Source organism: Nerophis ophidion, linkage group LG27 (assembly GCF_033978795.1).
Source record: "Nerophis ophidion isolate RoL-2023_Sa linkage group LG27, RoL_Noph_v1.0, whole genome shotgun sequence".
Classification (NCBI taxonomy): Eukaryota; Metazoa; Chordata; class Actinopteri; order Syngnathiformes; family Syngnathidae; genus Nerophis; species Nerophis ophidion.
The window spans coordinates 17,251,149-17,322,176 of record NC_084637.1 but is presented as its reverse complement, the minus strand read 5'-3'; the positions used below and the strand labels follow the sequence as shown (position 1 = coordinate 17,322,176).

At 44.6% G+C, this 71,028-nt stretch overlaps 1 protein-coding gene and 12 non-coding genes across 13 annotated transcripts; 6 read left to right on the top strand and 7 right to left on the bottom strand.

Annotated features, from left to right (window-relative positions):
• Positions 1-1,827: 1,827 nt before the first annotated feature.
• trnad-guc (transfer RNA aspartic acid (anticodon GUC)) lies at positions 1,828-1,899 on the bottom strand. Its single transcript has one exon. It is a non-coding gene; the product is annotated as a tRNA-Asp (tRNA).
• A 138-nt stretch (positions 1,900-2,037) lies between these two features.
• trnal-uag (transfer RNA leucine (anticodon UAG)) lies at positions 2,038-2,119 on the top strand. Its single transcript has one exon. It is a non-coding gene; the product is annotated as a tRNA-Leu (tRNA).
• Positions 2,120-7,200: 5,081 nt separating this feature from the next.
• On the bottom strand, positions 7,201-7,272 carry trnad-guc (transfer RNA aspartic acid (anticodon GUC)). Its single transcript has one exon. It is a non-coding gene; the product is annotated as a tRNA-Asp (tRNA).
• A 1,327-nt stretch (positions 7,273-8,599) lies between these two features.
• Positions 8,600-8,671, bottom strand: trnam-cau (transfer RNA methionine (anticodon CAU)). The gene has a single exon. It is a non-coding gene; the product is annotated as a tRNA-Met (tRNA).
• Positions 8,672-21,059: 12,388 nt separating this feature from the next.
• Positions 21,060-21,131, top strand: trnae-cuc (transfer RNA glutamic acid (anticodon CUC)). Its single transcript has one exon. It is a non-coding gene; the product is annotated as a tRNA-Glu (tRNA).
• Positions 21,132-21,574: 443 nt separating this feature from the next.
• LOC133544250 (uncharacterized) lies at positions 21,575-24,801 on the bottom strand. Its single transcript, XM_061889409.1, has 3 exons — positions 24,731-24,801; positions 24,564-24,633; positions 21,575-23,889 (listed from the first exon to the last, which is right to left on the bottom strand). The coding sequence occupies exon 3, from the start codon at positions 23,183-23,185 to the stop codon at positions 22,292-22,294; it is 894 nt and encodes a 297-aa protein (XP_061745393.1). The 5' UTR covers positions 23,186-23,889; positions 24,564-24,633; positions 24,731-24,801; the 3' UTR covers positions 21,575-22,291.
• Positions 24,802-35,048: 10,247 nt separating this feature from the next.
• trnal-uag (transfer RNA leucine (anticodon UAG)) lies at positions 35,049-35,130 on the top strand. Its single transcript has one exon. It is a non-coding gene; the product is annotated as a tRNA-Leu (tRNA).
• A 3,091-nt stretch (positions 35,131-38,221) lies between these two features.
• trnad-guc (transfer RNA aspartic acid (anticodon GUC)) lies at positions 38,222-38,293 on the bottom strand. Its single transcript has one exon. It is a non-coding gene; the product is annotated as a tRNA-Asp (tRNA).
• A 3,100-nt stretch (positions 38,294-41,393) lies between these two features.
• On the top strand, positions 41,394-41,475 carry trnal-uag (transfer RNA leucine (anticodon UAG)). The gene has a single exon. It is a non-coding gene; the product is annotated as a tRNA-Leu (tRNA).
• Positions 41,476-43,181: 1,706 nt separating this feature from the next.
• On the bottom strand, positions 43,182-43,253 carry trnad-guc (transfer RNA aspartic acid (anticodon GUC)). Its single transcript has one exon. It is a non-coding gene; the product is annotated as a tRNA-Asp (tRNA).
• A 138-nt stretch (positions 43,254-43,391) lies between these two features.
• On the top strand, positions 43,392-43,473 carry trnal-uag (transfer RNA leucine (anticodon UAG)). The gene has a single exon. It is a non-coding gene; the product is annotated as a tRNA-Leu (tRNA).
• An 8,611-nt stretch (positions 43,474-52,084) lies between these two features.
• trnad-guc (transfer RNA aspartic acid (anticodon GUC)) lies at positions 52,085-52,156 on the bottom strand. The gene has a single exon. It is a non-coding gene; the product is annotated as a tRNA-Asp (tRNA).
• A 138-nt stretch (positions 52,157-52,294) lies between these two features.
• Positions 52,295-52,376, top strand: trnal-uag (transfer RNA leucine (anticodon UAG)). The gene has a single exon. It is a non-coding gene; the product is annotated as a tRNA-Leu (tRNA).
• Positions 52,377-71,028: the final 18,652 nt, after the last annotated feature.

The following is a 71,028-nucleotide window of genomic DNA, read 5'->3' as shown; positions in this document are numbered from 1 at the left end:
TCTCATTGTTCTTTTTTTTTTAAGCAGGCCCGCTCGATATGGCTTCTTCTTCCACAACTGCGACAGTCCATATCCTTACACCAGCATGACATGGCTAGGTGTCCTGATTTTCCACAACGGAAACATGTCCCTTGTCCACTAGGTCTATTCGTTTGAACTGTATGCACTCCGCCTGTAGCGTTCATATGGTGAGCCTCCTTTGAGGCCATTTCCATGGCGAAACTGATTTCAATAACTTTCTGCAACGTCGGGTTACTTTCGGTCAGCAGTTTTTTCTGAGCGGCTTCATTTCTCAGTCCGAGGACCAACCTGTCTCTTAATGCATCATTTAAACCTTGCCCAAATTCACAATGCTCAGCTAATTTCCTCAGCGCTGCAACAAACATGGTAACAGATTCCCCCTCTTCTTGATTTCGTCTGTGGAATCTAAACCTTTCAACGAAGATTAATGGTTTGGGTGAAAAATGTTGGGTCAGAACATCCACTGTTTCTGCATAGGTTTTGGTCCCCTGTTTGGTGGGCTGCAGCAGGTCACGCAACAAATTATATGTCTTTGGACCCATCACTGACAAAATTGTGGGTACTACTTTATCATTAGCAATGTCATTTGCCAATACAAAATAGTCAAAACGTTCTGCATATGCACTCCACTGTTCCACGTGCTCATCAAAAGGGCCAATAATACCAACAACTCCTGCCATTTTCCTTTCAGGCTCTTGGTTATAAGCAATATCTTGACAATTCCTCCTCCTCAGACGGGTCCTCCCTCCGGCGATGTCACGCGTCTCCTCTTCTCTTTTTTTTTTCCTCTTCGCGCTGTTCACAACAGACGCAGGCTGTGACACGCCAATTGCTAACTAGCCGCGTTAGCTTCTCTTCAGTAAATCACCGCCACTCATAAAACTTGACCACACACACACAATCCAAACATACCGCGCCCGTGGGATCTCAAACCACCTCGTTGCCACTTGTTATATATGTTCCTATTATTTGTAAGTTTGTCTACGACCCATTAAGTAGACGGGCACGGAGCTATTTCTTAGCGTGTCTTTATTTCAGCCGCACTTCAATACAACGACATAACATCCGGATTCTCATCATGCATTGCTTACAACTACGGCAGGTTGCGATGTCCAAAAACATAACAGACCATATGGGTGTTCTTATCATGACGTGAAACCAAAGAGTGTAAGTGGAACCGAGCGGAAATCTTTCACATAAAACACGCAAGATAGCAGAGGATAGTTTCGATCTATCGACCTCTGGGTTATGGGCCCAGCACGCTCCCGCTGCGCCACTCTGCTAACTCTATTTGCAGTTCTAGCTTTATGGAGGGGTGAATTGAAATACCATTGCTTATGTTTTCCTGGTGAGAAACTTGTTTGTTTCCTGAGACAAAAAGGATTGGTCCTTGTCCATTACTACTAAGGCACCCCAAAGTAGAGGCGTTTGTTTCTTCCACAGAACTGGACTTCCAACAGTAGAGGTACCGACACTGTGGACTTAAAAAGATTAAATGCCGACAAATTTGTCAGCAAAAATACGTTCAAATGCCTTCTAATCTTTTACTTACATTCTTGGTTTCAACTTAATCCGCAATACTGAATTTGAGTCACTGACTCTAATACACAATTTTTCCTTTTTGAAGACTTGTTATGCATCCTGATTTCGAGGAATGCAACAAACGGTAGTAAAGTACTACCATATCTGTAGGACTGTGCAGTATCTCCAGGTCCACGCATCACAATCTTCAGAGAGGAATACTGTGGTCACAGCTCAAGGTTGAACAATATGTTAACTGATGAAAATAAGAGGAACCAAAACAATCTCCCCGTCAGGGAATCGAACCCTGGTCTTCCGCGTGACAGGCGGAGATACTGTCCACTATACTAACGAGGACTGCGCTGTCCTTCGTTTTCTAAAGAACAACCAACGATCCAGGCATATCCCTGCCATGCCACAACCACAGCAGTGCCATGTCATACGTTTGCCGTCTCATAATGCCGAGAAATTGATTCTCTAAACCATATATATGGCGGTAGTGTGGCCGAGTGGTCTAAGGCGGTGGACTTAGGCTCCAGTCTCTCAGGAGGCGTGGGTTCAAATCCCACCACTGCCATTTTTATTCCTGTAACGCACTTGTATCTTTCCTGACTAAAGCAGTAAGACCAAATTTGGTCGTCATTTGGAAAACTTGTGGAATTCAGGCCAAAACATTAGTTTTGGAGTTCTTTACGCTAGGAATGTGATCAAAAAGAACACAACCTGGGCAGGGTTGAGGATGTGTGCAGCAGTCCAAATACAACACAAAATGAGTGAGAGTGTAAATATGCCGTGTTCTATCAACCTTTGTCATTTTGTACGTATGCAGATTACAAAGGCTTTTGGTCTGACTTTTCCCACACAGTTTTAAGGATGAAGGATCAATTATTAAATAAAGCAAAGGAAAGTTTTGTTTCATTGACTTGGTATGACTAAAAGGTGGACATGTATGTTTTTGTCAACCTGTCGTTTGAAGTTCTGCGCCCCTACCTTAGACACTCAAGTCAGTTGTATATTTTCCTGGATTCGGATCACACAACAGTGATAGCATGTATCGCTGGTCGACACGGAGCGACTTGCATAGGGATATAGCCTTTTTGGTGACATTGTGTGGAAACTCCAACCTCACCCTACACCAAGGGGTCAATAGAGGACATGAGAAAATAACCTCTGTTCGCCCTTGTTAGAGTTTTATACTTTTTCCACGTCCATATTCCTGCAGCCGTTCCCTAAGACACAAAAGTTCTCGCTCAAAGACTCCAACCAATGACCTTTGCAAACCACATTTCAGACTTTGTAAAACTGACATGGTATGGGTGCTTCGTGCATCCGTCAAAAAAGCAGCCAGGAAGAAAGTGTCTAGGTTGATTGTCAGCTCCCTGGTGGTCTAGTGGCTAGGATTCAGTGCTCTCATCGCTGCGGCCTGGGTTGGATTCCCGGTCAGGGAAGCACTGTCTAACCAGTCTGGGGGCAGTGAGATTGTGATTTATGTCCACAATTCTCATGTTTATGCTCATTGGATGCAAATCATTAACATTGACATTTTCAAAAACGATAACCGGGAATTTGTTCTACTGTTCTTCAGCGTGGAAGTCTGACCATGTGGGTGTTCTTGTCATGACGTGAAACCAAAGAGTGTAAGTGGAACCGAGCGGAAATATTTCACATAAAACACGCAAGATAGCAGAGGATAGTTTCGATCTATCGACCTCTGGGTTATGGGCCCAGCACGCACCCGCTGCGCCACTCTGCTAACTCTATTTGCAGTCCTAGCTTTATGAAGGGGTGGATTGAAATACCAGCGCTTATGTTTTCCTGGTGAGAAACGTGTTTGTTTCCTGAGACAAAAAGGATTTGTCTTTCTCAATTACTACTAAGGCACCTCAAAGTAGAGGCGTTTTTTTTCTTCCACAGAACTGGACTTCCAACAGTAGAGGTAACGACACTGTGGACTTAAAAAGATTAAATGCCGACAAATTTGTCAGCAAAAATACGTTCAAATGCCTTCTAATCTTTTACATACATTTTTGGTTTCAACTTAATCCGCAATACTGAATTTGAGTCACTGACTCTAATACACAATTTTTCCTTTTTGAAGACTTGTTATGCATCCTGATTTCGAGGAATGCTCAAACGGTAGTAAAGTACTACCATATCTGTAGGACTGTGTGGTATCTCCAGGTCCACGCATCACAATTTTCAGAGAGGAATACTGTGGTCACTGCTCAAGGTTGAACAATATGTTAACTGATGAAAACAAGAGGAACCAAAACAATCTCCCCGTCAGGGAATCGAACCCTGGTCTTCCACGTGACAGGCAGAGATACTGTCCACTATACTAACTAGAACTGCGCTGTCCTGCGTTTTCTAAAGAACAACCAACGGTCCAAGCATATCACTGCCACGCCACACCCACAGCGGTGCCATGTCATACGTTTGCCTTCTCATAAACCGATAAATTGATTCTCTAAACAGTATGTATGACGGTAGTGTGGCCGAGTGGTCTAAGGTGCTGGACTTAGGCTCCAGGCTCCCAGAAGTCGGGGGTTCAAATTCCACCACTGCCTTTTCTATTCCTGTAACGCACTTGTATCTTTCCTGACTAAAGCAGTAAGACCAAGCTTGGTCCTCATTTGGGATGCTTTGGAAAACTTGTGGAAATCAGGCCAAAACATTAGTTTTGGAGTTCTTTACGCTAGGAATGTGATCAAAAAGAACATAACCAGGGCAGGGGTGAGGATGTGTGCAGCAGTCCGAATACAACACAAAATGAGTGACAGTGTAAATAAGCTGTGTTCTATCAACCTATGTCATTTTGTACGTATGCAGATTACAAAGGCTTTTGGTCTGACTTTTCCCACACAGTTTTAAGGATGAAGGTTCAATCATTCAATAAAGCAAAGGAAAGTTTTGTTTCATTGACTTGGTATGGCTAAAAGGTGGACATGTATGTTTTTGTCAACCTGTCGTTTGAAGATCTGCACCCCTACCTTAGACACTCAGGCCAGTTGTATTTTTTCCTGTATTCAGATCACACCACAGTGATAGCATGTATCGCTGGTCGGCACGGAGCGACTTGCAGAGGGAAGTAGCCTTTTTGGTGACATTGTGTGGAAACTCCAACCTCACCCTCAACGCGGACTACACCTAGGAGTCAATAGAGGACATGAAAAAATAACCTCTGTTCGCTCTTGTTAGAGTTGTATACTTTTTCCATGTCCACATTCCTGCAGCAGTTCCCTAAGACACAAAAGTTCTCGCTCAAAGACTTCAACCAATGACCTTTGCAAACCAAATTTCAGACTTTGTAAAACTGACATGGTATAGGTGCTTTGTGCATCTGTCAAAAAAGCAGCCAGCAGGCAAGTGTCCAGGTAGGTTGTCAGGTCCCTGGATGTCTAGTGGCTTGGATTCGGCGCTCTCACCACCGCGACCTGGTTCGGTTCCCGGTCAGGGAAGCACTGTCTAATCAATCTTGGAGCAGTCAATTTGTAATTTATGTCCACAATTCTCATGTTTATGCTCATTGGTTGCAAGTCATTAACATAGACATTTTCAAAAAAGGTAACGGGAAATTTGTTCAACTGTTCTTCAGCGTGGAAGTCTGAACAATGGGTGTTCTTATCATAGATAGATAGATAATACTTTATTGATTCCTTCAGGAGAGTTCCTTCAGGAAAATTAAAATTCCAGCAGCAGTGTACAGAGTTGAGATCAATTTAAATAAAAGTAAAAAGTAAATAATGGGGGTTTAAATGGAAACAAAATAGAGAAATATTACAATAAGAATAAAAACTAAAAAGCAACAATGGGAATACAAATATAACAGTAAAATAAGAATATAACAAGACAAAGTAGGCAGTAGTGACCGTGTTATGAAAATGTATTGCACTGTTATTGTTTTGCATCCCCTGTCATCCTTGTACCCCCCGCCCCCTGCCCCAGCGAGGAGTTGTACAGTCTAACTGCGTGTGGGGAAAAGGAGTTTTTGAGTCTATTAGTCCTGCACTTGGGATGAAGCAGTCTAGCACTGAAAAGGCTCCTCTGGCTAATGATAACGCTATGCAGAGGGTGACTGGCATCATCCAGGATGCTCACTAGCTTTTCAACAGTCCTCTTCTCTGCCACCGTCACCAGTGAGTCCAGTTTCATTCCGATTGTAGAACCGGCCCGCCTGATCAGTTTCTCAAGTCTGGAGCTCTCCTTCTTAGATGTACTGCCCCCCCAGCACACTACCATGTAGAACAGAGCACTGGCAACCACCGACTGGTAGTACATCCACAGGAGTTTTTTTGCAGATGTTGAAGGAGTGCAGTCTCCTGAGAAAGTACAGCCTGCTCTGTCCTTTCATGTACTGGTGGTCCGTGTTAACAGTCCAGTCCAGCTTATTGTCCACCCAAACCCCGAGGTACTTGAATTAATCCACGGTCTGTACCTCAACTCCCTCGATCACAATAGGTTGTGACCGTGGACTCGACCTCCCAAAGTCAATGACCAGCTCCTTGGTCTTTGATGGATTGAGCTGCAAGAGGTTCGTGTGGCACCAGACAACAAAGTCCCTCACCAGATTCAGAAAGTCCTCCTCTCTGCCATCCCTGATGCACCCGACAATGCCTGTGTCATCCGCGTACTTCTGGATGTGACACAGCTCTGAGTTGTAGCAGAAGTCAGCGGTGTACAGGGTGAAGAGAAGAGGGGCATCACCGTTCCCTGCGGTGCTCCGGTGCTGCTGATCACAGTGTCAGACGTGATGTCCTTCAGTCTGACGTACTGTGGCCTGTCGGTGAGGTAGTTCGAAATCCAGGCAACCAGGCAGGGGTCCGCTCGCATTTTGTAGAGCTTGTCCTGAAGGAGGCGGGGCTGGATGGTGTTAAAGGCACTCGAGAAGTCCAGGAACAGGATCCTCACAGTGCCATTTCCCTTATCCAGGTGTGAGTGGGCTCGATGCAGCAGGTAAAGGATAGCATCCTCCACACCAACGCCTGCCTGGTACGCAAACCATGTCGTGAAACCAAAGAGTGTAAGTGGAACCGAGCGGAAATCTTTTACATAAAACACGCAAGATAGCAGAGGATAGTTTCGATCTATCGACCTCTGGGTTATGGGCCCAGCACGCTCCCGCTGCGCCACTCTGCTAACTCTATTTGCAGTCCTAGCTTTATGAAGGGGTGGATTGAAATACCATCGCCTATGTTTTCCTGGTGAGAAACTTGTTTGTTTCCTGAGACAAAAAGGATTTGTGCTTGTCAATTACTACTAAGGCACCCCAAAGTAGAGGCGTTTGTTTCTTCCACAGAACTGGACTTCCAACAGTAGAGGTACCGACAATGTGGACTTAAAGAGATTAAATGCTGACAAATTTGTCAGCAAAAATACGTTCAAATGCCTTCTTATCTTTTACATACATTCTTGGTTTCAACTTAATCCGCAATACTGAATTTGAGTCACTGACTCTAATACACAATGTTTCCTTTTTGAAGACTTGTTATGCATCCTGATTTCGAGGAATGCTCAAACGGTAGTAAAGTACTACCATATGTGTAGGACTGTGCAGTATCTCCAGGTCCACGCATCACAATTTTCAGAGAGGAATACTGTGGTCACTGCTCAAGGTTGAACAATATGTTAACTAATGAAAATAAGAGGAACCAAAACAATCTCCCCGTCAGGGAATCGAACCCTGGTCTTCCACGTGACAGGCGGAGATACTGTCCACTATACTAACGAGGACTGCTCTGACCTACGTTTTCCAAAGAACAACCAACGATCCAGGCGTATCCCTGCCACGCCACAACCACAGCAGTGCCATGTCATGCGTTTGCCGTCTCATAATGCCGAGAAATTGATTCCCTAAACGATATATATATGACGGTAGTGTGGCCGAGTGGTCTAAGGTGCTGGACTTAGGCTCCAGTCTCTCAGCAGGCGTTCAAATCCCACCACTGCCATTTTTATTCCTGTAACGCACTTGTATCTTTCCTGACTAAAGCAGCAAGCTTGGTCCTCATTTGGAATGCTTTGGAAAACTTGTGGAAATCCGGCCAAAACATTAGTTTTGGAGTTCTTTACGCTAGGAATGTGATCAAAAAGAACACAACCTGGGCAGGGTTGAGGATGTGTGCAGCAGTCCAAATATGACACAAAATGAGTGACAGTGTAAATATGCCGTGTTCTATCAACCTATGTCATTTTGTACGTATGCAGATTACAAAGGCTTTTGGTCTCACTTTTCCCACACAGTTTTAAGGATGAAGGATCAATTATTCAATAAAGCAAAGGAAAGTTTTGTTTCATTGACTTGGTATGGCTAAAAGGTCGACATGTATGTTTTTGTCAACCTGTCGTTTGAAAATCTGCGCCCTTACCTTAGACAATCAAGTCAGTCGTATTTTTTCCTGTATTCGGATCACACCACAGCGATAACATGTATCGCTGGTCGGCACAGAGCGACTTGCAGAGGAAAATAGCCTTTCGGGCGACGTGTGGAAACTATAACCTCACCCTACACCAAGGAGTCAATAGAGGACATGAGAAAAGAACCTCTGTTCGCTCTTGTTAGAGTTGTATACTTTTTCCACGTCCATATTCCTGCAGCAGTTCCCTAAGACACAAAAGTTCTCGCTCAAAGTCTCCAACCAATGACCTTTGCAAACCACATTTCAGACTTTTTTAAAACTGACATGGTATGGGTGCTTCGTGCATCCGTCAAAAAAGCAGCCAGAAAGAAAGTGTCTAGGTTGATTGTCAGCTCCCTGGTGGTCTAGTGGCTAGGGCTCAGCGCTCTCATCGCTGCGGCCCGGGTACGATTCCTTCCCGGTCAGGGAAGCACTTTCTAACCAGTCTGGGAGCAGTCAAATTGTGCTTTATGTCCACAATTCTTATGTTTATGCTCATTGGATTCAAATCATTAACATTGACATTTTCAAAAAAGGTAACCGGGAATTTGTTCAACTGTTCTTCAGCGTGGAAGCCTGAACAATAGGTGTTCTTATCATGTCATGAAACCAAAGAGTGTAAGTGGAACCGAGCGGAAATCTTTCACATAAAACACGAAGGATAGCAGAGGATAGTTTTGATCTATCGACCTCTGGGTTATGAGCCCAGCACGCTCCCGCTGCGCCACTCTGCTAACTGTATTTGAAGTCCTAGCTTTATGAAGGGGTGGATTGAAATACCATCGCTTATGTTTTCCTGGTGAGAAACTTGTTTGTTTCATGAGACAAAAAGGATTTGTCTTTCTCAATTACTACTAAGGCACCCCAAAGTAGAGGCGTTTGTTTCTTCCACAGAACTGGACTTCCAACAGTAGAGGTACCGACACTGTGGACTTAAAAAGACTAAATGCCGACAAATTTGTCAGCAAAAATACGTTCAAAAGCCTTCTAATCTTTTACATACATTCTTGGTTTCAACTTAATCCACAATACTGAATTTGAGTCACTGACTCTAATACAAAATTATTCCTTTTTGAAGACTTGTTATGCATCCTTATTTCGAGGAATGCTCAAACAGAAGTACAGTACTACCATATCTGTAGGACTGTGCAGTATCTCCAGGTCCACGCATCACAATTCTCAGAGAGGAATACTGTGGTCACTGCTCAAAGTTGAACAATATGTTAACTGATGAAAACAAGAGGAACCAAAACAATCTCCCCGTCAGGGAATCGAACCCTGGTCTTCACGTGACAGGCGGAGATAATGTCCACTATACTAACTAGGACTAAGCTGTCCTGCGTTTTCTAAATAACAACCAACGATCCAGGCGTATCCCTGCCACGCCACAACCACAGCGGTGCCATGTCATACGTTTGCCTTCACATAATGCCGATAAATTGATTCTCTAAACAGTATGTATGATGGTAGTGTGGCCAAGTGCTCTAAGGTGCTGGACTTAGACTCTAGTCTCCCAGGAGTCGGGGGTTCAAATCCCACCACTGTCTTTTCTATTCCTGTAACGCACTTGTATCTTTCCTGACTAAAGCAGTAAGACCAAGCTTGGTCCTCATTTGGGATGCTTTGGAAAACTTGTGGAAATCAGGCCAAAACATTAGTTTTGGAGTTCTTTACGCTAGGAATGTGATCAAAAAGAACGCAACCAGGGCAGGAGTGAGGATGTGTGCAGTAGTCCGAATACAACACAAAATGAGTGACAGTGTAAATATGCAGTGTTCTATCAACTTATGTCATATTGTACGTATGCAGATTACAAAGGCTTTTGGTCTGACTTTTCCCACACAGTTTTAAGGATGAAGGATTAGTTATTCAATAAAACAAAGGGAAGTTTTGTTTCATTGACTTGGTATGGCTAAAAGGTGGACATGTATGTTTTTGTCCTCTCTGAGCTGCAACCTTATCGTGGTAGAGAAGTTTGCGTGTCCCAATGATCCTAGGAGCTATGTTGTCCGGGGGCATAAAGCCCCCTGGTAGGGTCTCCCAAGGCAAACAGGTTCTAGGTGAGGGATCAGACAAAGAGCAGCTCGAAGACCTTTGTGAAGAAGAAAAATCATGGACCCAGATTTCCCTCGCCCGGACGCGGGTCACCGGGGCCCCCCTCTGGAGCCAGGCCCGGAGGTGGGGCACGATGGCGAGCGCCTGGTGGCCGGGCCTGTTCCCATGGGGCCCGGCCGGGCACAGCCCGAAGAGGCAACGTGGGTCACCCCTCCAATGGGCTCACCACCCATAGCAGGGGCCATAGAGGTCGGGTGCAATGTGAGCTGGGCGTCAGCCGAAGGCAGGGCACTTGGCAGTCCGATCCTCGGCTACAGAAGCTAGCTCTTGGGACGTGGAACGTCACGTCACTGGGGGGGAAAGAGCCTGAGCTAGTGCGCGAAGTCGAGAAATTCCGGCTGGATATAGTCGGACTCACGTCGACGCACAGCTAGGGCTCTGGAACCACTTCTCTCGAGAGGGATTCCACTCTGGCATTGCCGGCAGTGAGAGGCGCCCGGCTGGGGTGGCAATTCTTGTTTCCCCCCGGCTCAAAGCCTGTACGTTGGAGTTCAACCCGGTGGACGAAAGGGTAGCCTCACTCCGCCTTCTGGTGGGGGGACGGGTCCTGACTGTTGTTTGTGCTTATGCACCAAACAGCAGTTCAGAGTACCCACCCTTTTTGGGAACACTCGAGGGAGTACTGGAAAGTGCTCCCCCGGGTGATTCTCTTGTCCTACTGGGAGACTTCAACGCTCACGTTGGCAACGACAGTGAAACCTGGAGAGGCGTGATTGGGAAGAATGGCCGCCCGGATCTGAACCCGAGTGGTGTTTTGTTATTGGACTTTTGTGCTCGTCACAGTTTGTCCATAACAAACACCATGTTCAAACATAAGGGTGTCCATATGTCCACTTGGCACCAGGACACCCTAGGCCGCAGTTCCATGATCGACTTTGTAGTTGTGTCATCGGATTTGCGGCCTCATGTTTTGGACACTCGGGTGAAGAGAGGGGCGGAGCTTTCTACCGATCACCACCTGGTGGTGAGTTGGCTGCGATGTTGGGGGAGGATGCCGGACAGACCTGGGAGGCCCAAACGCATTGTGAGGGTCTGCTGGGAACGTCTGGCAGAGTCTCCTGTCAGACAAAGTTTCAATTCCCACCTCCGGAAGAACTTTGAACATGTCACGAGGGAGGTGCTGGACATTGAGTCCGAGTGGACCATGTTCCGCACCTCTATTGTTGAGGTGGCAGATCGGAGCTGTGGCCGCAAGGTAGTTGGTGCCTGTCGGGGCGGCAATCATAAAACCCCTTGGTGGACACCAGCGGTGAGGGATGCCGTCAAGCTGAAGAAGGAGTCCTATCGGGTCCTTTTGGCTCATAGGACTCCGGAGGCAGTGGACAGGTACCGACAGGCCAAGCGGTGTGCAGCTTCAGCGGTCGCGGAGGCAAAAACTCGGACATGGGAGGAGTTCGGGGAAGCCATGGAAAACGACTTCCGGACGGCTTCGAAGCGATTCTGGACCAGCGTCCGCCGCCTCAGGAAGGGGAAGCAGTGCACTATCAACACCGTGTATGGTGCGGATGGTGTTCTGCTGACCTCAACTGCGGATGTTGTGGATAGGTGGAAGGAATACTTCGAAGACCTCCTCAATCCCACCAACACGTCTTCCTATGAGGAAGCAGTGCCTGGGGAATATGTGGTGGACTCTCCTATTTCTGGGGCTGAGGTCGCTGAGGTAGTTAAAAAGCTCCTCGGTGGCAAGGCCCCAGGGCTGGACGAGACCCGCCCGGAGTTCCTTAAGGCTCTGGATGCTGTGGGGCTGTCTTGGTTGACAAGACTTTGCAGCATCGCGTGGACATCGGCGGCGGTACCTCTGGATTGGCAGACCGGGGTGGTGGTTCCTCTCTTTAAGAAGGGGGACCGGAGGGTGTGTTCCCACTACCGTGGGATCACACTCCTCAGCCTTCCCAGTAAGGTTTATTCAGGTGTACTGGAGAGGAGGCTACGTCGGATAGTCGAACCTCGGATTCAGGAGGAACAGTGTGGTTTTCGTCCTGGTCGTGGAACTGTGGGCCAGCTCTATACTCTCGGCAGGGTTCTTGAGGGTGCATGGGAGTTTGCCCAACCAGTCTACATGTGCTTTGTGGACTTGGAGAAGGCATTCGACCGTGTCCCTCGGGAAGTCCTGTGGGGGGTGCTCAGAGAGTATGGGGTATCGGACTGTCTTATTGTGGCGGTCCGTTCCCTGTACGATCAGTGCCAGAGCTTGGTCCGCATTGCCGGCATTAAGTCGAACACATTTCCAGTGAGGGTTGGACTACGCTAAGGCTGTCCTTTGTCACCGATTCTGTTCATAACTTTTATGGACAGAATTTCTAGGCGCAGTCAAGGCGTTGAGGGGTTCCGGTTTGGTAACCGCAGGATTAGGTCTCTGCTTTTTGCAGATGATGTGGTCCTGATGGCTTCATCTGACCGGGATCTTCAGCTCTCGCTGGATCGGTTCGCAGCCGAGTGTGAAGCGACCGGAATGAGAATCAGCACCTCCAAGTCCGAGTCCATGGTTCTCGCCCGGAAAAGGGTGGAATGCCATCTCTGGGTTGGGGAGGAGACCCTGCCCCAAGTGGAGGAGTTCAAATATCTAGGAGTCTTGTTCACGAGTGAGGGAGGAGTGGATCGTGAGATCGACAGGTGGATCGGTGCGGCGTCTTCAGTAATGTGGACGTTGTACCGATCCGTTGTGGTGAAGAAGGAGCTGAGCCGGAAGGCAAAGCTCTCAATTTACCGGTCGATCTACGTTCCCATCCTCGCCTATGGTCATGAGCTTTGGGTCATGACCGAAAGGATAAGATCACGGGTACAAGCGGCCGAAATGAGTGGCGGGGCTCTCCCTTAGAGATAGGGTGAGAAGCTCTGCCATCCGGGAGGGACTCAAAGTAAAGCCGCTGCTCCTTCACATCGAGAGGAGCCAGATGAGGTGGTTCGGGCATCTGGTCAGGATCCCACCCGGACGCCTCCCTAGGGAGGTGTTTAGGGCACGTCCAACCGGTAGGAGGCCACGGGGAAGACCCAAGACACGTTGGGAAGACTATGTCTCCCGGCTGGCCTGGGAACGCCTCGGGATCCCCCGGGAAGAGCTAGACGAAGTGGCTGGGGAGAGGGAAGTCTGGGTTTCCCTGCTTAGGCTGTTGCCCCCGCGACCCGACCTCGGATAAGCGGAAGATGATGGATGGATGGATGGATGGACTTGGTATGGCTAAAAGGTGGACATGTATGTTTTTGTCAACCTGTCGTTTGAAGATCTGCGCCCCTGCCTTAGACACTCAGGCGAGTTGTATTTTTTCCTCTATTCGGATCACACCACAGTGATAGCATGTGTCGCTGGTCGGCACGGAGCGACTTGCAGAGTGAAATAGCCTTTCTGGTGACATTGTGTGGAAACTCCAACCTCACCGTCAACGCGGACTACACCAAGGAGTCAATAGAGGACATGAGAAAAGAACGTCTGTTCGCTCTTGTTAGAGTTGAATACTTTTTCCAAGTCCAAGTCCATATTCCTGCAGCAGTTTCCTAAGACACAAAAGTTCCCGCTCAAAGACTTCAACCAATGACCTTTGCAAACCACATTTCAGACTTTGTACAACTGATATGGTATGGGTGCTTCGTGCATCCGTCAAGAAAGCAGTCAGGAGGCAAGTTACTCTGTAGGTGATCAGCTCCCTGGTGGTGTAGTTGCTAAGATTTGGCGCTCTCACAGCCATTTTCTGGGTTCAATTCCTGGTCAGGAAATCACTGTCTAACCAGTCTGGGAGCCGTCAATCTGTAATTTAAATCCACAATTCTCATATTTATGCTCATTGGATGCAAATCATTAACATTGACATTTTCAAAAATGGTAACCGGAAATTTGTTCAACTGTTTTTCAGCATGGAAGTGTGAACAATGGGTGTTCTTATCATGTCGTGAAACCGAAGAGTGTAAGTGGAACCGAGCGGAAATCTTTCACATAAAACACGCAAGCTTGCAGAGGATAGTTTCAATCTATCGACCTCTGGGTTATGGGCCCAGCACGCTTAGATTTAGACTTAGACAAATTTTAATGATCCCCAAGTGAAATTGTTCAACACAGTAGCTTAGTTACAATGATGGAAAGTGTAAGGATGGAAAGGACAATGCAGGTATAAATAGACTAGGTATAACAATGTAAAATATAACATATCTGCGAATATATACAATATATACTAAATATGTGTACAGTGTATTATATACACAGATATAATATGTTTATAACACATATACAAGGCGACACGGTAAAGAATCTGGGTATTATCTTCGACCCAACTCCCTCCTTTGAGGCACACATTAAAAGCGTTACTAAAACGGCCTTCTTTCATCTCCGTAATATCGCTAAGATTCGCTCCATTCCGTCCACTAAAGACACTGAGATCATTATCCATGCGTTTCTTACGTCTCGCCTCGACTACTGTAACGTATTATTTTCGGGTCTCCCCATGTCTAGCATTAAAATATTACAGTTGGTACAAAATGCGGCTGCTAGACTTTTGACAAGAACAAGAAAGTTTGATCACATTACGCCTGTACTGGCTCACCTGCACTGGCTTCCTGTGCACTTAAGATGTGACTTTAAGGTTTTACTACTTACGTATAAAATACTACACGGTCTAGCTCCATCCTATCTTGCCGATTGTATTGTACCATATGTCCTGGCAAAAAATCTGCGTTCAAAGGACTCCGGCTTATTAGTGATTCCCAAAGCCCAAAAAAAGTCTGCGGGCTATAGAGCTTTTTCATTTCGGGCTCCAGTACTCTGGAATGCCCTCCCGGTAACAGTTCGAGAGGCCACCACAGTAGAAACATTTAAGTCTCACCTTAAAACTCATTTGTATACTCTAGCCTTTAAATAGACTCCCTTCTTAGAGCAGTTGATCTGCCGTTTCTTTTCTTTTTCTCCTATGTCCCACTCTCCGTTGTGGAGGGGGTCCGGTCCGATCCGGTGGCCATGTACTGCTCGCCTGTGGATCGGCTGGGGACATCTCTGCGCTGCTGATCCGCCTCCGCTTGGGATGGTTTCCTGCTGGCTACGCTGTGAACGGGACTCTCGCTGCTGTGTTGGATCCGCTTTGGACTGGACTCTCGCGACTGTTTAGGATCCATTATGGATTGAACTTTCACAGTATTATGTTAGACCCGCTCGACATCCATAGCTTTCCTCCTCTCCAAGGTTCTCATAGTCATCATTGTCACCGACGTCCCACTGGGTCATTATTGTCACTGATGTCCCACTGGGTGTGAGTTTTCCTTGCCCTTATGTGGGCCTACCGAGGATGTCGTAGTGGTTTGTGCAGCCCTTTGAGACACTAGTGATTTAGGGCTATATAAGAAAATATTGATTGATTGATTGATACAATATATACCAATTGCTATGTACACTATCACAGTATATTTGGCAGCCCCAGCATAAAAAAGAGAGTAAGTCCAGCAGAAAATAGAATATAGACATTGAAAACAAAGAGAAGTAGCTGACATAGAAGGTGTCAGGTAATAGACGGATATTATCTGTTGCTGTATGGGGAGTGATTATACAGCTGGATGGAGTGTGGAATGAAGGAGTTCTTGAATCGCACAGTGCGGGAAGGAAGCTGAAGGAGCCTGTTGGAGTATGAACTCCGCTGTCCCTCAATTGTCTGGTGGAGTGGGTGGGCAAGATTGTCCATGATGGCTAGCAGTTTGTCCAGTGTCCTCCTGTCCCTCACTGATACAAACGCCTCCAACTGCGAGCCAATAGTTTTGCCGGCTTTCTGGATGAGTTTATCCATCCGGTTTGAGTCCCTTTTGCTGGTGCTGCTCTCCCAGCAAACCACAGTGAAGTGCAGGGCACTGGCCACAACAGACTGATAGAAGATCTCCATCAGCTTGCTGCACACATTAAAGGACCTAAGCTTCCTCAGGAAAAAGAGTCTGTTCATTACCTTCTTGTAAACAGCATTGCAGTTATCCTTCCAGTCCAGTCCGCTGTTCAAATGAACTCCCAGGTACTTATATTTCCCTACCACTGCTACCTCCCGGCCCTGGATCTTGATGGGCTCCACCAGGGTCATACTCTTCCTGAAGTCGATGAACAGCTCCTTGGTCTTGTCCACGTTAAGGACCAGATGGTTCGCCTGAGACGACTCCACAAAGTCAGCAATCAGTGTCCTATACTCCAATTCCTGTCCCTCTCTGACACATCCGACCACAGCACAGTCGTCAGAATATTTCTGCAGGTGGCAGAACCTGGAACTGTACTGGAAGTCTGAGGTGTACAGGGTGAACACGAAAGGAGACAGGACAGTCCCCTGTGGAGCACCTACACCACTGACCACAGTATCCGACAGGGAGCTCCCCAGTCCCACAAACTGGGGCCTGTCAGACAAGTAATCAGTGATCCAGGAGAAAATGGATGAACTGACACCCATCCTGAGCAACGTGTCACTCATGAGAATTGGCTAAATAGTGTTAAAGGCACTGGAGAAGTCAAAGAACATGATCCTCACAGTGCCCTTCCCACCATCCAGGTGAGAGTGACCACGATGCAGCAGGTAGATAACAGCATCATCCACTCCTACATGGGGCTGATATGCAAACTGTAGAGGATCCAGGGAAGGAGCCACCAGGGGTCTCAGCTGTTCCAGTAGAAGTCTTTTGAGGACCTTCATGACCTGGGACGACAGAGCAACAGGTCTGAAGTCGTTCAAGCCCGATGGGATGGGCTTCTTGGGCACCGGCACTATGCAGGATGTTTTCCATAGCACTGGTATCCGTTGTAGCTTCAGACTCAGGTTGAAGATGAAATGGAGGATCACAGTCAGCTGAGCAGCACAAGTCTTCAGTACCCAAGTTTTCACTCGGTCAGGGCCTGCTGACTTGGCTGGATTGACTCTCTCCAGCTGTCGTCTCACATGTCCTGGTGTTAGGCACATCGGGCTGGTTTTCTCAGTGGGGGAGGGGGGAACAACACTGGCAGATATCAGAGAAGGAATTTGTGTAGAGATGTTCAGGGGAGGTGTGAAGACAGGAGTAGTGGGGGGGTGGGCCAGTAAGGGGTGCATTGCTAAATCTGTTGAAGAACAAATTCAGCTCGTTAGCTCTGTTTGCACCCCTATCCAGCAGTTTGGCTTTGTTGTTAAAGCCTGTGATGGCTTTCATGCCTTTCCACACATCACGAATGGTGTTCTGCTGGAGTTTAGCCTCTAGCTTCCTCCTGTAGGCATCTTTCCCTTCTTGCAGCTGGACTTTAAGCTGCCACTGTATCCTCCTCAACTCATCCCGCTCACCGCATCTGATGGCTAGCTTCTTTTTATTAACAGCACCTTTAGCTGGCTGGTGATCCAGAGATTGTTATTTGGGTAGCAATGGACAGTTTTTGTAGGGATGATGGAGTCCTCACAGAAATTGATGTAATCTGTGATGCAGTCTGTGATGCTGTTGATATCTGTCCCGTGGGGTTTACAGAGTACTTCCTAGTCTGTAGTCTCAAAGCAGTCCTGCAGGGCAATGCATGCCTCCTGGTTCCTCATCTGCACGGATTTTGCTGCGCCACTCTGCTAACTGTATTTGCAGTCCTAGCTTTATGGAGGCGTGGATTGAAATACCATCGCTTATGTTTTCCTGGTGAAAAACTTGCTTGTTTTCTGAGACAAAAATAATTTGTCCTTGTCAAATAGTACTAAGGCACCCCAAAGTAGAGGCGTTTGTTTCTTTTGCAGAACTGGACTTCCAACTGTTGAGGTACAACACTGTGGACTTAAAAAGATTAAATGCCGACAAATTTGTCAGTAAAAAATACATTCAAATGCCTTCTAATCTTTTACTTATATTCTTGGTTTCAACTTAATCCGCAATACGGAATTTGATTCACTGACTCTAATACACAATTTTTCCTTTTTGAAAACTTGTTATGCATCCTGATTTCGAGGAATGCTCAAACGGTAATAAAGTACTACCATATCTGTAGGACTGTGCAGTATCTCCAGGTCCACGCATCACAATTTTCAGAGAGGAATACTGTGGTCACTGCTCAAGGTTGAACAATATGTTAACTGATGAAAATAAGAGGAACCAAAACAATCTCCCCGTCAGGGAATCTAATCCTGGTCTTCCACGTGACAGGCGGAGATACTGTCCACTATACTAACAAGGACTTCACTGCCCTGCATTTTCAAAAAGAACAACCAACGATCCAGGCGTATCCCTGCCACGCCACAACCACAGCGGTGCCATGTCATACGTTTGCCGTCTCATAATGGCGATAAATTGATTCTCTACAAGGTATATGTGGCGGTAGTGTGGCCGGGTGGTCCAAGGTGCTGGACTTAGGCTCCAGTCTCTCAGGAGGCGTGGGTTCAAATCTCCCTACTGCCATTTCTATTTCTATTCCTGTTTCGCACTTGTATCTTTCCTGACCAAAGCAGTAAGACCAAGCTTGGTCCTCATTTGGAAAACTTGTGGAAATCAGGCCAAAACATTGGTTTTGGAGTTCTTTACGCTAGGAATGTGTTTAAAAAGAACAAAACCAGGGCAGGGGTGAGGATGTGTGCAGCAGTCCAAATACAACACAAAATGAGTGACGGTGTAAATATGCCGTGTCCTATCAACCTATGTCATTTTGTACGTATGCAGATTACAAAGGCTTTTGGTCTGACTTTTCCCACACAGTTTTAAGGATGAAGGATCAATTATTCAATAAAGCAAAGCAAAGTTTTGTTTCATTGACTTGGTATGGCTAAAATGTGGACATGTATGTTTTTGTCAACCTGTCCTTTGAAGATCTGCGCCCCTACCTTAGACACTCAGGCCAGTTGTATTTTTTCCTGTATTCAGATCACACCACAGTGATAGCATGTATCACTGGTCGGCACGGAGTGATTTGCAGAGGGAAATAGCCTTACTGGTGACATTGTGTGGAAACTCCAAACTCACCCTCAACGTGGACTACACCAAGGAATCAATAGAGGACATGAGAAAATAACCTCTGTTCGCTCTTGTTAGAGTTGTATACTTTTTCCACGTCCATATTCCTGCAGCAGTTCCTTAAGACACAAAAGTTCTCGCTCAAAGACTTCAACCAATGACCTTTGCAAACCAAATTTCAGACTTTATAAAACTGACACGGTATAGGTGTTTCGTGCATCCGTCAAAAAAGCAGCCAGGAGGCAAGTGTCTAGATAGGTTGTCAGCTCCCTGGATGTCTAATGGCTGGGTTTCAGTCCTCTCACTGCCACGGCTTGGGTTCGATTCCCGGTCAGGGAAGCACTGTATAACCAGTCTGGGAGCAGTCAATTTGTAATTTATGTCCACAATTCTCATGTTTAAGCTCATTGGATTTAAATCATTAACATTGACATTTTCAAAAAAGGTAGCCGGAAATTTGTTCAACTGTTCTTCAGCGTGGAAGTCTGAATAAAGGGTGATCTCATCATTTCGTGAAACTGAAGAGTGTAAGTGGAACCTAGAGGATACACTTCACATAGAACACGCAAGCTAGCAGAGGATACTTTCGATCTATCGACCTCTGGGTTATGGGCCCAGCACGCCTCCGCTGCGCCACTCTGTTAACTGTATATGCAATCCTGGCTCTATGGATGCGAAGAATAAAATACCATCGCTTACGTTTTCCTGGTGGGAAACTTGCCTGTTTTCTGAGACAACAATAATTTGTCCTTGTCAAATAGTACTAAGGCACCCCAAAGTAGAGGCGTTTGTTTCTTCTGCAGAACTGGACTTCAAACAGTAGAGGTACCGACACTGTGGACCTAAAAAGATTAAATGCTGACAACTTTGTCAGTAATAATACGTTCAAATGCCTTGGTATTTTTACATATATTCTTAGTTTCAACTTGACCCGCAATACTGAATTTGATTTACTGACTCTAACACACTAATTTTCCTTTTTGAAAACTTGTTATGCATCCTGATTTTGAGGAATGCTCAAACAGTAGTAAAGTACTACCATATCTGTAGGACTGTGCAGCACCTCCAGGTCCACACATCACAATTTTCAGAGAAGGATACTGTGGTCACTGCTCAAGGTTGGACAATATGTTAACTGATGAGAATAAGAGGAAATAAAACAATCTCCCTGTCAGGTAATCAAAATCCTGGTCGTCCGCTTGATAGGCGGAGATACTGTCCACTATCCCAACTAGGACTGTGCTCTCCAACTGTTCATTCTAAAGAACAACCAACAATCCAGGCTTATCCCTGCCACGCCACAACCACAGCGGTGCCATGTCATACGTTTGCCGTCTCATAATGCCGATAAATTGATTCTCTAAAACACCAAATATGACAGTTGTGCGGCCGAGTGGTCTAGGGTGCTGGATTTAAGCCCAGTTTTTCAGGAGGTGTGGGATCAAAATCCCACCACTGCCATTTCTATTCTTGTAACACACTTGTATCTTTCCTGAACAAAGCAGTAAGACTCAGCTTGGTCCTCATTTGGAATGCTTTGAAAAAAATGGTGGAAATCAGGCCAAAACATTTGCTTTGGAGTTCTTTACGCAAGGAATGTCAACAAAAAGAACACAACCAGGGGTGAGGATGTGTGCAGCAGTCCAAATACAAGGATGAAGGATCAATTATTCAAGATAGCAAAGGACAGTTTTGTTTCAATGACTTCGTATGGCTAAAAGGTGGACATCTACCTGTATGTTTTTGTCTGTATTCGGATCACACCACAGTGATAGCATGTATCGCTGGTCGGTGAGGAGTGACTTGCAGGAGGGAAATTGCCTGTCCGGTGACATGATGTGGAAACTACAACCTCACCCTCAGCACGGACTACCCCAAGGAGACAATAGAGGACATGAGAAAAGAACGTTTGTTCGCTTTTTTAGAGGTGAATACTTCTTCCAAAACTATATTCCTACAGCAGTTTCCTAAGACACAAAAGTTCCCGCTCAAAGACTTCAACCAATGAATCTTTGCAAATCATATTTCAGACTTTGTACAACTGACATGTAATGGGTGCTTCATGCATCCGTCAAAAAAGCAGCCAGGAGTCAAGTGTCTTGGTAGATTGTCAGCTCCCTGGTGGTCTAGTGGCTAGGATTCGGTGCTCTCACCGCCGCGGCCCGGGTTCGATTCCCGGTCAGGGAAGCAATGTCTAACCGAACTGGAAGCAGTCAATTTGTAATTTTTGTCCACAATTCTCATGTTCATGCTCACTGGATGCAAATCATTAACATTGACATTTCCAAAAAAGGTAACCGGAAATTTGTTCTTCAGCGTGGAAGTCTGAACAATGGATGTTCTTATCATGTCGCGAAGCGTGTAAGTGGAACCTAGCGGATATCTTTCACATAAAACACGCAAGATAGAAGAGGATAGTTTCGTTTATTGGCCCAGCACGCTTCCGCTGTGCCACTCTGCTAACTGTATTTGAAGCCCTAGCGTTATGGAGGCGTAGATTCAAATACCATCGCTTATTTTTTTGTTGCACCCTTAAAATGACCAAATGTTGTCACTTCGGGGCAATATTTATTCAAGAATCCCACGGTTCATACAGGCATTTTTTCAGTTATACCTTCTTTTTCCCGTTTACTGATTTAATTCCTGTTTACTTCTCGAGCTTGCGCATTACACACATAACCATGGAAATTACGCAGCTCCCCTTTCCAATACTCATAACAAATCATATACAAGGATGAACATGACAAATGAAAAACATTGCATAATGCATTTAACAAAAATATAATAAGTATTATTATATTTATGCATAATAATACAACTTTAGATTTTACCTCCAACTCTAGTTTCAGGGTGCTACACCCTCCCCCACTAAAAAAACATGTTCCCATACACCTCTCTGTTTGACTCAAACTTTGTCACAACCCATGAATGACTTACAAACACACATCTCAATTGCACTCACATCCCATTGACTACACTTTGACTACACAGCATGGCCACAGTATGAATAAACACATATTCGTCACTGCTTTTGGTGTAATGTCCTTATTCACGGTTCGTTGGTAGGTCTCCCAAGTCCATTAAGTCACATATAGCAATCTACTAGTTCAGCATACTTGATGCGTATTCACATTGTACATGCTTTCAGTGTAGTTCAGCAAAGTCCATCATTCCTCACTCAAACCTGGTGACAGTCTTTTTTTTTTCACTCATCACCTTTGGTGTAGTCTCTGACATAGTCTTTTGTAAGGCTTTACACATAAAGATAGGTGATCATTTAAGAATTGTGTGAAGTACTCAATCATTACAGAACAGATTTACAAAACATGAACTTTGTCACTCGAAAGTCAAATTTTTGGGGGAAATGTCTTGGTCGGTCTTATTTTCTCGACATGTTCACTGTCCTCTGAGGATGTGGAATCTGCTGAAGACATGACACAATTTTCACCCTGAAGCTCTGGAGCTGAGGTGTCAAGGTTGATGTCTTGGTCTTTGCTCCCTTGCATGTCCTTGGTCCCGTCATCTCGTGTCCGTTGTCCTTGCTGAATGACATCGTCTCCATCTTGTCGCCGACTACTGTCGTCAAATTCCTCTATTTCAGGTTCCACTGTGGAGTGGTTCTCTCCTACAGGCTTGAAGATTGGTGCATGTGGATTTAGGGGAGTGCCCTGAGACTGCCTTGGGATCCACAAGTTATACTCATCCTCACTTGAGCTCTCTGCATCTCTAGGGATTTCATGCACCTTGGTCTTTGTGTTGGGTCTGCTTTTCTTCTCTGGCTTTCCAAAATGTTTGTTGGTTGGGCCATCGATGAGGCAAGGACAGGGTAACAGAAGATTACGGTGAATAACTCTTTCTCTTCTTTCTCCATCTAGCGGTCGAACCACATACACTGGACTTTCAGTACCTCTGCGTTCTTTGACGATGTGAACCTTGTCCTCCCAATACGGACAAATCTTCCCTGGTCCTCCTCTTCGTGATAAGTTCTGGATGAGTACGTGGTCACCAGGTTGAAGAACAGAACTTAACGCTTTCTGGTTGTAGTACTTCCAGGTTTTCCTGGGCGATGTTATAAGCTTCTTGCATTGACGCTTTCCATTTCTCAGCATAGGCTGCATGAGATTGAGATTGTTGTGGTTCCCTCGGGAACATGAGGTCAATTGGCAAAGTTTGTTATTTTCCAAAGAGCAAGAAGTATGGGGTAAACACTGTGGCTTCATTGACGGTGGAATTGTAGGCATGAACCACTTTATTCAAGTAGTCCTTCGAGTTGGGTTTCTGGTCTCCTCCAGTGTCCGTAGCATGCCAAGTAATGTTCGGTTAAAATGTTCTGCTGGGTTGGACTGCGGGTGATATGGCGTTGTTGTAACCCTAGTTACGAACTAGTAATAGAGGAAACAGGTGAGTGGTAGTCAATGGTGTAAATATCGAACTGGACTAGTATCAGAAGGATCCTAGTGTTTTTAAGAGCCAGTGTTGCATATCAATAATGACACAGACAACGATGAACTAGAATGTTGAATGGCCAAATATATATTGAACAGTGCACATATAAATGTACAACTGCAGAATATGGAAAATAAACAAAAATAAGAAAAGCCGGCAGAATAGAAACCCTTTTTGTCTTAGTTCCCAAAGTTTGTTTAAATTATTCGTTGGGGCCTGTTTCTCTGTAGTTGACAGTGCACTGTATAAGTTTTCTCCTCCCGCACGGACTGTGGGGGAGGAGACGTCAACACTGCACCACAGTGTCCAGGTTTTCGGGTAGCTCGCCACCCAGTATGCACTGGGAATCGGATCGATGGATCTGGGTTTTGGGGGGAATCAATGTTGGGGTTGGAGAGACTGCGGAGCCTCTCATCCACCTGGGCTGGAAAGGCGATGCCGTCCTCTCCACACAAGGGATGAAGATGTTATTTGAATCATCCAATAAAAAAAACCTGACCTAATAAAAGATCAGACAAGACCCAATAGCTTGTGTTATTCACACACACAAGTTTCAACGTTTTTTAAATAACCATGAAATAGCTTGAATTTTTTTTAACTTACATTAATTAGCTCAATCATGTCATTAATCACCAATCATGTATCTCAAATGCTTTGATTTACAATGTATTTGTTTCCAAAATAGGAAACATCACAATAAAAGTTAAGCGCTTATTATAGTTCTTTTTACCAGTTGTTCAAACATTCAAGAATATATGAAATGTTTCTTTAAATACAAAAATACAAATACAATTTAAATGCACCTTTAGTTCACAATTAAACGAGTTAGGTTAATTGCACAAGATTCACATTAATATTCAAAAGGGACTTGAGTAGCAACTTGGAGGTATATAAAGTTAGAATGTGCTAAATATCTCTACCTTGCTAGCACAGGTGAGAGATGCACTAAAAATGACCCCTTCAATCACTAAATCAAAAGTGCTCAGTAATCTATTACTTCAGTAAAACAAAAATAATCAAAGTATTTACTAAATCAAAAGTGCTCAGTAATCTATTACGTCACGAAAACAAAAATAATCACAGTGTTCCCAGCATGTGCTGTAAACATGAACAAATTAAATATCACCAACACTTATGGCTCGAATAAACTTCACATCATTGTTATTCACTCACCGCTGATCAAGCGATTTGACTGCACACAGGATGTCAATCAGTGAATGTTACACTCGGATGTCACACTGCTCTACAAAGTTCAAACGACACAATATGTGGATCAAAAGTTGTATAACAACATTAGAAATGTGAATGGATCGAATTGCAAGCCAATTTTAAAGCCTTACCGAGTGGATTGCAAAGGATTGTTCAACAAAGTTCTCCGCATGTGTTTAGTATGGCCGCACATGAACACAAAGAAACAGGAAGGGTGTTTCTCTGCTTCCACAGTACAGGAAGTTGCGTCACAATAGGGACATGGAAAGGCTCTCAGATCGCCCTCTAGAGGTTACAATCATGGACTCAGGTGTTTTTTTACTTCTACAAATCCTGTGAAGACACCATGTTTGTGCCAACCTTTCTATGTATATTGTGTGTTTTCGAGCAGGTTAAATATATAAATGAATAACATAAAGTGCAGATTAGTGTGTACCCGTTTTAACACTTAGTTATTTAACTGAAATTAATTACTCTTTACTAAATGAATTATTTTAACTCAATTGAATTATTTCAACTCCAGGCATTGGGTGTTTTCAAGCCTGGGTTACACCGTTCTTGAGTGCTGTATCCCACTGTACTTTTGCAACTTTTTGAACAGATCATTCTCAAATTCCTTTTCTTGGTCATGATGGATCTTTCCAGGAAATCCGAATCTCAAGACACAGTCATCAAAGATCTTGCGTGCTGCTGTTTTGCCTGACTTGTTTGGTGTGGCGTAGGCCTGGGCATATTTAGTGAAATGATCGATTACCACTAAAATATACTCCACTCCACATTTGTTTCTCTCCAAATGCAAATAATCGATTGAAATCATTTCAAATGGAGCTGTCGTTGTTATACTTTGCAAGGGTGTATTTGTTTTTCTGTTTGGTTTCTTCTGCTTTAAGCAGCGACAAACTCTTGTCACATAGTGCTCCATTTCTTGTCTCATTTTCGGCCAAAAGAATCTTGCTCTGGCCAAGTGGACCATCCTATCAGCACCTAAATGTCCCTTTTCCTCATGCAGCTGCTGATAAATCAATGACTTCAAACTTTCAGGAATGACTAGTTGCGTGTAGGAGGCACTCTTTCGTTGCAGCAGACCATCCTGGTCCAGGTAAAGACGAGTCCACTCCCTCAAAATAGCTTTTACCGGATTCGTTTCCCTCATCTTGTGTTTGTATCGCAAATGTTCCCTTTGCTGCTTCAAATTATCAATCTGCTTATGACGTCATCTTTGTTCTGATCTGCTCAGATACGCTCAGGTGGTATTGAGGAAATGACTGTCGGTGGACGACAACTCCTCTAGCACGTCCACATTACAAGTTATGGCTGAGATCCATTCTCTCTCACTTTTGCCACAGACTTGGAGTGCTTCTCCCACGGCTGCAATGTCTTCTGGTCCATATTCCTCAGTGCATCCTTCCATGATCTCCTCCATTGCAGTCGATTGGCGAGATAGGAAGTCAGCATCACGGTTGGCGCTCCCTGGTCTGTATTTAAGAGTGAACCTAAAATTGGCCAATTCTGACACCCAACGATGTCCCACTGCATTCAACTTTGCGGTCCTCATGACGTATGTCAGGGAGTTGTTATCGCTGTAGACTGTTAAGTGTGGAGCGTGGAAGAGGTAGTCGCGGAACCGCTCAGTCACCGCCCATTTGAAACCGAGGAATTCCAGTTTTCCTGAATGGAGTCTGTAATTCTTCTCTGTTGGGGTGAGTGTGCGCCATCCATTGCCAATCACTCTAAGTGCTGTTCCTTGACGCTGATTCAATACTGCCCCAAGACCATCTTCAGATGTATCAACGTGTAGGACAAATGGCTTCTGTAGGTCTGGATAGGCCATTATTGGGGGATCGGATAACATGTCTATCAGCTTTTCTAGGGCTTGTTGATGTTGCGCTGTCCACTCCACTGGCTGAGATGGAGTGAGCTGGGTTGAACGATTACACTTCCCTTTCTGCATTGATCTCGTCTCAGTTTTTGGATGGATGAGCAACTCGTACAAGGGTTTGGCTATCCTTGAGAAATTGCCAATGAAAGATCTGTAGTAGGCCATGAATCTGACGAGTGATCTCACTTCTCGCACGGTCTTGGGTTGTTTTCTTTTCAGGTTTTGGATGACCTCTACCTCTTTTGGATTCATACAGTACCCTTCCTCAGAAATGACACGTCCCACATAGCACACTTCTTTCTTAAACAAATCACATTTCTTTGGTCTGAGTTTGATGCCACAACTTTTCTGTTTTTGAAGTACTTTCCTTACGTTTTCCACATGTTGGTCAAAATCCTTGCTGAACACCAGGATTTCGTCAAGGTAAGGCACACACATGTCATCCCTCAGGTCTCCTAGGCAACCTTCCATGTACCGCTGAAAGGCGGCGGGCGCATTTGTCAGCCCAAATGGGATCCGAAGCCATTCGTATAACCCCCAGGGTGTAATAAAGGCAGTGCACGATCGGCTCTCTTCACTGATAAACCCTTGGTGGTATGCCCTCCCTTGGTCGAGCACCGTGAACCATGAACTCCCCCCAAGATTTTCTAAGACCTCTTGAATTTGCGGAATTGGGTGTCTATCAGGGTGTGTTTTGGCATTCAGTTGTCTGTAATCAATGCAGAGTCTGATAGAAGCATCCTTTTTCCTCACGATGACAACTGACGATGAGTAATAAGAACTTGACTTCTGTATCCAGCCGCGGCTAAACAGGTCTTGGATGTGTTTCTTTACTTCCTGATACAGAGGCCGGGGGATGGCATTGTAAGTCTTTGTGACTGAGATGTCATCCTTCAATCGAATCGTCATCTGCAGCTCCGGAATACATCTTGTGTCCCAATCCTCTTGAGCGAACACCTCCCTCTGTTCCCTCAGCATCTGTCTCACTTTCTGCTGTTGTTCTGAGGTTACGTGTGAGAGGTCAACTGGTGGGTCCCAGATTTGTTCTTTGGGTTGATGTGTATCACACTCCTCCACAGTTGTCTCTTTCTTCTGCTCAACTTGCTCAATGTCCTTAAGGTCATCTACAACATATCACCAACCAAGCACGGTTCTGTTGCGTAGTCTGATGTTGTCTTTTGTATTATTTTCAACGACTACAGTTACTACAGATTTGTCATCTGGTAGCTTGATGATTTGTTGCTTCATCTGGAGTGCAGCTGGCCATGGTGTAATTTAATTCGGTTCCAAAAGTGCATATTCAGTCCTGAGTATGTTGATATTCAGTTTTCCACAGGCTATCGTCAGCATCTCTTGTTTTGATATGATGACATCTTGTCTCCCAAATGGAGCCACTTGACTGTCTGAACTGCGTGTTTTCTTTTTCAGGACTGAGTACACAGCTTTGGCCTTTCTGTGACCAACGTCTAATGCTGATTGAAGACTGTGTATGAATTTGCTAGCTACTTTGTGGGTAGAGCTGTTCATTTGTGCTAACTCTTCAATAACATTAAAACCTATTATTGGTTTGGCGAGTGGTTGGCTGCTTACTAGCAAAGGGATTGTTAATTCGCTTCCTGGATTGTCAGGCAGTCTAAATTTGACCCCTATCAAACCTTCATATTGGATCTTTGTGCCATTTGCGGCAGAAAGGTCAAGGTTATCATCTAATAGTTCATGCACTGGTCAAATTTCAGCATCACAAAAATGCGTTATTTTCCATTCCATATCAACTATTGATACTTACGACCCTGTGTCCCATAGAACTGTTGTGGGTACACCGCCAAGTTCACACTGAATAAGGCTTCTTCGTCCCACTAGTTTTGCCGTTCTCTTCTGCTTGCGCGACCATGACCCGTCGCTCGCTGCTTCCACACTTGTAACAATGCATTCATTTACCCTCTGGATTTGATTTGTTTCCGTTTTGCATTATATGAGTCATCTTGCTTTGGTTTAGCCCCGATGTTCTCTTCTTTTGGTTTCATTAGACCAAGAGAGGCAACATGTGTAGAAAGGTTTTGCAAGGCTTCGCAGATTACCTTATTACTAGCTTCGAGTTTGTCTATTATTGGATCTGGCTTTGATGCGTGACTTTTGTCTTTCTTTGGAGCACACACCTGCACATCATCACCATCTTCATCTTCCTGCACCATGGCCACTTTAACACCTTTAAGCCTAGTCACAGCTGAGAGTTTGTTTTGCCTTTCTAACTCCACACTGTAGGCCGTACTCATCTTGTCAAGCAGTACTTCATCTGACACAGATGGGTCATGTATGTAAGCTTTTATATGTCTGTGCTTACAGCATCATCACTTAAGCCAGTCAGCAATGTTTGAAGGAATTGTGTCTGTACAAGTACTGGGTTCTACTTTAGGCCAATATTTGCTCTCTTAAATGTAAGAAGGACTTTCTGTCTAAGATCCATGGCACGGATGAAGAACTGAATAGGGGTTTCTTTAGGCTCCTGGAACATTCGTGTCAACATATGAAATAGCTCTGAGGCGTCTTTTTCAACAAAATGTGTCCTTAAAACTTGTCTTAATGAGTTTAGTGTTAGTTCTAGTCTGCTTTCCAGGTAACTTTTTATTTTGACATCAGGTGCAATTGATTGAATCACTGCCTCCACAAATTCACGTTCATCATGACCTTTTTTTAGTCCACGTTGAATTTGTCTTTCAAGACTGGTGTAATTTATATTGTCCTTTTGCCCTGCATCACCTATTTGTCCAATGATCCTAAAGTATTTTCTGTACATTGGATGCAAATTCATTTGAGATCGGTTATTCATAGGTTTTTTTTTTTCTGCTTCTGGTACACTACTAGGTGACGGTGTTGGCACTGTTGGACCTGTAGTACCATCTGCTGCCAATAGAGGGCACTCCAAGACTACATTTGACTGCTGAGGAGTTTCAAGCTGTGCAGATGCACTGCTGCTGTCAGCCTTTTTCTGGATGTTATCGATGAAATCATTTGTTGCCAAAAGTATTGACAAACCTCCATCTTCTAAACTTGTCATCTCCTCACTTTCCAAGTTATTCAGAATCTCTCTCCTTAGTAAGCGACATGACAATTGCACTTCTTCCGCAAGTCCTAGTTTCAACTCTTCATTTATTTAACAATTTGAGATGACATACTGATAACGTGACAAGTTTCTTTTCGATTTCGGTCAGTACCGATTCCCACTCAACATCCATGTTCAAACTGTGTTGGTATTTACTCACAAATCGCTGGTCTTGCTTGGTAGACTTTATCCTTTCCTTTCAGCGGGTGAACGTTGTTCGCCGATCATTAACGAGCTTGATTTCGGTAGTTTCCATCAAAACTTATTTCCACGGGGATAACTTCGCCTGACCGGGTGGAAACACCAAAATTATGTTGCACCCTTAAAATGACCAAATGTTGTCTCGTTGGTGCAATATTTAATCAAGAAACCCACTGTTCATACAGGCATTTTTTCTGATATCCCTCCTTTTTCTTGTCACTGATTCACTTCCTGTTTTCTTCTCGGGCATGCGCATTACACACATAACCACGGAAATGACGCAGCTCCCCTTCCAAATACTCATAACGAATCATACACAAAAATGAAGATGACAAATGAAAAACATTCCATAATGCATTTAACAAAAATAGAGTAAGTATTTTTATATTTATACACAATAATACGACTTTAGATTTTACATCCAACTCTAGTTTCAGGGTGCTACATTTTCCTGGTGAGAAACTTTGCTGTTTTCTGAGACGAAAATAATTTGTACATGTCAAATAGTACTAATGCACCCCAAAGTAGAGGCGTTTGTTTCTTCCGCAGAACTGGACTTCAGACAGAAGAGGTACCGACCCTGTGGACTTAAAAAGATTGAATGCCAACATCCATCCATCCATTCATCTTCTTCCCCTTATCCGAGGTCGGGTCGCGGGGGCAACAACCTAAGCAGGGAAACCCAGACTTCCCTTTCCCCAGCCACTTCGTCTAGCTCTTCCCGGGGGATCCCGAGGCGTTCCCAGGCCAGCCGGGAGACATAGTCTTCCCAACGTGTCCTGGGTCTTCCCCGTGGCCTCCTACCGGTTGGACGTGCCCTAGACACCTCCGTAGGGAGGCGTTTGGGTGGCATCCTGACCAGATGCCCGAACCACCTCATCTGGCTCCTCTCGATGTGAAGGAGCAGCGGCTTTACTTTGAGTTCCTCCCGGATGGCAGAGCTTCTCACCCTATCTCTAAGGGAGAGCCCCGCCACACGGCGGAGGAAACTAATTTCGGCCGCTTGTACCCGTGATCTTATCCTTTCGGTCAAGACCCAGAGCTCATGACCATAGGTGAGGATGGGGACGTAGATCGACCGGTAAATTGAGAGCTTTGCCTTCCGGCTCAGCTCCTTCTTCACCACAACGGATCGGTACACCATTACTGAAGACGCCGCACCGATCCGCCTGTCGATCTCACGATCCACTCTTCCCCCACTCGTGAACAAGACTCCTAGGTACTTGAACTCCTCCACTTGGGGCAGTGTCTCCTCCCCAACCAGGAGATGGCATTCCACACTTTTCCGGGCGAGAACCATGGACTCGGACTTGGAGGTGCTGATTCTCATTCCGGTTGCTTCACACTCGGCTGCAAACCGATCCAGTAAGAGCTGAAGATCCCGGTCAGATGAAGCCATCAGGACCACATCATCTGCAAAAAGCAGAGACCTAATCCTGCGGTCACCAAACCGGAACCCCTCAACGCCTTGACTGCGCCTAGAAATTCTGTCCATAAAAGTTACGAACAGAATCGGTGACAAAGGACAGCCTTGGCGGAGTCCAACTCTCACTGGAAATGTGTTCGACTTACTGCCGGCAATGCGGACCAAACTCTGGCACTGATAGTACAGGGAGCGGACCGCCACAATAAGACAGTCCGATACCCCATACTCTCTGAGCACTCCCCACAGGACTTCCCGAGGGACAAGGTCGAATGCCTTCTCCAAGTCCACAAAGCACATGTAGACTGGTTGGGCAAACTCCCATGCACCTTCAAGAACCCTGCGGAGAGTATAGAGCTGGTCCACAGTTCCACGACCAGGACGAAAACCACACTGTTCATCCTGAATCCGAGGTTCGACTATCCGGCGTAGCCTCCTCTCCAGTACACCTGAATAAACCTTAACGGGAAGGCTGAGGAGTGTGATCCCATGATAGTTGGAACACACCCTCCGGTCCCCCTTCTTAAAGAGAGGAACCACCACCCCGGTCTGCAAATCCAGAGGTACCGCCCCCCATGTCCACGCGATGCTGCAGAGTCTTGTCAACCAAGACAGACCCACAGCATCCAGAGCCTTAAGGAACTCCGGGCGGATCTCGTCCACCCCCGGGGCCTTGCCACCGAGGGGATTTTTAACTACCTCAGCGACCTCAGCCCCAGAAATAGGAGAGTCCACCACAGATTCCCCAGGCACTGCTTCCTCATAGGAAGACGTGTTGGTGGGATTGAGGAGGTCTTCGAAGTATTCCTTCCACCTATCCACAACATCCGCAGTTGAGGTCAGCAGAACACCATCCGCACCATACACGGTGTTGATAGTGCACTGCTTCCCCTTCCTGAGGCGGCGGACGGTGGTCCAGAATCGCTTCGAAGCCGTCCGGAAGTCGTTTTCCATGGCTTCCCCGAACTCCTCCCATGTCCGAGTGTTTGCCTCAAAAATATTTGTCAGTAAAAATATGTTCAAATTCCTTCTAATTTTTACATATATTCTTGGTTTCACCTTATTTCGCAATACTGAATTTGAGTCACTGACTCTAAGAAACAATTTTTTCTTTTTGAAAACTTGTTATGCATCCTGATTTCGAGGAATGCAACAAATGGTAGTGAAGTACTACCATATCTGTAGGACTGTGCATTATCTTCAGGACCACGCATCACAATTTTCAGAGAGGGATACTGTGGTCACTGCTCAAGGTTGAACAATATGTTAACTGATGAAAATAAGAGGAACCATACCAATTTCTCCATCAATAAATCAAACCCTGGTCTCCCGCGTGATGGGTAGAGACACTGTCCACTAAACTAACTGCATTTTCTAAAGAACCACCAACGATCCAGGCTTATCCCTGCCCCGCCACAACCACAGCGGTGCCGTGTCATACGTTTGCCGTCTCAAAATTCCGATAAATTGATTCTCTAAAACATTCACATGATGGTTGTGTAGCTGAGTGGTCTAAGGCGCTGGATTTAGGCTTTAGTCTCTCAAGAGGTGTAGGATCAAATCCCACCACTGCCAGTTATATTAATATTCTTGTAACACTTGTATCTTTCCTAATCAAAGCAGTAAGACCAAGCTTGGTCCTCATTTGAAATGCTTTGGAAAACTTCTGGAAATCAGGCCAAAACATTAACTTTGGAGTTCTTTACGCTAGGAATGTCATCAAAAAGAAAAAAATAGGGGTGAAAATGTGTGCAACAGTCCAAATACAACACAAAATGAGTGACAGTGTAAATATGCAATGTTCTATCAACCTATATCATTTTGTACATATGCAGCTAACAAAAGCTATTGGTCTGAGTTTTCCCACACAGTTTTAAGGATGAAGGATCAATTATTCAATAAAGCAAAGGAAAGTTTTGTTTCATTGACTTGGTATGGCTAAAAGGTGGACATGTATGTTTTTGTCAACCTGTCGTTTGGAGAACTGCACCCCTAACGTAGACACCCTGTATTCGGATCACACCACAGTGATAGCATGTATCGCTGGTCGGCACGGAGTGACTTGTAGGAGGGCGATGACCTGTCTGTTGACATTGTGTGGAAACTCCAAATTCACCCTAAACAGCGACTACAGCAAGGAGTCAATAGAGGACATGAGAAAAGAACGTCAGTTCGCTCTTGTTAGAGTTGTATACTTTTTCCGAGTCCATATTCCAGCAGCAGTTTCCTAAGATACAAAAGTTCCCGCTGAAAGACTTCAACCAATGACCTTTGCAAACCACATTTCAGACTTTGTACCACTGACATGGTATGGGTGCTTTGTGCATCCATCAAAAAAGCACCCAGGAGGCAAGTGTCTAGATAGGTTGTCAGCTCCCTGGTGGTCTAGTGGCTAGGATTCAGCGCTCTCATCGCCGCGGCCTGGGTTTCGATTCCCGGTCAGGGAAGCACTGTCCAACCAGTCTGGGAGCAGTCAAATAGTGATTTATGTCCACCATTCTCATGTTTATGCTCATTGGATGCAAATCATTAACATTGAAATTTGTTCAGCTGTTATTCAGCGGGGCTTCACGGTGGCAGAGGGGTTAGTGCGTCTGCCTCACAATACGAAGTTCCTGCAGTCCTGGGTTCAAATCCAGGCTCGGGATCTTTCTGTGTGGAGTTTGCATGTCCTCCCCGTGAATGCGTGGGTTCCCTCCGGGTACTCCGGCTTCCTCCCACTTCCAAAGACATGCACCTGGGGATAGGTTGATTGGCAACACTAAATTGCCCCTAGTGTGTGAATGTGAGTGTGAATGTTGTCTGTCTATCTGTGTTGGCCCTGCGATGAGGTGGCGACTTGTCCAGGGTGTACCCCGCCTTCCGCCCGATTGTAACTGAGATAGGCGCCAGCGCCCCCCGCGACCCCGAAAAGGAATAAGCGGTAGAAAATGGATGGATGGATGTTATTCATCGTGGAAGTCTGACCATATTGGTGTTCTTATCATGTCATGTAACCAAAGAGTGTAAGTGGAACCAAGCGGAAATATTTCACATAAAACACGCAAGATAGCAGAGGATAGTTTCGATCTATCGACCTCTGGGTTACGGGTCCAGAACGCTCCCGCTGCGCCACTCTGCTAACTCTATTTGCAGTCCTAGTTTTATGAAGGCGTGGACTGAAATACCATCGCTTATGTTTTCCTGGTGAGAAATTTGTTTGTTTCCTGAGACAAAAAGGATTTGTCCTTGTCAATTACTACTAAGGCACCCCAAAGTAGAGGCGTTTGTTTCTTCCACAGAACTGGACTTCCAACAGTAGAGGTACCGACACTGTGGACTTAAAACGATTAAATGCCGACAAATTTGTCAGCAAAAATACGTTCAAATGCCTTTTAATCTTTTACATACATTTTTGGTTTCAGCTTAATCCGCAATACTGAATTTGAGTCACTAACTCTAATACACAATTTTTCCTTTTTGAAGACTTGTTATGCATCCTGATTTCGAGGAATGCTCAAACGGTAGTAAAGTACTACCATATCTGTAGGACTGTGCAGTATCTCCAGGTCCACGCATCACAATTTTCAGAGAGGAATACTGTGGTCACTGCTCAAGGTTGAACAATATGTTAACTGATGAAAATAAGAGGAACCAAAACAATCTCCCCGTCAGGGAATCGAAACCTGGTCTTCCGCGTGACAGGCGGAGATACTGTCCACTATTCTAACGAGGACTGCGCTGTCCAGCGTTTTCTAAAGAACAACCAACGATCGAGGCGTATCCCTGCCACGCCACAACCACAGCAGTGCCACGTCAAACGTTTGCCTTCTCATAATGCCGATAAATTGAAACAGTATGTATGACGGTAGTGTGGCTGAGTGGTCTAAGGCGCTGGACTTAGGCTCCAGGCTCCCAGGAGTCGGGGGTTCAAATCCCACCACTGCCTTTTCTATTCCTGTAACGCACTTGTATCTTTCCTGACTAAAGCAGTAAGACCAAGCTTGGTCCTCATTTGGGATGCTTTGGAAAACTTGTGGAAATCAGGCCAAAACATTAGTTTTGGAGTTATTTACGCTAGGAATTTGATCAAAAAGAACATAACCAGGGCAGGGGTGAGGATGTGTGCAGCAGTCCGAATACAACACAAAATGAGTGACAGTGTAAATATGCCGTGTCCTATCAACCTATGTCATTTTGTACATATGCAGATTACAAAGGCTTTGGGTCTGACTTTTCCCACACAGTTTTAAGGATGAAGGATCAATTATTCAATAAAGCAAAGGAAAGTTTTGTTTCATTGACTTGGTATGGCTAAAAGGTGGACATGTATGTTTTTGTCAACCTGTCGTTTGAAGATCTGCGCCCCTACCTTAGACACTCAGGCCAGTCGTATTTTTTCCTGTATTCGGATCACACCACAGTGATAGCATGTATCGCTGGTCGGCACGGAGCGACTTGCAGAGGTAAATAGCCTTTCTGGTGACATTGTGTGGGAACTCCAACCTCACCCTCAACGCGGACTACACCAAGGAGTCAATAGAGGACATGAGAAAATAACCTCTGTTCGCTCTTGTTAGAGTTGTATACTTTTTCCATGTCCACATTCCTGCAGCAGTTCCCTAAGACACAAAAGTTCTTGCTCAAAGACTTCAACCAATGACCTTTGCAAACCAAATTTCAGACTTTGTAAAACTGACATGGTATAGGTGCTTTGTGCATCTGTCAAAAAAGCAGCCAGCAGGCAAGTGTCCAGGTAGGTTGTCAGGTCCCTGGTGGTCTAGTGGCTTGGATTCAGCGCTCTCACCGCCGCGACCTGGTTCGGTTCCCCGTCAGGGAAGCACTGTCTAATCAATCTTGGAGCAGTCAATTTGTAATTTATGTCCACAATTCTCATGTTTATGCCCATTGGTTGCAAGTCATTAACATAGACATTTTCAAAAAAGGTAACCGGAAATTTGTTCAACTGTTCTTCAGCGTGGAAGTCTGAACAATGGGTGTTCTTATCATAGATAGATAGATAGTACTTTATTGATTCCTTCAGGAGAGTTCCTTCAGGAAAATTAAAATTCCAGCAGCAGTGTAAAGAGTTGAGATCAATTTAAATAAAAGTAAAAAGTAAATAATGGGGGTTTAAATGGAAACAAAATAGAGAAATATTACAATAAGAATAAAAACTAAAAAGCAACAATGGGAATAAAAATATAACAGTAAAATAAGAATATAACAAGACAAAGTAGGCAGTAGTGACCGTGTTATGAAAATGTATTGCACTGTTATTGTTTTGCATCCCCTGTCATCCTTGTACCCCCCGCCCCCTGCCCCAGCGAGGTGTTGTACAGTCTAACTGCGTGTGGGACAATGGAGTTTTTGAGTCGATTAGTCCTGCACTTGGGATGAAGCAGTCTAGCACTGAACAGGCTCCTCTGGCTACTGATAACGCTATGCAGAGGGTGACTGGCATCATCCGGGATGCTCACTAGCTTGTCAACAGTCCTCTTCTCTGCCACCATCACCAGTGTGTCCAGTTTCATTCCGATTGTAGAACCGGCCCGCCTGATCAGTTTCTCAAGTCTGGAGCTCTCCTTCTTAGATGTACTGCCCCCCAAGCACACTACCATGTAGAACAGAGCACTGGATACCACAGACTGGTAGTACATCCACAGGAGTTTTTTGCAGATGTTGAAGGAGTGCAGTCTCCTGAGGAAGTACAGCCTGCTCTGTCCTTTCTTGTACTGGTGGTCCGTGTTAACAGTCCAGTCCAGCTTATTGTCCACCCAAACCCCAAGGTACTTGAATGAATCCACGGTCTGTACCTCAACTCCCTCGATCACAATAGGTTGTGACCGTGGACTCGACCTCCCAAAGTCAATGACCAGCTCCTTGGTCTTTGATGGAATGAGCTGCAAGAGGTTCGTGTGGCACCAGACAACAAAGTCCCTCACCAGATTCCGAAACTCCTCCTCTCTGCCGTCACTGATGCACCCGACGATGGCTGTGTCATCCGCGTACTTCTGGATGTGACACAGCTCTGAGTTGTAGCAGAAGTCAGCGGTGTACAGGGTGAAGAGAAGAGGGGCCATCACCGTTCCCTGCGGTGCTCCGGTGCTGCTGATCACAGTGTCAGACGTGATGTCCTTCAGTCTGACGTACTGTGGCCTGTCGGTGAGGTAGTTCGAAATCCAGGCAACTAGGCAGGGGTCCGCTCGCATTTTGTAGAGCTTGTCCTGAAGGAGGCGGGGCTGGATGGTGTTAAAGGCACCCGAGAAGTCCAGGAACAGGATCCTCACGGTGCCATTTCCCTTATTCAGGTGTGAGTGGGCTCGATGCAGACGGTAAAGGATAGCATCCTCCACACCAACGCCTGCCTGTTACGCAAACCATGTCATGAAACCAAAGAGTGTAAGTGGAACCGAGCGGAAATATTTCACATAAAACACGCAAGATAGCAGAGGATAGTTTCGATCTATCGACCTCTGGGTTATGGGCCCAGCACGCTCCCGCTGCGCCACTCTGCTAACCTTAGTTGCAGTCCTAGCTTTATGAAGGGGTGGATTGAAATACCATCGCCTATGTTTTCCTGGTGAGAAACTTGTTTGTTTCCTGAGACAAAAAGGATTTGTCCTTGTCAATTACTACTAAGGCACCCCAAAGTAGAGGCGTTTGTTTCTTCCACATAACTGGACTTCCAACAGTCGAGGTACCGACAATGTGGACTTTAAAAGATTAAATGCCGACAAATTTGTCAGCAAAAATACGTTCTAATGCCTTCTAATCTTTTACATACATTTTTGGTTTCAACTTAATCCGCAACACTGAATTTGAGTCACTGACTCTAATACACAATTTTTCCTTTTTGAAGACTTGTTATGCATCCTGATTTCGAGGAATGCTCAAACGGTAGTAAAGTACTACCATATCCGTAGGACTGTGCAATATCTCCAGGTCCACGCATCACAATTTTCAGAGAGGAATACTGTGGTCACAGCTCAAGGTTGAACAAAATGTTAACTAATGAAAATAAGAGGAACCGAAACAACCTCCCCGTCAGGGAATCGAACCCTGGTCTTCCGCGTGACAGGCGGAGATACTGTCCACTATACTAACGAGGACTGCGCTGTAATAAGTTTTCTAAAGAACAATCAACGATCCAGGCGTATCCCTGCCACGCCACAACCACAGCAGTGCCATGTCATACGTTTGCCGTCTCATAATGCCGAGAAATTGATTCTCTGAACCATATATATGACGGTAGTGTGGCCGAGTGGTCTAAGGTGCTGGACTTAGGCTACAGTCTCTCAGGAGGCGAGGGTTCAAATCCCACAGCTGCCACTTTTATTCCTGTAACGCACTTGTATCATTCCTGACTAAAGCAGTAAGACTAAACTTGGTCCTCATTTGGAAAACTTGTGGAAATCAGGCCAAAATATTAGCTTTGGAGTTCTTTACCCTAGGAATGTTAATCAAAAAGAACACAACCAGGGCAGGGGTGAGGATGTGTGCAGCAGTCCAAATACAACACAAAATGAGTGACTGTGTAAATATGCATTGTTCTATCAACCTATGTCAATTTGTACGTATGCAGATTACAAAGGTTTTTGGTCTGACTTTTCCCACACAGTCTTAAGGATGAAGGATCAATTATTCATTAAAGCAAAGGAAAGTTTTGTTTCATTGACTTGGTATGGCTAAAAGGTGGACATGCATGTTTTTGTCAACCTGTTGTTGATCTGCGCCCCCACCTTAGACACTCAGGCCAGTTGTATTTTTTCCTATATTCGGATCACACCACAGTGATAGCATGTATCGCTGGTCGGCACGGAGCGACTTGCAGGAGGGAAATGGCCTTTCTGGTAACATTGTGTGGAAACTCCAACCTCACCCTCAACGCGGACTACACCAAGGAGTCAATAGAGGACATGAGAAAAGAACCTCTGTTCGCTCTTGTTAGAGTTGTATACTTTTTCCACGTCAATATTCCTGCAGCAGTTCCCTAAGCCACAAAAGTTCTCGCTCAAAGACTTCAACCAATGACCTTTGCAGACCACATTTCAGACTTCGTACAACTGACATGGTATGGGTGCTTTGTGCATACGTCCAAAAAGCAGCCAGGCAGCAAGTGTCTAGTAAGGGTTTCAGGTCCCTAGTTGTCTAGTGGCTAGGATTCGGCGCTTTCACCGCCGCGGCCCGGGTTTGATTCCCGGTCAGGGAAACACTCTGTAACCAGTCTGGGAGCAGTCAATTTCTAACTAATGTCCACAATTCTCATGTTTATGCTCATTGGTTGCAAGTCATTAACATTGACATTTTCAAAAGAGTTACCCGGAAATTTGTTCAACTGTTCTTCAATGTGGAAGTCAGAACAATGGCTGTTCTTATTATGTCATGAAACCAAAGAGTGTAAGTGGAACCGAGCGGAAATCTTTCACAAAAAACACGCAAGGTAGCAGAGGATAGTTTCGATCTATCGACCTCTGGGTTATGGGCCCAGCACGCTCCCGCTGCGCCACTCTGCTAACTCTATTTGCCATCCTACTTTTATGAAGGCGTGGATTGAAATACCATCGCTTATGTTTTCCTGGTGAGAGACTTGTTTGTTTCCTGAGACAAAAAGGATTTGTCCTTGTCAATTACTACTAAGGTACCCCAAAGTAGAGGCTTTTGTTTCTTCCACAGAACTGGACTTCCAACAGTAGAGGTAGCGACTAGGGCAGGGCGTATCGATACCAAGTGTCGATAGTATCGATACTTGGTGAGTATCGGTTTGTATCGATACTGGCGTGATGGTATCTACACTTCACCAAATTAAGCGAATCATTCCGATTTAAAAAAAAATGAGAGCGCAGCGCTCCTCACCACTCCACCCTCCTCCCTAGTGATGGGTCGGGAACGAGATTTAAAATCACTTTAAAAATTAATTTTCAACCCAAAATAAAATAAAATAATTACAATTAACATGACGCTTGGTGCGTTCGCGCAGACACATCAGCATAATTCGCTCCGAGGTTCACTCGGACACGCACACACACACTCGTGCGTTTCCAGTGCGACTTAATGTCTTGGATGTAAACTTTAAAGTATTTTATGGCACTGAAATAACGATAAGAATTTCTCAGTTCTTTTCTTTTGTGTTCATTTTTACAACTGTTTAATAACTAGTGTTTTCTTTTTTACTTAAGTTCTTGTGTGTTGTGAGGCGACTAGCCAAGTTCAGTATTTGTTTTCACCTTATTTGCACTATTTACTTTATTGTAATTGATATTCCTTTTTTATTTGAAATTTCTCAGTTCTTTTGTTTTGTGTTCATGTTTACAACTTTGTTCAATAACTAGAGTTTTGTTATTTACCTTAAGTGTTTGTGTGTTTTGAGGCGACAAGCCAGGTTCAGTAGTTGTTTGCACCTTATTTGCATTACTTTATTGCTATTGATATTACTTTTGTAATGAATATTATATTTTGACTTAAATCGTTGTCCCGTGTTGTATTATTATCATAATCAATTAATAAAGGCAAAAGTACAAATGTGTTTTTCAAAAGTATCGATACCCCGAAGTCCCCCTCAGATGACGACACTTCCGGTATCGGCATCGGTATCGGCGATACTGTTCTGTATCAGATCGGATCGGTATCGATACCCAAATTTGCGATATTGCCCACCCCTAGTACCGACACTGTGGACTTAAAAAGATTAAATGCCGACAAATTTGTCAGCAAAAATACGTTCAAATGCTTTTTAATCTTTTACATACATTCTTGGTTTCAACTTAATCCGCAATACTGAATTTGAGTCACTAACTCTAATACACAATTTTTCCTTTTTGAAGACTTGTTATGCATCCTGATTTCGAGGAATGCTCAAACGGTAGTAAAGTACTACCATATCTGTAGGACTGTGCAGTATCTCCAGGTCCACGCATCACAATTTTCCGAGAGGGATACTGTGGTCACAGATCAAGGTTGAACAATATGTTAACTAATGAAAATAAGAGGAACCAAAACAATCTCCCCGTAAGGGAATCGAACCCTGGTCTTCAGCGTGACAGGCGGAGATACTGTCCACTATACTAACGAGGACTGCGGTGTTCTGTGTTTTCTAAAGAAAAACCAACGATCCAGGCGTATCCCTGCCACGCCACAACCACAGCGGTGCCATGTCATACGTTTGCCTTCTCATAATGCCGAAAAATTGATTCTCTAAACCACATGTATGACGGTAGTGTGGCCGAGTGGTCTAAGGCGCTGGACTTAGGCTCTAGTCTCTCAGGTGGTGTGGGTTCAAGTCCCACCACTGCCATTACAATTCCTGTAATGCATTTGTATCTTTCCTGACCAAAGCAGTAAGACCAAGCTTGGTCCTCATTTGGAATGCTTTGGAAAACTTGTGGAAATCAGGCCAAAACATTAGCTTTGGAGTTCTTTACCCTAGGAATGTGATCAAAAGAATGCAACCAGGGCAGGGGTGAGGATGTGTGCAGCAGTCCAAATACAACACAAAATGAGTGACAGGTTGATAGAACACGGCATATTTACACTATGTCATTTTGTACGTATGCAGATTACAAAGGCTTTTGGTCTGACTTTTCCCACACAGTTTTAAGGATGAAGGATCAATTATTCAATAAAGCAAAGGAAAGTTTTGTTTCATTGACTTGGTATGGCTAAAAGGTGGACATGTATGTTATTGTCAACCTGTCATTTGAAGATCTGCGCCCCTACCTTAGACACTCAAGTCAGTTGTATTTTTTCCTGTATTCGGATCACACCACAGTGATAGCATGTATTGCTGGTCGACACGGAGCGACTTGCAGAGGGAAATAGCCTTTCTGGTGACATTGTGTGGAAACTCCAACCTCACCCTACACCAAGGAGTCAATAGAGGACATGAGAAAAGAACCTCTGTTGCTCTTGTTAGAGTTGTATACTTTTTCCACGTCAATATTCCTGCAGCAGTTCCCTAAGACACAAAAGTTCTCGCTCAAAGACTCCAACCAATGACCTTTGCAAACCACATTTCAGACTTTGTAAAACTGACATGGTATGGGTGCTTCGTGCATCCGTCAAAAAATTAGCCAGGACGAAAGTGTCTAGGTTGGTCGTCAGTTCCATGGTGGTCTAGTGGCTAGGATTCAGCGCTCTCATCGCTGCGGCCCGGCTTCGATTCCCGGTCAGGGAAGCACTGTCCAACCAGTCTGGGAGCAGTCAAATTGTGATTTATGTCCACAATTCTCATGTTTATGATCATTGGATGCAAATCATTAACATTGACATTTTCAAAAAAGTTAACCGGAAATTTGTTCAACTGTTCTTCAGCGTGGAAGTCTGACCATATGGGTGTTCTTATCTTGTCGTGAAACCAAAGAGTGCAAGTGGAACCGAGCGGAAATCTTTCACATAAAACACGCATGATAGCAGAGGATAGTTTCGATCAATCGACTTCTGGGTTATGGGTCCTGCACGCTCCCGCTTCGCCACTCTGCTAACTCTATTCGCAGTCCTAGCTTTATGAAGGAGTGGATTGAAATACCATCGCTTATGTTTTCCTGGTGAGAAACTTGTTTGTTTCCTGAGACAAAAAGGATTTGTCCTTGTCGATTACTACTAAGGCACCCCAAAGTAGAGGCGTTTGTTTCTTTCACAGAACTGGACTTACAACAGTAGAGGTACCGACACTGTGGACTTAAAAAGATTAAATGTCGACAAATTTGTCAGCAAAAATACGTTCAAATGCCTTCTAATCTTTTACATACATTCTTGGTTTCAACTTAATCCGCAATACTGAATTTGAGTCACTGACTCTAATACACAATTTTTCCCTTTTGAAGACTTGTTATGCATCCTGATTTCGAGGAATGCTCAAACGGTAGTAAAGTACTACCATATCTGTAGGACTGTGCTGTATCTGCAGGTCCACGCATCACAATTTTCAGAGAGGAATACTGTGGTCACTGCTCAAGGTTGAACAATATGTTAACTGATGAAAATAAGAGGAACCAAAACAAACTCCCCGTCAGGGAATCGAACCCTGGTCTTCCGCGTGACAGGCGGAGATACTATCCACTATACTAACGAGGACTGCACTGTCCTGCGTTTTCTAAAGAACAACCAACGATCCAGGCTTATCCCTGCCACGCCACAACCACAGCAGTGCCATGTCATACGTTTGCCGTCTCATAATGCCGAGAAATTGATTCTCTAAACTTTAGGTATGACGGTAGTGTGGCCGAGGGGTCTAAGGCACTGGACTTAGGCTCGAGTTTCTCAGGAGGCGTGGGTTCAAATCCCACCACTGCAATTTCTATTCCTGTAACGCACTTGTATCTTTCCTGACTAAAGCAGTAAGACCAAACATGGTCCTCATTTGGAAAACTTGTGGGAATCAGGCCAAAGCATTAGTTTTGGAGTTCTTTACGCTAGGAATGTGATCAAAAAGAACGCAACCAGGGCAGGGGTGAGGATGTGTGCAGCAGTCCGAATACAACACAAAATGAGTGAGAGTGTAAATATGCCGTGTTCTATCAACCTATGTCTTTTTGTACGTATGCAGATTACAAAGGCTTTTGGTCTGAATTTTCCCACACAGTTTTAAGGATGAAGGATCAATTATTCATTAAAGCAAAGGAAAGTTTTGTTTCATTGACTTGGTATGGTCTCCTCTCTGAGCTGCCACCTTATCGTGGTAGAGGAGTTTGCGTGTCCCAATGATCCTAGGAGCTATGTTGTCCGGGGGATTTATGCCCCCTGGTAGGGTCTGCCAAGGCAAACAGGTTCTAGGTGAGGGATCAGACAAAGAGCAGCTCAAAGACCTCTATGAAGAAGAGAAAACATGGACCCAGATTTCCCTCGCTCAGACGCGGGTCACCGGGGCCTCCCTCTGGAGCCAGGCCCGGAGGTGGGGCACGATGACGAGCGCCTGGTGGCCGGGCCTGTGCCCGAAAAGGCAACATGGGTCACCCCTCTAATGGGCTCACCACCCATAGGTCGGGTGCAATGTGAGCTGGGCGGCAGCCGAAGGCAGGGCACTTGGCAGTCCGATCCTCGGCTACAGAAGCTAGCTCTTGGGACGTGGAACGTCACCTCACTGGGGGGGAAAGAGCCTGAGCTATTGGGCGAAGTGGAGAAGTTCCGGCTGGATATAGTCGGACTGACTTCGACGCACAGCAAGGGCTCTGGAACCACTTCTCTCGAGAGGGACTGGACCTTCTTCCACTCTGGCGTTGCCGACAGTGAGAGGCGACGGGCTGGGGTGGCAATTCTGGATGCCCCCCGGCTTAAAGCCTGAACGTTGGAGTTCAACCCGGTGGACGAAAGGGTAGCCTCCCTCCGCCTTCGGGTGGGGGGACGGGTCCTGACTGTTTGTGCTCACGCACCAAACAGCAGTTCAGAGTACCCACCCTTTTTGGGTACACTCGAGGGAGTACTGGAAAGTGCTCCCCCGGGTGATTCTCTTGTCCTACTGGGGAATTCAACGCTCATGTTGGCAACGACAGTGAAACCTGGAGAGGCGTGATTGGGAAGAATGGCCGCCCGGATCTGAACCCGAGTGGTGTTTTGTTATTGGACTTTTGTGCTCGTCACGGATTGTCCATAACAAACACCATGTTCAAACATAAGAGTGTCCATATGTGCACTTGGCACCAGGACACCCTAGGCCGCAGTTCAATGATCAACTTTGTGGTTTTGTCATCGGATTTGCGGCCTTATGTTTTGGACACTCGGGTGAAGAGAGGGGCGGAAATTTCTACCGATCACCACCTGGTGGTGAGTTGGCTGCGATGGTGGGGGAGGATGCCGGACCGACCTGGCAGGCCCAAACGCATTGTGAGGGTCTGCTGGGAACGTCTGGCAGAGTCTTCTGTCAGAGAAAGTTTCAATTCCCATCTCCGGAAGAACTTCGAACATCTCACGAGGGAGGTGCTGGACATTGAGTCCGAGTGGACCATGTTCCGCACCTCTATTGTCGAGGCGGCTGATCGGAGCTGTGGCCGCAAGGTAGTTGGTGCCTTTCGGGGCGGCAATCCTAAAACCCCTTGGTGGACACCAGCGGTGAGGGATGCCGTCAAGCTGAAGAAGGAGTCCTATCGGGTCCTTTTGGCTCATAGGACTCCGGAGGCAGTGGACAGGTACCAACAGGCCAAGCGGTGTGCGGCTTCAGCGGTCGTTGAGGCAAAAACTCGGACATGGGAGGGGTTCGGGGAAGCCATGGAAAATGACTTCTGGACGGCTTCGAAGCGATTCTGGACCACCGTCCGCCGCCTTAGGAAGGGGAAGCAGTGCACTATCAACACCGTGTATGGTGCGGATGGTGTTCTGCTGACCTCAACTGCGGATGTTGTGGATAGGTGGAAGGAATACTTCGAAGACCTCCTCAATCCCACCAACACGTCTTCCTATGAGGAAGCAGTGCCTTGGGAATCTGTGGTGGACTCTCCTATTACTGGGGCTGAGGTCGCTGAGGTAGTTAAAAAGCTCCTTGGTGGCAAGGCACCGGGGGTGGACGAGATCCGCCCGGAGTTCCTTAAGGCTCTGGATGCTGTGGGGCTGTCTTGGTTGACAAGACTCTGCAGCATCGCGTGGACATCGGGGGCGGTACCTCTGGATTGGCAGACCGGGGTGGTGGTTCCTCTCTTTAAGAAGGGGGAACGGAGGGTGTGTTCCAACTATCGTGGGATCACACTCCTCAGCCTTCTCGGTAAGGTTTATTCAGGTGTACTGGAGAGGAGGCTACGCCGGATAGTCGAACCTCGGATTCAGGAGGAACAGTGTGGTTTTCGTCCTTGTCGTGGAACTGTGGACCAGCTCTATACTCTCGGCAGGGTTCTTGAGGGTACATGGGAGTTTGCCCAACCAGTCTACATGTGCTTTGTGGACTTGGAGAAGGCATTCGACCGTGTCCCCCGGGAAGTCCTGTGGGGAGTGCTCAGAGAGTATGGGGTATCGGACTGTCTTATAGTGGCGGTCCGCTCCCTGTACGATCAGTGCCAGAGCTTGGTCCACATTGCCGGCAGTAAGTCGAACACATTTCCAGTGAGGGTTGGACTCCACCAAGGCTGTCCTTTGTCACCGATTCTGTTCTTAACTTTTATGGACAGAATTTCTAGGCGCAGTCAAGGCGTTGAGGGGTTCCGGTTTGGTGACCGCAGGATTAGGTCTCTGCTTTTTGCAGATGATGTGGTCCTGATGGCTTCATCTGACCGGGATCCTCAGCTCTCACTGGATCAGTTTTCCGCCGAGTGTGAAGCGACCGGAATGAGAATCAGCACCTCCAAGTCCGAGTCCATGGTTCTCGCCCGGAAAAGGGTGGAGTGCCATCTCCGGGTTGGGGAGGAGACCCTTCCCCAAGTGGAGGAGTTCAAGTAACTAGGAGTCTTGTTCACGAGTGAGGGAAGAGTGGATCGTGAGATCGACAGGCGGATCGGTGCGGCGTCTTCAGTAATGCGGACGTTGTACCAATCCGTTGTGGTGAAGAAGGAGCTGAGCCGGAATGCAAAGCTCTCAATTTACCGGTCGATCTACGTTCCCATCCTCACCTATGGTCATGAGCTTTGGGTCATGACCGAAAGGATAAGATCACGGGTACAAGCGGCCGAAATGAGTTTCCTCCGCCGTGTGGCGGGGCTCTCCCTTAGAGATAGGGTGAGAAGCTCTGCCGTCCGGGAGGAACTCAAAGTAAAGCCGCTGCTCCTCCACATAGAGAGGAACCAGATGAGGTTGTTCGTGCATCTGGTCAGGATGCCACCCGAACGCCTCCCTAGGGAGGTGTTTAGGGCACGTCCAACCGGTAGGAGGCCACGGGGAAAACCCAGGACACGTTGGGAAGACTATGTCTCCCGGCTGGCCTGGGAACGCCTCGGGATCCCCCGGGAAGAGTTGGGCGAAGTAGCTGGGGAAAGGGAAGTCTGGGTTTCCCTGCTTAGGCTGTTGCCCCCGCAACCCAACCTCGGATAAGCGGAAGAAGATGGATGGATGGATGGACTTGGTATGGCTAAAAGGTGGACATGTATGTTTTTGTCAACCTGTCGTTTGAAGATCTGCTCCCCTACCTTAGACACTCAAGTCAGTCGTATTTTTTCCTGTATTCGGATCACACCACAGTGTTAGCATGTATTGCTGGTCGGCACGGAGCGACTTGCAGAGGGAAATATCCTTTCTGGTGACATTGTGTGGAAACTCCAACCTCACCCTACACCAAGGGGTCAATAGAGGACATGAGAAAAGAACCTCTGTTTGCTCTTGTTAGAGTTGTATACTTTTTCCACGTCCATATTCCTGCAGCAGTTCCCTAAGACACAAGAGTTCTCGCTCAAAGACTCCAACCAATGACCTTTGCAAACCACATTTCAGACTTTGTAAAACTGACATGGTATGGGTGATTCGTGCATCCGTCAAAAAGCAGCCAGGCAGCAAGTGTCTAGTAAGGGTGTTCTAGCGGCTAGGATTCAGCGCTCTCATCACTGCGTCCTGGGTTCGATTCCCGGTCAGGGAAACACTGTCCAACCAGTCTGGGAGCAGTCAAATTGTGCTTTATGTCCACAATTCTCATGTTTATGCTCATTGGATGCAAATCATTAACATTGACATTTTCAAAAAAGGTAACCGGGAATTTGTTCAACTGGTCTTCAGCGTGGAAGTCTGACCATATGGGTGTTCTTGTCATGTCGTGAAACCAAAGAGTGTAAGTGGAACCGAGTGGAAATCTTTCACATAATACACGCAAGATAGCAGAGGATAGTTTCGATCTATCGACCTCTGGGTTATGGGCCCAGCACGTTCCCGCTGCGCCAGTCTGAATTTGTAGTCCTAGCTTTATGAAGGGGTGGATTGAAATACCATCGCTTATGTTTTCCTCGTGAGAAAATTGTTTGTTTCCTGAGACAAAAAGGATTTGTCCTTGTCAATTACTACTAAGGCACCCCAAAGTAGAGGCGTTTGTTTCTTCCGCAGAACTGGACTTCCAACAGTTGAGGTATCGACTAATTTGTCAGTAAAAATACATTCAAATGCCTTCTAATATTTTACATATATTCTTGATTTCAACGTAATCCGCAATACTGAATTTGAGTCACTGACTCTAATACCCAATGTTTCCTTTTTGAAAACTTGTTATGCATCCTGATTTCGAGGAATGCTCAAACGGTAGTAAAGTATTACCATATCTGTAGGACTGTGCAGTATCTCCAGGTCCACGCATCACAATTTTCAGAGAGGGATACTGTGGTCACTGCTCAAGGTTGAACAATATGTTAACTGATGAAAATAAGAGGAACCAAGAAAAACTTCCCATCAGAGAATCAAATCCTAATCTTCCACGTGACAGGCAGAATTACTGTCCACTATACTAACAAGGACTGCACTAACCACTGTTTTTTAAAGAACAACCAACGATCCAGGCTTATCCCTGCCGCGCCACAACCACAGCACTGCCATGTCCTGTGTCTGCCATCTCAGAATGCCGATAAATTGATTCTCTAAATCATCTATATGACGGTTGTGTGGCCGGGTGGTCTAAGGTGCTGGATTTAGGCTCCAGTTTCTCAGGAGGCGTGGGTTCACGTCCCACCACTGCCATTTCTATTCTTGTAACACATTTGTATCATTCCTGACCAAAACAGTAAGACCAAGCTTGGTCCTCATTTGGAATGTTTTGGAAAACTTGTGGAAATCAGGCCAAAACATTAGCTTTGGAGTTCTTTATGCTAGGCATGTGATCAAAAAGAACAAACTAGGAGTGAGGATGTGTGCAGCAGTCCAAATACAACACAAAAGGAGTGACCGTGTAAATATGCAATGTTCTATCAACCTAAATCATTTTGTACGTATGCAGATAACAAAAGCTCTTGGTCTGAGTTTTCCCACACAGTTTTAAGGATGAAGGATCAATTATTCAATTAAGCAAAGGACAGTTTTGTTTCATTGACTTGATATGACTAAAAGGTGGACATGTATGTTTTTGTCAACCTGCCGTTTGAAGATCTGCGCCCCTACCTTAGACACACAGACCAGTTGTATTTTTTCCTGTATTCGGATCACACCACAGTGATAGCATGTATCGCTGGTCGGCACGGAGTGACTTGCAGGAGAGAGATTGCCTTTTTGATGACCTTGTGTAGAAACTCCAAACTCACCCTCAACACTGACTACAGCAAGGACTCAATAGAGGACATGAGAAAAGAATGTTGGTTCGCTCTTGTTAGAGTTGTATACTTTTTCCAAGTCCATATTCCTGCAGCAGTTTCCTAAGACACAAAAGTTCCCGCTCAAAAAATACAAACAATGACCTTTGCAAACCACATTTCAGACTTTTTACAACTGACATGGTGTGGGTGCTTCGTGCATCCGTCAAAAAAGCCGCCAGGAGGCAAGTGTCTAGGTAAATTGTAAGCTCCCTGGTGGTCTAGTGGCTAGGATTCGGCGATCTCGCCGCCACGGCCCGGGTTCGATTCCCGGTCACAGAAACATTATCTAACCAGTCTGGTAGCAGTCAATTTGTAATTTATGTCTACAATTTGCATGTTTCTGTTCAATTCATGAAAATCATTAACATTGACATTTTCAAAAAAGGTAACCAGAAATTTGTTCAACTGTTCTTCAGCATGGAAGTCTGAACAATGGGTGTTCTTATCATGTCATGAAACCGAAGAGTGTAAGTGGAACCGAGGGAATATCTTTCACATAAAACACGCAAGATAGCAGAGGATAGTTTCAATCTATCGACATCTGGTTTATGGGCCCAGCACGCTTCCGCTGCGCCACTCTGCTAACTGTATTTGTAATCCTAGCTTTATGGAGGCGTGGATTGAAAGACCATCCCTCATGTTTTGCTGGTGAGAAACTTGCTTGTTTTCTGAGACGAAAAAACGTTGTCCTTGTCAAATAGTACTAAGGCACCCCAAAGTAGAGGCGTTTGTTTCATCCACAGAACTGGACTTCCAACAGTAGAGGTACCGACACTGTGGACTTAAAAAGATTAAATGCCGACAAATTTGCTGTCTTGCGTTTTCTAAAGAACAACCAACAATCCAGGCTTATCCCTGCCACGCCACAACCATAGCGGTGCCATGTCATATGTTTGCCGTCTCATAATGCCGATAAATTGATTCTCTAAACCATATATGTGATGGTTATGTGGCCAATTGGTCTTAAGACGCTGGACTTTGGCTCCAGACTCTCAGGAGGCGTGGGTTCAAACCCCACCACTGCCTTTTCTATTCCTATAACGCATTTGTATCTTTCCTGACCAAAGAAATAAGACCAAGTTTGGTCCTCATTTGGAATGCTTTGGAAAACTTGTGGAAATCAGGCCACAACATTAGCTTTGGAGTTCTTTACCCTAGGAATGTTGATCAAAAAGAACACAACCAGGGCAGGGGTGAGGATGTGTGCAGCAGTCCAAATACAACACAAAATGAGTGACAGTGTAAATATGCATTGTTCTATCAACCTATGTCATTTTGTACGTATGCAGATTACAAAGGCTTTTGGTCTGACTTTTCCCACACAGTTTTAAGTATGAAGGATCAATTATTCAATAAAGCAAAGGAAAGTTTTGTTTCATTGACTTGGTATGGCTAAAAGGTGGACATGTATGTTTTTGTCAACCTGTCGTTTGAAGATCTGCACCCCTACCTTAGACACTCAGGCCAGTTGTATTTTTTCCTGTATTAGGATCACACCACAGTGATAGCATGTATCGCTGGTCGGCACGGAGCGACTTGCAGAGGGAAATAGCCTTTCTTGTGACATTGTGTGGAAACTCCAACCTCACCCTCAACGCGGACTACACCAAGGAGTCAATAGAGGACTTGAGAAAAGAACCTCTGTTCGCTCTTGTTAGAGTTGTATACTTTTTCCACGTCCATATTCCTGCAGCAGTTTCCTAAGACACAAAAGTTCTCGCTCAAAGACTTCAACCAATGACCTTTGCAAACCACATTTCAGACTTTGTAAAACTGACATGGTATGGGTGCTTCGTGCATCCGTCAAAAAAGCAGCTAGGAAGAAAGTGTCTAGGTTGATTGCCAGCTCCCTGGTGGTCTAGTGGCTAGGATTTAGCTGTGGCCTGGGTTCGATTCCCGGTCAGGGAAGCACTGGCCAACCAGTCTGGGAGCAGTCAAATTGTCATTTATGTCCACAATTCTCTTGTTTATGCTCATTGAATGCAAATCATTAACATTGACATTTTCAAAAAAGGTAACCGGGAATTTGTTCAACATTTCTTCAGCGTGGAAGTCTGAACAATGGGTTTTCTTATCATGTCATGAAACGGTGTAAGTGGAACCGAGCGGAAATCTTTCACATAAAACACGCAAGATAGCAGAGGATAGTTTCTATCTATCGACCTCTGGGTTATGGGCCCAGCACGTTCCCGCTGCGCCACTCTGCTAACTCTATTTGCAGTCCTAGCTTTATGGAGGCGTGGATTGAAATACCATCACTTATGTTTTCCTGGTGAGAAACTTGTTTGTATCCTGAGAAAAAAAGGATTTGTCCTTGTCAATTACTACTAAGGTACCCCAAAGTAGAGGCGTTTGTTTCTTCCACAGAACTGGACTTCCAACAGTAGAGGTACCGACACTGTGGATTTAAAAAGATTAAATGCCGACAAATTTGTCAGCAAAAATACGTTCAAATGCCTTTTAATCTTCTGCATACATTCTTGGTTTTAACTTAATCCGCAATACTGAATTTGAGTCACTAACTCTAATACACAATTTTTCCTCTTTGAAAACTTGTTATGCATCCTCATTTCGAGGAATGCAACAAACGGTAGTAAAGTACTACCATATCCGTAGGACTGTGAGGTATCTCCATGTCCACGCATCACAATTTTCAGAGAGGAATACTGTGGTCACTGCTCAAGGTTGAACAATATGTTAACTAATGAAAATAAGAGGAACCAAAATATTCTCCCCGTCAGGGAATCGAACCCTGGTCTTCCGCGTGACAGGCGGAGATACTGTCCGCTATACTAACGAGGACTGCGCTGTGCTGAGTTTTCTAAAGAACAACCAACGATCCAGGCGTATCCCTGCCATGCCACAACCACAGCGGTGCCATGTCATACGTATGCCTTCTCATAATGCCGATACATTGATTATCTAAACCACATACATGACGGTAGTGTGGCCGAGTGGTCTAAGGCGCTGGACTTAGGCTCCAGTCTCTCAGGAGGCGTGGGTTCAAATCCCATCACTACCATTTCTATTCCTGTAACGCACTTGTATCTTTCCTGACCAAAGCAGTAAGACCAGGCTTGGTCTTCATTTGGAATGCTTTGGAAAAGTTGTGGAAATCAGGCCAAAACATTAGTTTTGGAGTTCTTTACGCTAGGAATGTGATCAAAAAAAACGCAACCAGGGCAGGGGTGAGGATGTGTGCAGCAGTCCAAATACAACACAAAATGAGTGAGAGTGTAAATATGCCGTGTTCTATCAACCTATGTCATTTTGTACGTATGCAGTTTACAAAGGCTTATGGTCTGACTTTTCCCACACAGTTTTAAGGATGAAGGATCAATTATTCAATAAAGCAAAGGAAAGTTTTGTTTCATTGACTTGGTATGGCTAAAAGGTGGACATGTATGTTTTTGTCAACCTGTCGTTTGAAGATCTGCGCCCCTACCTTTGACACTCAAGTCAGTTGTATTTTTTCCTGTATTCGGATCACACCACAGTGATAGCATGTATCGCTGGTCGGCACGGAGCGACTTGCAGAGGGATATAGCCTTTTCGGTGACATTGTGTGGAAACTCCAACCTCACCCTACACCAAGGAGTCAATAGAGGACATGAGAAATGAACCCCTGTTCGCTCTTGTTAGAGTTGTGTACTTTTTACACGTCCATATTCCTGCAGTAGTTCCCTAAGACACAAAAGTTCTCGCTCAAAGACTTCAACCAATGACCTTTGCAAACCACATTTCAGACTTTGTACAACTGACATGGTATGGGTGCTTCGTGCATCCGTCAAGAAAGCAATCAGGAGGCAAGTTACTCTGTAGGTGATCAGCTCCCTGGTGGTGTAGTTGCTAAGATTTGGCGCTCTCACCGCCATGTCCTGGGTTGAATTCCTGGTCAGGAAAGCACTGTCTAACCAGTCTGGGAGCAGTCAATCTGTAATTTAAGTCCACAATTCTCATGTTTATTATCATTAGATGCAAATCATTAACATTGACATTTTCAAAAATGGTAACCGGAAATTTGTTCAACTGTTCTTCAGCATGGAAGTCTGAACAATGGGTGTTCTTATCATGTCGTGAAACCAAAGAGTGTAAGTGGAACTTAGCGGATATCTTTCACATAAAACACGCGGGCTTGCAGAGGATAGTTTCGATCTATCGACCTCTGGGTTATGGGCCCAGCACGCTTAGACGTAGACAAATTTTAATGATCCCCAAGGGAAATTGTTCAACACAGTAGCTTAGCTACAATGATGGAAAGTGTAAGGATGGAAAGGACAATGCAGGTATAAATAGACTAGGTATAGCAATGTATAATATAACATATCTGTGAATATATACAATATATACTAAATATGTGTACAGTGTATTATATATACAGATATGTTTATAACACATATACAATATATACCAATTGCTATGTACACTATCACAGTATATTTGGCAGCCCCAGCATAAAAAAGAGAGTAAGTCCAGCAGAAAATAGAATATAGACATTAAAAACAAAGAGAAGTAGCTGACATAGAAGGTGTCAGGTAATAGACGGATATTATCTGTTGCTGTATGGGGAGTGATTATACAGCTGGATGGAGTGTTGAATGAAGGAGTTTTTGAATCACACAGTGCGGGAAGGAAGCTGAAGGAGCCTGTTGGAGTATGAACTCCGCTGTCCCTCAATTGTCTGGTGGAGTGGGTGGGCAGGATTGTCCATGATGGCCAGGAGTTTGTCCAGTGTCCTCCTGTCCCTCACTGATACAAACGCCTCCAACTGCGAGCCAATAGTTTTGCCGGCTTTCCGGATGAGTTTATCCATCCGGTTTGAGTCCCTTTTGCTGGTGCTGCTCCCCCAGCAAACCACAGTGAAGTGCAGGTCACTGGCCACAACAGACTGATAGAAGATCTCCAACAGCTTGCTGCACACATTAAAGGACCTAAGCTTCCTCAGGAAAAAAGAGTCTGCTCATTACCTTCTCGTAAACAGCATTGCAGTTGTCCTTCCAGTCCATTCTGCTGTTCAAATGAACTCCCAGGTACTTATATTCCCCTACCACTGCCACCTCCCGGCCCTGGATCTTGATGGGCTCCACCGGGGTCATACTCTCCCTGAAGTCGATGAACAGCTCCTTGGTCTTGTCCACGTTAAGGACCAGATGGTTCGCCTGAGACCACTCCACAAAGTCAGCAATCAGTGTCCTATACTCCAATTCCTGTCCCTCTCTGACACATCCGACCACAGCAGAGTCGTCAGAATATTTCTGCAGGTGGCAGAACCTGGAACTGTACTGGAAGTCTGAGGTGTACAGGGTGAACAGGAAAGGAGACAGGACAGTCCCCTGTGGAGCACCTACACCACTGACCACAGTATCCGACAGGGAGCTCCCCAGTCCCACAAACTGGGGCCTGTCAGACAAATAATCAGTGATCCAGGAGAAAATGGACGAACTGACCCCCATCCTGAGCAACTTGTCACTCATCAGAATTGGCTAAATAGTGTTAAAGGCACTGGAGAAGTGCCTTTAACATTTTGCCGTGGTAGTGGGACACAATCAGCTTAGATATGTGACTGTTGTTTGGTAAGATAACTGGATGCTTCACTTTGTGACAGAGAGATGATTGTTTTAATCTCCCACCAACACGGAGCAGTCCTTCAGACCAGGGGCGTCACTGGACATAATACTGTACTGGGGCACACCTGGAGCACAAATAATTCATGTGAGCGTGCAAAGCGCGCAAGCAAAAACATTTTTAGCACTTATTTATCATAAAAAATACATAAATAGTGCTTTAAACTATGAAATCATATCAGATTATGTTGTATGGATCTTTGATTAACCACCTGAAATTAACTAATGCATTTGACTTACTTGTGCACTTTTTTACTCCAGACTTCTAAACTGCTACTGGTAAAAGCAAAAAGGAAGAGCAATGAATCTCCTTGAAATATATGTTGCAGTAATCATCTGCAAATTTAACATCTACAAAAGTAAACAAAAAATAAATCACCCCTACATCTCTGGGTTCTTTTATATTATTTAATTTCCATTTATGGCAATGTGGCTAATCCTATTTCAGATACACAAAACTATAAAATATACACAAAACAATAAAGCCACAGTAGTAGAATAAATGAACAACTGTTGTGTGTCTGTTCAGGGAATCATTTTCTGAGAAGTAAACTGTAACGTCTTGTTTTCATTTTTGCAAAGTGGTCAATCACTCTGGACAGACATGGAAATATTACAGTAACTGTTACACAGTTGACCAGTGGTTCCCAACTGGTGGGTCGTGACATAAAAGTGGATTGTGTGTCATTTTCAGTGAGTCGCAGTCAGATGTGTGCATGAAAAAAAAAAAAAAGTTTAGGGAGAAAAAAATCTAATTGTGGCAACAAAACCAGATATTTTTAGCCATTTTTCTAGTGACTATTAGTGAGTATTTTAGCAAAAGGCAAACCTACTAACAAGTTGCAGGAGGCCTCAGGACAGACATGGAAATATATTTTTAAAAGATCTAAATGGGGCAACAAAACCAGATATTTTCAGCCATCTTTCTGAAAACAAATACAGAAATGTTACTATTTTTTCTGGAAACAAAACCAGATGCTTTAGCTGTAGCCCTTTTTCTGGTGACAAAACAAGATTATTTTAGTCAAAGTCACACCGATTAACAAGACAAGTCTACTGTGCTATTTTTCTGTGAAATAAACTTGAATGATTTAAAAATTTGGCTCACGACTTGATGATATGGAAACATGTCTTTCTTACTGAAGATAAACCATTTGAGAAGCACTCAACTCACACATGCTTACTCCAAATCATCATTGATGCAGAGATCCTGAGCAGAACCAGCAGACAATAACCAACATTATGTTTCATGTTCATTGGAAATTCCACCGACAGCTCGTACAGAAAATGTATATGTTTGTTTTGAGACAAGAAATAACGTTAGCTAACTTAGCATCAACTTAAGACAATGATGTTGCCTAGCTAGCTAGGACTTCACTTACATCTCTCATTCCTCGCTGCTTTTTCCCTGCTGCGGGCGAATAACTTTCTGATATCCATCTAGGAGTTACAGTTTGAGTCAAATCAAAATCGAAATGATATAATTAACAAATTGTTGTTGGCTAACGTTACCTACCTCAGCAGTTATTCGCATCCCTTCTCTCTGTCTCTCTCTCTCTCTCTCAACTGAAGTCTCGATCCACACGTGGATAAATTACCATATTAATTAGCCATGTGCTCATTGTTACGTGGAGTGAATACAGTAGCAATCAATTACCATACTAAGTAGTGTGTGCGCTGTTGTCTATGTTATGTAGACTTAAAACTCTGAAACATTTTTTTTACTGGTGAAATTTCTACTGTGGCACTGCAGATCAACACTGGGGCACGTGCCCCAGTAAAATCTGTCTGGCGACGCCACTGCTTCAGACCAAATGAGATCCACACTGAAGAGAGAGCTTGAGTTTGGAAGGCATTTTTCACCTTGAAGCATCTTTATCTCATGGGGGAAGGCTTGCTGCTGTACAATCTTAATCACTTTCTCAGCGGCATTCTCACGCTCCCCGACAGTTACATGTTCACTGTGCTGTTTTTGTTTACACCCCAGCCTCTTGATTCATGAAACCACCTTTAAAAGTATTGTCCATGAGGAAAACTGAGTCAGACGCCTAAGGATGTCGTCGCAATTATTGGCTTTGGTTGCAAGCACCTGAATTGTCTTGACTTTGGGATCACCCACAAGTAAGTCTGCTGGAGTGCTGGGTGTTAGATGTAATTCACTTTCCCAGAGAAACTTCGGTCCTCGCAGCCAGTTTGTTGAGTGAATATCTGAAGCATGGAGACCTCAGGATGCGTGATCAGCTGGGATTTCTGAGGTGTCCACATATTGCCATTGACTGGGATCACTATTATCTCTAATCAGTTGAACACGGTTTGCAACATATATGTGGAACCTACGAGCACCATTGTTGATGTATCCAATCACGACTTGTGAATCAGTCCAGAACATTTCTTGATCAATTTTCATGTCAAGCTCACCCTTTAACATGACACTTACTTTTGCAGAAACCACCGCTGCTGCGAGTTCTAGTCTCGGGATACCTGTGACTTTTGACGGCGCGACCCTTGCTTTCGCTATCACGAGACTGCAATGGACTTCATCTTTGTAATTTTTGTACCTGAGGTAAGAGCATGCACCATATCCCACACAGCTGGCGTCAGAAAAAATGGTTTAACTACTCTGACAATGTCATGAAAGTCATGTGGGTGTTGACATCTTGGAATTGACATCTCTTTCAAATTGAGAAGACCATTTATCCATACCTCCCACCGTGGCTTAATATCATCTGGGAGTGGGTCATCCCATCCGATGCCTCTGTGACAAAGCTTTCTTGAAGGGTACGTTTTCCCCTAAGACTGAATGGCGCAATGAATCCAAGTGGATCGTTTAGAGAGGCGACGACAGAAAGACAACCACGACGAGTTGAAGGCTGATCCTTCAAGCTGATGTTAAAGCTGAAAGTGTAATTGTTTATCGACCATTGAATGCCGAGAGCATGTTCTGATGGGGTTGGATCAAAGCCTAGAGGCTCAATGTTTGTTGCTTTTTCAGAGGGGTCTAAGCAAGCGAGCGCTGCTTCTTCATTTGAGTTGAATTTGTGAAGGTGCAAGCCTCCTCTTTTGCACAACTCTTACGACTCAGTGATCAGTTTCTTGGCATCATCATTTGATGGGACGCTAACTAACCCGTCATCAACATAAAAATGTTTCTCCACAAATATTGATGCTAGGGGATAGCTAGCCCTGTGTTGTTGTGCTAGATGCTTTAAACCAAAATTAGCACATCTTGGAGACGAAGCAGCTCCGAAGAGATGAACCGCCATCCTGTATTCCTGTGGTTCCTTCTCCAAATCTCCGCCTGTCCACCATAGAAACTTCAGGTAATTCCTGGATTCAGGAGTGACAGAGAATTGATAAAACATTCTTTCAATATCACAGATAAGGGCTACGGCTTCTTTCCTGAATCGGCAAAGTACTCCTATCAGAGGATTGATTAGATCAGGCCCAGTTAGCAGAGTGTCGTTTGGAGAAACACCATGGAATTTGGCCGAACAGTCGAAAACGACTCTTAGCTTGTCCGGTTTTCTGGGGTGGTAGATGCCATGATCCGGAATGTACCACTCTGTCTCACCCTCAGATGTTGCAGGGGCAGGCTCTGTGTCCATCCATCCATCCATTTTCTACCGCTTATTCCCTTTCGGGGTCGGGGGGCTACTATCGGGCGGAAGGCAGGGTACACCCTGGACAAGTCGCCACCTCATCGCAGGGCCAACACAGATAGACAGACAACATTCAACCTCACATTCACACACTAGGGCCAATTTAGTGTTGCCAATCAACCTATCCCCAGGTGCATGTCTTTGGAAGTGGGAGGAAGCCGGAGTACCCGGAGGGAACCCACGCATTCACGGGGAGAACATGCAAACTCCACACAGAAAGATCCCGAGCCTGGATTTGAACCCAGGACTGCAGGACCTTCGTATTGTGAGGCAGACGCACTAACCCCTCTGCCACCGTGAAGCCCAGGCTCTGCGTCATTCTTGTTAATTGTTTCTTCCATGATTTTTTTTGTATTGATCGTAGTATTGTTTGTTGGCCTTTAACTTTTTTCTTGAAACACTGCAGGCGAACTGTGGCTAGTCTCTTGTTGTTTGGTAGGTTGGGCTGACTGTTGCCTTTGAAAGGGAGTGCCATCTCATAATGCCCCCCTTCCTTCTGTGTGATGTGGTCACTGAGGATCTGTACGAAATGCACATCATCTTGGGACACATATTTATCCTCATAAGTTCTCTCAATAAAGTCTGATTCCAGGGTCTTTAGAACATCTGTCGGTGATGGAACTGGCAGTTCTTTTACTGTTAGCCAATGCACAAAGCTTTGACTTGCTTGTCTGTCTAGGTGGGAGTTTGATGAGCCTATTATACTCCATCCTAGTTCTGATCTCTGTGCAAACGGTTGATTTTTGTCACCTAAGATGACTTCAAGAGGAGCCAGTGCTACTGGACAGTCATATCCTATTAGGAGCCCTACATCACAGTCTTGAAGGGGTGGTAACTCGTCTGCTAAGTTTCTGAGATGAGGCCACAGTGATGCTGTTTTCTTTGTGGGAACGTATGACTTGTCCACCGGGATAAAGTCACGGCTGTACGCCTGGTGGAGTTGGATGCAGCTATCAGAGTAGAATCCTCTAACCTGTAGATCATGAACACCTTTGCTTGATATGATTGTGTCGATGGCTGTCATAGTATTAAGTTTCAGCTTTACTGGTTGGACCTCTACATTCAATTTATCAAGTACATCTTCTAAGACAAATGTTGAGTCACTTTGTGTGTCCAGTACAGCGTATGTGAGTATTTCTCTGTGTGGTTCTTGTACTGTAGACACAAAAACTGGGACAATACCTTGTGTGTTTCCTGGCTTGCATGTTCTTCTGTGGAAGTGGAGCTATTCCTCATTGTTTCCACAGGTCTTTGTTTCCTGTCTTCATGTAAGCAGGTTGGTTGATGATGATTGCATGTATTACACGTGTGTCGTCGCTTACAATCTTTGGTCATATGACCCTTTCTCAACCATCCAAAACAGAGCCGATTTTCATGGATGAATGCTTTTTTATCCTCAGCACATTTGGCTGCGAAAGTTGGACACCGTATGATGCCATGAGCTTCACTTTTACAGACTGAGCAGGGTGGTTTTGGTTTACTGTTGTTTGTTTCTTGTTTTTCCTGAGCGAAACTCTTTGGTTGTGTATTTGTGTTAAAAGCTTTGGCCTTCTTTGGAGTTCTATCGTCTGCAGGTTTGAAATGTATCAACAGTGGAGAGGCAATAGAGTTACAGGCTATTCGTGCCTCTCTGCTTAGGAACTCTGTGAAGCATGCAAGATCTGGATAGTTGCCCAATTCGTCAAGCTCATCTACAACAATTCTACTCCACTTTCGAACAATTCATTCCGGCAGTTTTTTGAGCAATTTGTGGTTTTCCTCACAATCGTTAAGGATAGTTAGTCCTTTGACATGAGGGATTGCCTCAGTGCAGCTTTGGAGGAAGTCGGCGAACTCTCGTAGTGCTATTGGGTCATCTGCGCCGATCTTTGGCCATTTCATGAGCTTATCACGGAAAGCCTTTTGTATAATGAATGGGTTTCCATATCTGTCCTGTAAAACTTTCCATGCTTCCTTGTATGCGCTTTCAGAATCTCGATAAAAGAAACCTTCAACGGCTTTGCGCTTCTCTCCTGCAAGATACATTTTGAGATAAAACATCTGCTCATTTGGTAAGAGGGATTTTCTGTCTATAAGAGTCATGAATGTCATCTTCCAATCTGTAAACCTCAAAGGGTCACCACTTAACGTGGTGGGTTCAGGGACTTGCAAGCGATTCATACTTAATGAGCTAGCAATTGCTTGTGCTAAGCTGACAGACTCCTGGGTCATTGTCATTTGAGGAACTACTTGGTGAGGATGTAACAAAGCAGCATCTGGATTTAATTGAGGCTCAGTTTGCATTCTGTAATAAGTAGTTTTGTTGTTAATTTCTTCATTGTTGTTGTCAAAACCTTCAAAACCGTCATATGCTCTCACACGAGCTGCTGCTATAGCGACCTCTTTTCCTGCTTGTAACTGTTGCAGTTTTGCTCTCTCTTGTTCCAACTGTTGTTGCATTGCCACCTCTCTTTGTTTAATTTCTGACAACATTTCTGCCTTTTTAAGTTTCCATTCACTTTCTAACTTGTGAATATGTGCTTTCTGTGTCTGAATTTCTTGCATGGCCTTTGATTGTTCTAGCTTAGCAGCAAGCTCTGCTACTGCATCTACTCTACTGCTATGGGTACTGACTGAACTTGAATGTTTGCTTGATTCAGCTGATGAATCTGATGAACTTACAGTTTCAGTTTTAGTTTGGCCAAATACAGACCCATATTCATTTTTGTTTAACGTTTCTCTACGATCTCTGCCGTGGTGTTACTATTACGTTGGATAGGTTCATATTGCTGTCTTACTGCTTCGTGCTTTGTTTCAATATCCTGCTGTAATTTATTGAGGTCTTCTAATGAACGGTGGTTTTTAGTTTTGTCCTTGTTTTCCTTGCTGTCAGATTCCAAGAATTATAGGCCTTGTTAAATGTTTTTTTCACGTTTTTTGGTGTCCTCGTCATGGATTTCTTGGCTTTTCTCTGTTAGTTTTCTCTCACCTGAGCTAAACCTGTCTTGTGTGTCTGTAGGATTGTCTGTTTCTTTTGTTTTAAGCCTGGCGTGGCTTTTGATCGTCCTTTGCCTGAATTCACTTATAAGCTGTAGTTATCTTTTACCACAGAGTAATACTTATATCAAGTATTCGCAGAATATGGACATTCAAAGGATTTTTAACATAAAACAGTAACAACTGTTACAATATGATTGTTATGTTGATACTCCAACATATTAATACATGTTGCAAGGGGGAACGTTTTGAGTGAGACACACGGTACCGGAAGTTAGCGGGCTAGTGTGAGTGAGTCACCTTGATTTGTAACTGCACTGAAGTTGCCAATAAAGTACAAGTGAGCAATAATACTGCTCTAACCGTCCACTCTTTATGGTTGGGAATATAACAGACTAGAGTGAAACATGGTGGCAGCGGTAGTTGAACTTTGAGACCGCCACGAACTTGAAGAGGCGCCGCTAACGCTAACAGCTAACAGCTAGCAGGACCGGAGCTGACAGAAACCGCGGCATCGAGCGACGTGAGTGAAACGAAAATGGAGCAACTGAGACTTCCGCGAAGTCGTGGAAATGTTGGAAAGAGGAGTTTACTCTTTACATGGAACTGACAATGCCGGAGGCAGAGGAAGTTATGAAGGTGAAACTTTTCTACTACCTAATCGGCGAAAGTGGAACTGAGCTACTGAACACGCTAGAGGGCAGCAGTGGATCGGCGAGGAGGACTGTGAGCTCAATGATGTTGCTGTTTGATGGACATTGTTACCCTAAACTGAACGAGACAGTAGAAAGGTACAGATTTTTTGTGCGCAATCAAGGATTGGAAGAAAATATTGACAAGTATGTCACAGAATTTAAAGTTTTGGCAAATACGTGCAATTTTGGAGGTATAAAGGACTCCCTAATAAGAGACAGAATTGTTTGTGGCTCACACAGCTCTGCAATGAGAGAGAGGCTGTTGAGGGAGGAAAACTTAACCCTGGAAAAGTGCCTGCAAATATGCAGAGCGGCAGAGCTGTCAAAAGAAAACAGCAGAACTCTGCAAGGACAGACAGTGGAAGAAATACATGTAGTGCACAAAGTACCGCAACATAAAGATACGATAAGTTGCCATTTTTGTGGTAAAACACATGCAAGTAACAAGAAGTTGTGTCCAGCTTATGGTAAGACATGCAAAAAATGTGGCAAAGACAACCATTTTGCCGCCAAATGTAGGTCACATGTTGAACAAAATAGAAGACAGATAGCCGTGCATGCTGTAACAGAGGAAACTGATGTATATGAGGACGTCGCCACGATTACAGAAGCATGTAAAAACCAGGAAATGGTGAACCATTTGCAGGAGAACAAAGCTCAAAGTCAGCAACTTTTCGCAGGTATGTTGCTTAACCAAAAAAGGGTTGACTTTCAAATACTGTGGTGCTACCTGTAATGCTATACCTATACATCTGCTGAGCCCAAACACACAATTGGAGCCAACAGAAAAAGTGTTGTTGATGTACAACAAGAGCAAACTGTGTCCACTAGGCAAGTGTAAGGTAAAAATCAGAAATCCTCGCAACAATAAATTGTACAGATTGGAGTTTCAAGTGGTGGACCAGAAGGATAGGCTTCCTTTGATTGGCAGGAAGGCCTGTGAAGCCATGAAGCTGATTAAAGTACAATATGATAACATAATGGCGATGGACAGTATTGTTAAAGGACATTGTGCTGGCGAGGACAACATCAAGAGAGGCATGACACTGGACAACATCAAAGTGGAATATGAGGATGTTTTCAGTGGTGTGGGATGCCTGGAGGGGGAGTACCACATAGAACTGGACAGAAGTGTACCCCCAGTGAAACTGCCTAAACGCAGAGTGCCAGTAGCTCTGCTGACACCACTAAAAAAGGAACTAGAAGAACTACAAAAGAAATAAATTATAGTACTAGTAGAATGTAGCACTGACTGGATAAGCAGCATGGTGACGGTGACAAAACCAAATGGAAGACCTAGGATTTGCATTGATCCTAAACCGCTGAACAAGGCGCTGAAAAGAAGCCATTTTCCTCTTCCTACCATTGATGACATACTTCCGGAGCTTTCGAAAGCAAAGGTGTTCACAGTGTGCGATGTCAAGCATGGCTTTTGGCATGTGAAGCTGAGCGAAGAATCCAGCTACATCACAACCTTTGCTACTCCATTTGGCCGGTTCCGTTGGCTCAGAATGCCGATGGGAATCAGTCCGGCTCCTGAAGTTTTTCAAAGAAAACTCATACAGGCGCTTGAAGGTCTGAATGGTATATATGTTATTGCTGATGATGTGCTTACTACTGGGGAAGGTGAAACAAAGGAAGAAGCAGAAAGAAATCATGATGCAAACTTGAGGTGTTTCCTGACTAGATGCAGGGAGAAAAACATTAGACTAAATGCTGACAAGTTTAAACTGAGGCAACAGTCTGTGCCTTACATTGGTCATCTGCTGACTGCAGATGGTCTTCAGATTGACCTTGATAAAGTGCGAGCAATCAGCGAGCTGCCCTGTCCAACTGATGTTAAAGGGGTACAGAGGCTTGCAGGTATGGTAAACTACTTGTCCAAATTTTTTGATCATCTATCTGATGACTGTGAGGTTTTGAGACAACTTACACACAGATACAATATGTGGGAATGGACAGATGTGCAAGAGGCAGCGTTCCAGAGACTTAAAGACAAAATAACTAAGGCACCTGTGTTAAAGTATTATGACCAGGATATGGAACTGACACTACAGTGTGATGCGTCAGACACTGGCCTAGGAGCTGCTTTAACTCAGGAAGGCAATCCTGTGGCATTTGGTAGTAGAGCTCTCACTCCTACCGAAAGAGGATACGCGCAGATAGAGAAGGAATGTTTGGCTATAGTTTTTGGTATGGAAAAATTCCATCAGTACACCTATGGCAGGAAAGTGACATTGCAGAGTGATCACAAGCCACTAGAGCATATTCTCAAAAAGCCACTCCTTAGTGCTCCTAAACGATTGCAGCGGATGCTACTTAGGCTGCAAAAGTATGACATAAATGTTGTGTATTTGCCTGGGCGAGAAATGCTATTAGCAGACTTAAGACCAGGGGAGACAGGGCCTTCTCTGTGGTCGGCCCTAAGCTCTGGAACACTCTGCCGCTCCATGTTCAAACTGCTTCCACAGTGGAGTGTTTTAAGTCTCGTCTTAAGACCCACTTTTATTCTTTGGCTTTTAACACTACGTGAGTTGTGTGGTCCTCTGTCCTCTGTTGTCCTCTGTGTTTTTTATACACTTTTATTTTTATTTTACTGTTTTAATTGATTTTACCCTTTAAAATAGTTTTTAATCATATTTGTTTTTATATTGTTTTTATTGGTTTTATTTTTATTAATTTTTTGTTTTATTCAGTCATTGGTGGAGCATAATATTGTTTTTAACATGGCTGTGCAGCACTTTGGAAACGTTATTGTTGTTTAAATGTGCTATATAAATAAAGTGGATTGGATTGGATTAGCAGATACTTTGAGTAGGGCATATTTGCCAGACAACGCGAAAGGAGATGTTGAGACTGAGGTCGAGACTGTGAATATGGTGGAATACTTGCCTATATCGCTTGAGAGATTAGCTGCCATTAGAGATGCCACTAGGGAGGATGCTAAAATGCAGAAAGTGGTAGGCTTTATTCAATCAGGTTGGCCAAGGACTAAACAGGAGCTGCAACATGACATTCAGCACTATTTTTCATTACAGGATGAACTTAGTGTACAGGATGGTATTGTATTTAGGGGTGAAAGGGCAGTGATACCTGATAAACTGAGAGCTGATCTGACACGCCCTCATCACATTTAGGAGTTGAGGGATGTTGAGGAGAGCATGTAAATGTGTATATTGGCAAGGTATGAATGACCAGGTAAAGACTTTTGTTTCAAAGCGCGACATTTGTAGATCAGTTCACCCTAAGCAACCAAGGGAGACACTTAAACCGCATGATAGGGTGTTTAGACCATGGGCCAAAGTTGGAACGGATTTGTTCAAATGGAAAAACAGGGATTATTTGATTACAGTAGATTATTACTCCAATTTCTGGGAGGTAGATTACCTGCCGGACACGAAAATCAGCACTGTAATTCATAAGATGAAGGCTCACTTTGCAAGACATGGCATACCGGATGTGGTTGTGTCAGACAATGGGCCACAATATTCGTCCGAAGAGTTCCAGAGATTCAGCCTAAGGTGGGAGTTTGTGCACAGAACTTCATCACCGGGATACCCACAGAGCAATGGGATGGCCGAGTCTGCCGTAAAGACAGCCAAGCGACTAATGCTAAAAGCTGAAGCTGCCGGGCAAGATCCTTACTTGGCTATGCTGGATCATCGTAACACACCCAGTCAAGGCCTGGAGTCAAGCCCTGCACGGAGACTGTTTAGTAGGAGGACTCGGACCCTACTGCCAACAAAGGATACACTCTTGACACCAAGGGTCATGGACTGTGAGCAGGGACTAAAAGGCAACAGACTGAGGCAGGAGAAATATTACAACCGCTCAGTCAAGGACTTGGATTGTCTCAAGAGTGGAGACAGTGTGAGAGTTCAGCCCTTTGAGCCGTGCAAAGTCTGGAAAGTCGCAAAGGTGGTGAAGGAAGTACACCCCAGGTCTTACGAGGTGAAGTTGGAGTCAGGTGCTGTTTGCGGAGGAACCGACGACACCTCAGGCGCAGCCATGAAGCACCTGCCTCGCCTCTGCAATCAGGAACATTTAGTGACACGACTACAATGGATATTCAACAACGGTTGCTGTAACCAGAGCAGGTCGAAGAGTTTTTCGTCCACATTTTCTGAAAGACTACACACAATGAGTTTTGAAGCTTGAAAACAGTTGTAAGAAGTTGCTGGGTTACATGTTATTTTGGTTGTGTTAAAAAAAAAAAAAAAAAAAAGGGAAGATGCAAATATCTTGCTATTTGATGTGAAAACCATACTGTAAAAGTGAAGAATGACAGGTGATACTATTATTTTTTGTTTTCATCCTGGGTTGGTTTGTAAGTAAGATTATACTTTCATTTTCTACTGTAACTGTTTTATAGTATGTCTACAATCTAAGTTTATTGCATTTTGCAATACTATGTTTTTCTATTTAATTGGGCAGGATAGGGTTTTGGTAAAGTAATCTGATGTGAAAAAAGGAAAAAAAAAAAAGAGAAAGGATGTTACAATATGATTGTTATGTTGATACTCCATCATATTAATACATGTCGCAGGGGGGAACGTTTTGAGTGTGACACACACGGTACCGGAAGTTAGCGGGCTAGTGTGAGTGAGTCACTTTGATTTGTAACTGCACTGAAGTTGCCAATAAAGTACAAGTGAGCAATAATACTGCTCTAACCGTCCACTCTTTATGGTTGGGAATATAACAGACTAGAGTGAAACAACAACAAAGTTTGTCATAAATGAGCGCTCTAACCATTAATAGCTAAAGTGATTCACCCTTTAAACCTTTATCGCAACAGACATGTCACAAATGACCTTTTAAAGAAATATAACAATTGTCTTAAAACATTCACCCATTTCAGAATTGTTACGTGTTGCTCACAAATTATTTTGACCTCAAAATGTGATGTTAGTATTTAAGACACTTCAGATACAGTGTAAGCTTGTAACGTGTGTGTAAATAGTCTCCTTTGCTCCTTGGCACCCAATGTTGTACCTTTGGCGTGCTGTTCTCTTAATCTTGCCTGTGCAGGATGTGGGTGCAAATGGAGTCAGTTGGCTGGTAGCAGGTTGGTAGCTGGATCTCGGATGAGATGGCGTCAGCTTCTCTGTAGGGATGGCAGGTCTGTTGCAGACGGAAGTTTTCACTGGCTGCAGCCGGGGAGTTTTCACTGTAGCGGCCCACTTGGAGTAATGACACAAGATGCAGAGAGCTTCGACTGGTGCAACTTTAATTCTCTCTTCCTTTTCTCCTCACAATTTTGACACCGTGGAAACTATGAAGATGGACAGAAAATACAAATGCCATTGTACCATATCTCCACGAACAAAGCATAAATCTTGTTTACATTTTAAACTTATGAACACATCTTTTTTAGTAAATAAAAATAATGACATTTTCCCATTTGTTTTAAATGAAATGAACCACTTGTTTTAAATAAACTATTAGTCTTCTCCTACCTCCTTCCGCTTCCAAAGCGCTAAGTTTGCTCAGCTTGTTAGCCTAGCTTCCACACACAGCTCGTAGTGACTCAGCTTAAATGTGACACATAAACAACACAAACAAGAGGCACAATAAAATAACTTCTCACAAATATTCACACAGAACCTGACAAATATATCTTTGTCAGCATGTTTTACCAGTCCTGGAGTAACGTGAGTATGCTGTTGATGTCAGATGGAACAGCAGCAGGAAATCAAGCATCAGCAATAAAGGAAGTAACAGAATAAGAGTGGGCTCTTCAAAATAAAGTGACAGAACTGCATTTTTCTCAAGAACAAAATTTGCTGCCATTTACATCTATAGCCGTTGTGACAAAAGCAAAAGGGGGAAAGTGCGCCCTATGATTGGTGCGTCGCCAAAAGCTTACAGCACCTGGTATCCCTAAGTAGTCTCCCATCCAAGTACAAACCAGGCCAGAACCAGCTTAGTGCCCAAAGTCTGACGAGATCGGGTATGCTTAGGTTAGTATGGCCACAAGCCGAATGGTAGACTCAAAATCCAATTTTTAAATGTGACAAGCTGGTGTGCAGGACCTTTCTGCAATGAGCTACACGTGTGTGATACAATATTCACTGCTCTTTTTCTCAGCCTATCTAACTCTTTGGACTTTTGCTCCACTTTTAGCACTGAAGTGCCTTGAGGCACATAAGTCACTGTTGGCGACACTGCAAATCTTGCTATCAATTCCAAACCAAGTCAAAACAAAACAAACCTGTTTTGGGTTGAGAGCAGCGTTTTGTTTGGACGAGCATAAAGTAGCTTTTTGACAAGTGTGGCAAGTATATATAGCCATTGTGACAAAAGCAAAAGGGAGAAAGTGCGCCCTATGCTAGGAGCGTCGCTAAAAGCTTACAGCACCTGGTATTCCCAGGAAGTCTCCCATCCAAGTTCTACCCAGGACAGACATCTGTCGAGATCATGTGTGCTCAGGGTAGTATCGCCGTAAGCTGAGAGGTAGGCCTCAAAATCCGATAACGTTAACGGTATCTTATAACCTACACCATTCCAGAGTTTGCAGGTCTGTCTAATAAATAATACAAATGAATGCAGGATTTTCCCTGCATGTATTTTTCCTACGTGACCCAATTAAAGGAGCACCAACAGTCAATATTTGTTTATTTTATTTTATTTTTTCATTAAAAAATATAAGTGAAGGCTGCCAAAAGTGAGTTTTTGTTAAACCAAGTATTGTGTTTTTTTTTCCATATACAACAACTTATCTGGATTCAATAAAAGAATTGATAAGGAATCCGTTCGACAAGAGCAAGGGTGGCCACACTTTTTCTGCAGGCGAGCTACTTTTCAATTGACCAAGTCGAGGAGAGCTACCTCATTCAAATTTATAATTTATATTTATTTATTTATGAAAGAGACATTTTTGTTAACAAGTTAATGGTGTTTAATGATGATACAAGCATGTTTAACACATATAGATTCCTTTCTTTCATGAAGACAAGAATATAAGTTGGTGAATTACCTGAGTCTGATGACTTGCATTGATTGGAATCAGACAGTGGTGCTGATAACGTCCGCATTTTCAAATGGAGGAGAAAAAATATATTTTTCTTAATAATGAGCTTGCAGCAGCCAGTGTAATCTCACAAGATCCTCGGGTGCCAAGAATGTCAAACAACTGACGAAAGTGAAGTCTTGGTGAAGATTGATGATTGCTCATTGTTATGTCTATTTTTTTAATGCCTGGCTTGCGATCGACTGACACACCCTCCGCGATCGACCGGTAGCTCGCAATCGACTTAATGCCCACCCCTGGACAAGAGTATTCAATAATGGCATTGAAATTGATAATTTCTTAACAAAAATCATCCCTAGCGCTGCCTCTCTCATCTGTCTCTGACTGGCAATCTGGGCACACCTTGTCAGGCTTGCCAATCAGGCGTCGAGTGTACACGGCTCTTCCCTGCCCTTCAGACAGGGCTGGATATCTGCTTTTGTCAACCGTTTATGGTTAGTGATTGTTTTGGCTTAATTCCTAAATTTGCACAGTTTTCCCTGTGCTTCATGTGCACTTCCCTGCTGCACTACTGGTTTATGAATAAAGACTCTTTTTACCTTTTGTTCCGCCAGGGAAGAGTCTAACCTAGCTTCCGACTATTCACTCAACACAGACTTCATAACAACAACAAACCTCAGCTTTAAAGGGGAACATTATCACCAAACCTATGCAAGCGTCAATATATACCTTGATGTTGCAGAAAAAAGACCATGTATTTTTTTAACCGATTTCCGAACTCTAAACGGGTGAATTTTGGCGAATTAAACGCCTTTCTGTTTATCGGTCTCATAGCGATGACGGCAGAACGTGACGTCACCGAGGTAATACACCCGCCATTTTCATTTTCAACACATTACAAACACCGGGACTCAGCTCTGTTATTTTACGTTTTTTCGACTATTTTTTGGAACTTTGGAGACATCATGCCTCGTTGATGTGTTGTCGGAGGGTGTAACAACACTAACAGGGAGGGATTCAAGTTGCACCACTGGCCCGAAGATGCGAAAGTGTCTGCTGCCAGACCCCCATTGAATGTGCCAGAGGGTCTCCACATTTTACCGGCGATGCTAAGGCAGACATGGCACAGAAATAACCTGCAGATGCATTTGCAACGATTAAGTCAACTCAATCACAGAGGTGAGTTTTGTTGATGTTGTTGACTTGTGTGCTAATCAGACATATTTGGTTGCAGCATGACTGCCAGTTAATCGATGCTAACATGCTACGCTAATCGATGCTAACATGCTATTGACGCTAGCTGTATATACATTTGAAACTAGATACCCACATTTAATGCGAAACAAACACTTACCAATCAACATATTTAAGTTGCTCCAGTGTCACAAGATGCGAAAGTCCTAATCGTTTGGTCTGCACATTTTACCGGCGATGCTAATAAGGCAGCCATGCTATGGGCCACTTCATTAGGTACACCCATGCTATGGCCGAATAGCGTCAATAGCTATTCGCTCAATAGCTTCAGTTTCTTCTTCAATTTCGTTTTCGCTATCTGCCTCCAAACTCCGCCCATCTGTTTCAATACATGAACCGCTGAAATCCGAGTCTTGAGTCCGAGCTAATGTCGTTATATCTTGCTGTGGTAACCGCCATGTTTGTATTGTCAGCACTGTATGACGTCACAGGGAAATGGACAGTCGCATCGCAAATAGCGAAAATCAAGAACATTAATGCTTTTTTGGGGGAT

Excerpts from the sequence above, each read along its gene's own strand:
- LOC133544250 (XM_061889409.1), bottom strand. The coding sequence starts at position 23,185 with ATGCCTACAATTCCACCGTCAATGAAGCCACAGTGTTTACCCCATACT.